This window comes from Alexandromys fortis, unplaced genomic scaffold (genome assembly GCF_014885135.2).
Source record: "Alexandromys fortis isolate MF-2015 unplaced genomic scaffold, M_Fortis_MF-2015_v1.1 scaffold_4, whole genome shotgun sequence".
NCBI lineage: Eukaryota > Metazoa > Chordata > Mammalia > Rodentia > Cricetidae > Alexandromys > Alexandromys fortis.
In genome coordinates, this window is record NW_026067944.1 from 1,466,179 (window position 1) to 1,537,393 (window position 71,215).

Genomic DNA, 71,215 nt, shown 5'->3' on the forward strand with positions numbered 1-71,215 from the left:
TCATTATAATAGCCTCATTGGTGCATTTGTCTCTGTTGAGGGTTTCATCCTTAAGGTATATTTTTGAGTCAACAGTTTAGAGATTTGATCATTTCTCTGTTCTTAGTTGACAGTTATTGTTTGTCTTAGAGGACACAGTTGAGTATAATAGGTTTTTTTGTTTTTGTTTTTTGGTTTTTCGAGACAGGGTTTCTCTGTAGCTTTGGAGCCTGTCTGGGAGCTAGCTCTGTAGACCAGGCTGGCCTTGAACTCACAGAGGTCCCTCAGCCTCTGCTTCCCAAGTGCTGGGATTAAAGGCGTGTGCCACCATCGCCCGGAAGTTGGTTTTTTTTTTTTTTTTTTTTTTTTTTTTTGAGACGTGGTCTCCTTATGTTGCTCTGGCTAGCCTGGAATTCACTATATAGACCATACTCACAGAGCTGCCTGCTTCTACAATCGGAGTGCTGGGATTAAAGGTATGTGCCACCACGCTGGGTGCCACCACGCTGGGTAACATTTTTTTTTAATTTTGATTTTTTTTATTGATATTTATTGAGCTCTACATTTTTCTCTACTCCCTTCCCTGCCTTTCCCCTCCCAACCTCAACCCTCCCCAAAGGTCCTCATGCTCCCAATTTACTCAGGAGATCTTGTCTTTTTCTACTTTCTACTTCCCATGTAGATTTGATCTATGTAAGTCTCTCTTAGTGTCCTCATCATTGTCTAAGTTCTCTGAGATTGTGGTTTGTAGGCTGGCTTTCTTTGCTTTATGTTTAAAAAATACCTATGAGTGAGTACATGTGATAATTGTCTTTCTGGGTCTGGGTTACCTCACTCAAAATGATGTTTTCTAGCTCCATCCATTTTCCTGTAAAATTCAAGATGTCGTTATTTTTTTTTCTGCTGTGTAGTATTCTATTGTGTAAATGTACCACATTTTCCTTATCCATTCCTCGGTCAAAGGGGCATTTAGGTTGTTTCCAGGTTCTGGTTATGACAAACAATGCTGCTATGAACATAGTTGAGCAAATGTCCTTGTGGCACAATTGAGCATCCTTTGGATATATACCCAAAAGTGGTATTACTGGGTCTTGAGGAAGGTTGTTTCCTAATTTTCTGAGAAAAACATAATATATTTTATAGTGAAACAACTTGCTGATGCATCGCATCAAAGTCATGTAAGCTCACTTTTATTGATTGGTTGATTGATTAGCCTCATATAGATTAGGTAGGCCTCAGCACGTGACCAGGAATGCTCTTATACGATCCTCCTACCCCCGCCTCACAAATCCTACTAAGGTCTGCAATCACTTGGAGTGCACCACCACACCTGCTCAGAGTAGCTCTGGATCAAGGCTTTTAAAATTCTTTTAAACACATTTTCTTGTGTGTGTATGTGTGTACAAGCGTGCGAATTTACACTCAGATATGCACCATGATGTTCCTGTGGAGGTCAGAGGACAGCTTGTTGGAGTCTATTCTTCTGCTGTGATGGTCTCAGAGTAGAACTCAGGTCTTGTTTGTCAACTTGACTAGGTCTGGAATTTTCTAAAATGCAAGCTTCTGGGCACTCTTGGGCCAGGTGTGGTAGCACACACCTTTAATCCCAGCACTCACCAGACAGATCTCTGAGTTCAAGGCCAGCTTGGTGTAGGAGAGAGTCCCAGGACAGCCAGGGCTACACAGAGAAACCCTGTTCTGAAAGAAATAAAAACAAGTAGGCAGTCTCAGGCCTGATGGAAGAGAGTGAAGAAAAAGGCCCCACTCCGTTCCTGGCGGGTAATCTGTCTTCTGTTCCTCTTACAGTCTTGAGCTACCTTTTTTGGGTTTCTAATGTACACGTTGGACCAGCAGTTCTGCAGGAATCCTCCATGTCTGTGGTGCCAGGTTGGGACTATGGACAGCCAGCGTTGTGAACTATTACCAGGTCTCCACTGTTGGACTACCCAGCCATCTATGTAAGTCAATCATAAATACATCATATAATATAATATATATGTGTCTGCATATCTGCCTTTATTCTATTAGTTCTGTTTCTTTAGACAGCAGCAACTAATACATTCAACTCGATACACCCACCCTTACTCACTGAGCCTTCCCAATTGCCCATTGTGTGGGGATTTTTGGTTTTGTTTGTTATGTAGTTCAGGTTGACCTCAAACACTCCTCCTCCTCAGACTCCATCAACATACTCAGGTTCTTTATGGCCTTCCATGATCCCCAGTAGGTTAAATCTCATCTTCTCAAAGACCTTGTTTTAGGTCTTTTCTTTATGCCTTTGATCAACTTGCCTCTCTAAAGTCTCAGCCCTTGATATCTCCTTTTCCTCACTTCCATCCCTGATAAATACCCTAAAATAGAAGTTTCTCTTTTTTCTTGCCAAAACAATTCAAACAGCCTACCAGGTGGGTATGGAAAGCACTGCTCTGATTATCACTTTTGTACAGGTGAAGATGAGAAGCAGTGATAGGAAAGGATTTGCATCAGGACCACAGTGAGAGAAAGCAAACTGTGCCTCTGGGGTTTAAACTCAGGAGTGTAGGCAGTCAGCCTTCAAGTTGGTTGTTGTGTGCTTTATCACCTTCAGATGCTCTTTATAGGCTCCCTTCTAATCACCCAGCCATTTCTCTGTAGCTTTGGAGCCAGTCCTAGGGAACTGGCTCTTGTGGACCAGGCTGACCTTGAACTCACAGAGATCCCTGAGTGCTAGAATCAGAGGCACCACTGCCTGGCCACCAAACTCTTGACACAAAGATGCCTTTGAAGTTTGAAACCAGAGCCTGGTGGAGGTGACACACACTTTTAATCCCAGAGCCAGGTGGATCTTTGCATTTGAGGCCAATCTGGTTTATAGAGTGAGTTCAAGGACAGCCAGAGAAACCCTGTCTTGAGAGAGAGAGAGAGAGAGAGAGAGAGAGAGAGAGAGAGAGAGAGAGAGAGAGAGAGGCTGACTGCTTTATTTGTGGGTCTACATTGTGGTTTGGCTAGGTGTTACAATGGGGTAGTCTTCATAAATGATGTAACATTTATACTGTTTTTGTTGGATAATTACAAGCCTTTAATTTGTGGTACTGTAAATGGAGTAGCAATCTGACTTCTGCAGAGGCCAGCACTCTGGAATATACAAATGGCATCTTCTGACTAGAGAGGCAAAAAGTGACATCTGGGTTTGCTTTGATTCTCTTTAACTTTTGGAGATTTGTTTAATCTTAGTGCTATATGTCTGTGCACTGCTAACACATGCATAAGGGGCCCACAGAGACCAGGATAGGGCATCAGCTTGTTGGTACTGAAGTTACAGATGGTTGTGAGCCATCATGGGTGCTGGGAACCAAAACCGGGTCCTCTCTGCAAAAGCAGTCTGTACTCTTAACCACTAGCCATCTCTTCAGCCCAGTTTTCTATCTTAAGACAGGGTCTCACATGTATGATGACCTGCCTCCGCCTCATAAGTGCTGGGCTTCATCACTCCCAGACACTCTGTTTACTCAATAGGGTTAGTAGTTGTCTCTTAGACACTGCTTACCTCTTTTGGACGAAAGAGTTAGAGAGGTAAATTATATCTTTCAAAGTTCATAGTCTTGGAATAGCAGCTCCTCTATTATTCTCAAAGGGTCTTTTTGTAGACCAAGCTGACCTCAAACTCAGAGATCTGCCTACCTCTGTCTCCAGAGTGCTGGGATTAAAGGCGTGCACTACCACCTCCTGGCTTGACATCATTTTCTTTAGAAAGACTGAAAAAATTTCAGATGTGAGCTCTTTTGGGCTAGAGCCACCAAGCCACAGCGCTGTGTCAGCCTTCACTCTGATCCCCAAGGTGAGCGAGCACACTCAGACTGGCAGCTGCTCACTTGACTTGAGCCACCACTTTCCCTCGGTTAGATGTATTTATTTGTTTGGTTGTTGGTTAGTGCTAGGTATCAAACCCAGGGCCTTGAGCATGCTAGAGGTATACTCTGCCACTGGGCTACTCCCCCGCCCCAGAAAACTCTGCTAATTTAAGATAAATAAAAGCGTTAATTTGGGCAATAAATAAGTGCTTGGTAACTGCACCAGCACCACGGTGTTCTCTCCAAGAGTGACGTCTCCATCCTCAGGGTCACACTCACTAAGAGTGAAGGAAGACTCCATCCTCAGGGTCACACTCACTAAGAGTGAAGGAAGGCTCCATCCTCAGGGTCACACTCACTAAGAGTGAAGGAAGGCTCCATCCTCAGGGTCACACTCACTAAGTGTGAAGGAAGGCTCCATCCTCAGGGTCACACTCACTAAGAGTGAAGGAAGGCTCCATCCTCAGGGTCACACTCACTAAGAGTGAAGGAAGGCTCCATCCTCAGGGTCACACTCACTAAGAGTGAAGGAAGGCTCCATCCTCAGGGTCACACTCACTAAGAGTGAAGGAAGGCTCCATCCTTGGGGTCACACTCACTAAGAGTGAAGGAAGGCTCCATCCTCAGGGTCACATTTAGTGTCTTCTTTGGTTTTGCTTACTTACATTTAAAGGAAGAAAATAAAGTATTTAGAAAGTATCTTTTGGGTGATGGTGGCGCATGCCTTTAGAGGCAGAGGCAATCAGATCTCCGTGAGTTCAAGGCCAGCCTGTTCTCTATACAAAGTGAGTTCCAGGACAGGCTCCAAAGCTACAGAGAAACCCTGTCTTGAAAAAAAAAAAAAGTATCTTCCTTCAGAAGACATTTCTGTGATCTAGAAACTCAAGTCTAAGTTAACTGTGAAGCCTTTGGAAATGAATCATTCCTTTTGTTTAGCCTACTAGTGTAGTATTTAGATTAACGTCTAAATTTGTATTGAACCTGACAAGAACCAAAGAGCCAGGCCAGATATGCATGCCATCTCCACGGAGCTTCAAAGAAAGCCTGTGGCAAGGAGGACCTTGGTTATTAGTCTGTGATGGATGTTGGTGCAAAGCAATATTTTTACCATTTTATGGATGGAGCAACTGAGGCACTTTGAGGTTAAGTGTCTTGACCTTGATTCCATTGCTGTTTAGTACATTTAAGAAATCCAGCGCTGCCTCCAGCTGCCTAGGATTCTGCCTCTCATCTGAGCCCATTCTGCACGCAGCAAGCTCAGGTCTTTCACTCCTTCAACAATCTGTCTCATGGACAGAAGGGACTGAGGTTTGCTGGGATAGCGGAGGTGGCAGGGGAACACTAGCATGCTCTTCTGATCCCTGGAGGTTTCTGCCCATGAGGATTCAATCAGCCTCGGCTGACGGACTGGGGTGGAGGCAGGAGGACTGTCAATCTTGGGAAGCTGCAAGCACTCAGGGTCTTGAACTTTATCAGGTTTGAATGTGTGATTGTGAAAGTAAAGAGCGGAGAAATGACAGCACCCAGTAAATCAAATGGAGATCAGGGCTGTGGAGGACCAGAGGAAGACAAGCAGTCTCTGGGTCAAAATGGGACCAAGAGCTGGTAGAGAGGAGAGAAAGGCTCTCACACCCACCCTGGCTCTGCTTTGTGGAGGAGGCTTCTCTTCCACTGTCTTAGCTACAGAACAGTATGCTCTGTTGAGGGCTGGAGCTTGCTTTAGAGCACACAATGGAAGGAGGAAGAAGAGAAGGAGTAGAAAGCATACAAGGTTGAAGATGTCTAGAGTGCCCTGTGATGGCAATGTGCTCCCATGACTGGCATAGCTCGTGCTTGGTTTGGCAGTCATAAGGCCCTGGGTTCCATCTCCAGCACTAAATAAAGAAAAGAAAGGGGAAGAAACCCACAAAACAACGAAAAATTAAAGTGGGTTAAATTTCTTACAATACTAAATTGAAATATATAAAACTTGAGAGTTACTCTGGCCCCCAATATCTCCACCAATCTCCTCTGCCTTTCTTAATGGCTGGGACTAATTCCCTTCTATCTATCTGTCTCCTGAGAGGAGCTGGCAGGGAGGCTGCTGTGGAGGGCTGGGATTCTTTTTTGAGAAGCCTCAAGATTGCTATCTTGGTCCTGCAGGAGATGTTGGAGTCTGCTCCTGGCTTTTGCAAGGGGGGGAAGAACGAGGAATGTCTCCTTCAAAGGCCCCAAAGCCAGCAAAGGCCCCATGTTTGTCTCACCCCTCGCCCTCTTCCTACCATAATGCAATAAATGAAAGCCCTGGTGCTGGGATACAGAGCTCCCGAAGTCAAGCAGGAGTGCTTTCTTGGGAGTTCATTTAGTCCAGGGGCAGTTAGGTCACATATGAAGCTGAAATTTGGCGCCGTATATGAGGGTGTTTGTAAGAATTTGTAAGAATTCGTAGAACTCACCAGGGACCAGCATTACTGCTAAAGCTTTTAGTCTCCAATGACTTCAAAAGGAGGGAGTTCCTCCCTCTGCCTCTTCCTCTTTTTCTTTCCTTCTTCCTTCTATCCTTTCCTTAATTTTTAAAAATCACATTTGTGTGTGTGTGTGCCCACATAAGTGGAGGTCGGGGGGGGAAAAGTTGTGGAGTTGAGTGTCTTTCCAATGAAACTCGGGTCATATGGGCAGCAAGCGCCTTTGCCATTTGAGTCCTCAGCGCCCCCCCCCAATGTTTTTTGTTTGTTTGTTTGTTATTTGAGGCAGGGTCTTATTGTGCAGCCTTAGCTGGTCTCAGCCTCTGAGCATGGTGTGCAGGGCAGCACACCCTGCTGGTTTTCTAAGCTTTATTTAACAGATGAGGGAGCTGGAATGGAGAAGTTGGGTTGTTTGCCCTCATCACACAGAAAACAGATGGTGGCAAGTGTTAGGATCTGGCATGGTAGCCCCAAGTCCTGGGCTGGCCCAGGGGAGCTCTTCGGAATTCCCTAAGTGTATGGGCTAGAGGACCTTTGCTGTCTGGAGGATGTCTGCAAGCCCCTGAGTGTGCCCTTTCAGAGAAAGACCTGAGCTGCTTGTGGGACTTTGCCTAACCCGCTCTTTAGAGATAGAGGTGCCAACCTGCTGGAGTGTAAACACTTGCGGGCTCCGAGCTGTCTCTTCTGTTTCTTCTCTCTGTCATACATACTCCGGACGTGTTGTTCTGTTGGCAAGAAGCTGGAGGGCTGTGGTGGTCAAACCCTTTGGTCCTAATTCTCTGCATATTTGCAACATAACTGAATGGAGAGGTCATATTTCTGAGTAGTAACTTTTCTTGGTCACTCCCCTCTCACTGACTCAAGGATGGCATTTATAATTTAGCAAATCTCTCAAAAACTCATTTTTTTCCCTACTTCTCTTTCTCAATCTCTTCCTGGCCTTAGGAAAAAAAAAATAAAAGGGTACACGCCGCTCAACAGGGAGGAGGGACCCAAAGCAGTGGAATCTAGATCCCAGAGTTCATCGGGCCTACATGCTCAGGATGTCAGTCACAGCCAAGGAGACCTCAGGTCTAGCTCATCCCATGAGGCTGGAAATTTATGTCTCTTGGAAGTGGAACTTCTCTTTTCTTTCCAAGTCTTCCTTGTCTCTCTTTCCAGAGGCTGGGTTTGGGAAGGAAAAGAGGAAAGAGGAAAAGGGGTGCCTGTAAGTTCACACCCCAGCATAAGGTGATCAGAAAATGAATGAGTCCAATATCTGCCAGAGAGAAGACTGGGGAGCAGACAAGATCTGTTCATGCCCACTGGGACCCCAAAGGACCTCAGTTGTGCCTCGTCCCCACCCTCAACCTCTCAGACCTTCCTATTTCAAAGAACCAGAAAACATGGAAACATTGTCTACCATCCCAGCTATGCGCTCCCAGTGCTTTCCGGAGCCCTGCTGGCTCCATCCTCAGAGAGGGAAGTGGTGGCTTTGGCTAGCACATAGCCTTAGGCTTCAACCAACCTCGGAAAGTCTACACCCTTCCTGGGTTGTTCCAGGGTGCAGATCTACCACCAGTTCTACCAGGGGATCAGCTCTGCTCAGGACCCCAAGACAGGAGGGTTGCTTCTCTGCTCCTAAAGTCAATCACGGGGAAGGTAGACCGGTATGATTGGGTATTGTCTTTATTACTCAGTATTAGCAAACAATAAAAACGGCAGGACAAGGCTACATTTGAATCCCAATACTGCACAGACCTGAGACTCGAGGATCATGAGTTTGAGGCCAGCCTGCCATGCTTATTGAGAGACTTTGTCTCAAAGGAAAAGGGGGAAAAAAGCAAACTTAAATGCTTATGTTGGGTTTCCTTGGTCTTCGTTCTTCTGCAAGCTTGGCAGGAAATGTTTTAAGTATCACTGCTCTAGGGACCTCAGTGCCCTGCTCCCAAAGTCTAACAGCCCCAGGCTCAGGACCTGAGACACTGCCACAGCTGTAGCCACAAGTCCCAGTGGACCTCTGAGGTCCTGATCTCAGGGTGTTGGGTGCAAGCAGGCTGGGGAGGGAGGTCGGCGCCGGCGTGGAATTTCTTTATCGGGATTCGAGAGTCGCCAGCTTCTTGGCTTCTTTAAGCGATCCCAGAGAGACACCTTTCGATCTTTTGTCAGACGTCTCGGCCCTTAATAGCTAAATTTATTTGGTTTAAAACGGCGATGGGAGACGTGGGGAGGGAAGATCTTTCGTCGATCATTGGGTGGCCCAGATAACAAGCTTTAAGAGAGAGGGAAGAAGAAAGTAAAAAGGTTAATGGCTGAGGGTGGGCCGCAGGAGCCCAGCGTGGGGCTTTTACGGCGACGCTCCTTGGCTCCCCCCTTATCGCCACCGCGCCCAACTGCCGCGTAAGAAGTACATTAAGTCACGTAAACAGCGCACGGAAAGGGGTGCCACCGCGATGACCTTTTGGGCAGCTGCGAGCCCACCTCGGCGTTGAGTCAGTGGCCGCTGGCCGGGGTCAACCCGGACTGGGCGCGCACCGGGCGGGGTCCCTTGCGTGGTTTGATTCCCCAGGCCAAGTGGGAGGGGGACCCACACCAGAAATTGGGGAGACCTTCGCTCTTCCACCGCCACCTGATCATGTCTGGAGCGGTTTTGTTTGTTTATGGGAAATTAAGAATAAAGGGGCGGAAGGAAAGGGGAGAAGCGGGATTGAAAGAAAGGAAAAAGAAGGAAGCATCGGAAGGGAGAGAGGGAGGGAAGGAAAGGCAAGCTTAAGAGTATTCTGGTGTTCCATGTGGGGACACAGTCCACCCTTTTACTGGACTGGGACACTGGGGAGAATGGGGGAGAGCCAAGGTGACCTGTATCGTTGGGTGGAAGAATCCCCAGGACAGTAAGAAATGTGGTATAATCGACAAGGCTCTTTTAATACACGTGTATATCCTCATTTTGGAGTGCGTGGGAATCGAACTTGCATCCTTGCACAATAAGTAACTTTCCAGTGAATTATAGCCTCAGCCTAATATTTTTATATCTAAAATCCAAACCTTGTTTAAGACAGAAATTGCGTGCATATTTTCTCTCCTTTCTGAATCGACGTTGAAACAGAGAGAAGCTTCGTAAAATGACAAGCTTGAGTTTGCAGGCCAAAGGTGTATGGCGACACGCGTCCAGGCCCAGGTCTGTGGTGCCCCCGGAAGCCAAGCGCCACCAAGTCCCCAAACACCCCTTCCGTTTCAGCTACAGAGCCCCCGCCCCCTGCCCAATTGGCTGCTGCGTTCCCGCTAGATTTGAAAGGCGACTGGTGGGGTGGCCCGGCCCAAATAAATGAGCGCGGCGGCGGCGGGGGGGGGGGGGTAATGCCCCAGAGCCTGCTCTCTTTCGGAGGTTGGAATAAGGTTCGCTTGGAGGGCTTGCTCTTCAGGGCGAAATAGTTCTGTGCGAAAAGGTTTCGTTGAAGATTAGCAAAACTGGGAAGGGAAGACAGGAGAGGCAAAAGAAAATGGAAAAGAAAGAGAAACAAAACATAACAAAGCAAAAAAACATAGACACTTAAACTTTTAGGAGTTATTTGGGACATGATGGGGACCATCTCCAGACCTTGGGATTCCCGCTAGTTTGGGGTGCTTTCTGTTCCCTCAGCACCCTGGATCCTGTTGGCCTTCCATTCCCCAGGAGCGGCTAGCCTGAGGCGGGGGGGGGGGGGGGGGGGGGGGGGGGGGGGGGGGGGGGGGGGGGACGGTTTTGAAACTTCCCTTTGCCGCAAGGGTGTCGTTGCCAGAGTCCGTGAGTCCGAAAGTAGCAAACTGGAGTGAGTTTCCAGGCAGCTCAGGTCTTGTTTTAGTCAGCCGATCGGGTTAAACAGTTTGATTTTTACATTAGCTGACATGAGAAATTATTTCTCTAACCTATTTCTCTTTCGGAAAGCCAGTTTTTCTTTTTCTGTGTTTCTTTCTCTTTTCTTTTTCTTTCTTTCTTTCTTTCTCTCTTTCTTTCTTTTTTTTCTTTTTTTTTTAAAGTGAATTTTGTGGCCATGAGAGGAAAAACAATGATCTATCTTCCTCCTTTGTTTGGGGACACTACTAAAATGTTTGGAAATGTGAAGGATAGAATTGAGGGCCTGTACCCGAGCCCCTAGAACCCGAACGTTGTCGAATCTGTCAATATGGTTCGGGCCCTTCACCTCTGTCCCAGAGGCGCCAGGGGCAGTGTGCTCCCTAGGCTCAGCTGCCTAGCGGCTTTCCGGAAAGCAAATCTCTGTGTGTGTGTGTGTGTGTGTGTGTGTGTGTGTGTGTGTGTGTTACATTGTACTAGAAAATTTACGCAGGGCAACCCCGAACTTTCAAATAAAAATATAAAATAAAATAAAATAAAACCCGGGACAAGAATCAAGCTTGCGCCCACTCTAAGTGACTCGGTCTCACTTAGCCCTGAAGGCCGTTCACAGCAACGACGCCAAATTTACTTAGATAAATCATTATTTTTAGTAAAAATGAATTGTAAAAATTGCTTGGAAGAGCAAACTTGAGACGTTATTTCTGAACAGCTGAACTCAAAGGAAAAAGGCTGTCCAGAGTTAATGAATAGCGTACAAATGAGCTTCGTAGAACCCAGTCCGCTTTAAAATTTGCTCAGAACTTACCCAACAACCCAAAGCAAGCCTCTGGAACCTGTGGTGGGATTTGGGCCATGCCTTGCCAGTCTCTTGTGGTAGTACCTTTCGACCCCGTGCGGGTTAACATTCAAAACCTCCGAGTCCTAGTCCAGCCGCTAGCGTCTCCATTCCAGAGTTTTCTATCTCTCAGTCTTTTAGTTCCAGTGACGGGGAGTGGGGAGGGGGGCAAAAAGTGACGCAGTTAGAACGGTTGCTAGCAGATTTAAAATTCGGAAGTGTTTGGCCGGAATTTTCAGTAAGAAATGAAAACGCAAAATTCTCATTAACTTCCTGAATTAGGAGTTCTCCTCCCCCTCCCCAGCAAGTTCTGACCCTGACCCTTCTCTGCCAGCTTACAGGTACAGTTCAAGGAAAGAACCCCTTCCCAACGAGGTCTTACACCCTCTCGAAATCGTATTTCACAGCGCACCCGTGACTCGATGTTCAGCTTTGCTTGGACTCCTCTCCTTTCTCTAATCGGAAAAATAACGAAAATAAATATCAAACGAAACTAAAACGACAGAAACAAAACAGTTCAAACGCTTTCAGAGAGATCTATAGAAAGCGTTTACTTTGATTTACCTGGCGTGTGTGTGTAAAAATCCATTTCTATAAGGGAGCTCCTCCTGTTCAATTCTCTTTCCACAATCTTCCGGTGTCCAGCTTGTCGGAAGAAATCCTTTTTGTGAGCCCGAAGGAACAAGACGTTTATCACGGCTGCTGCCTGGGGACGAACAGTGCGTGACTCGCTGCTGACAGATCCACACTGATAACCCCGCCAGTGTTCGTTTCCAGTCCTTGGCCAGCTAAGGGCCGTACCAGTTTTACACAGTTGTGATAACCGTTTGGAGGTAGCTACTAAGGGGTGTGTGTGAGAGAGACTTGGGGGTGGAGAAACGGTGTTTCTCTCTGGGTCCCAGAAAGGTACCCTGCTCCTTCCCAACGTGTTGTCTTTGAGTAACCTCAAGTCCAGGGAAAACTCAGAGTGAGCGCGACAACCACTCTGGTGTCCCTGGATACGACAGTGTTTCATGGCGGTCCCCACATCTCATAGATTTAACCTTTCGGTGCACCACGACCCAAAGGCTAGCTGGAGAAGGTCGTCCTGAACTCTGCGAAACCTCCCAGGAATTTAGTGTGTGTTTTAAGATCAGGGGCGAGGTAGGAGTGTGCACAAGGTCACATTTCCCAGATGACACCCTGGATCCCAAACGGTCCCCCACTACATGAGCATCCCGAAATAGGGTCGGGAAAGTTTAAGGTTAGTCACTAGCAACTACGCGCGGGGAGGAGGGGTTTAATTTGGAAGGGGGGGGGGAGATAGGAAGGCCAGTTGGGCATTTTCCCCACTGACTTTAGGGGCGCGCTGACCTAGGAGGTGGCGCGCTTGTCAGCAGCGGCGGTCGGTGAGGGGCTACAAAGACTCAGCACCTCCCATGCCTAGTTTTCCTCCCCCTTCTGCCCCGGGTGTGACGTGTGTGTGTGTGTGTGTGTGTGTGTGTGTGTGTGTAAAACTGGGGACCCGAGGATGTGTTCCACCGCTGAAAGACTATGGGTCGCCGGTCAAGTTGGGCGTGCAGTTGCCTCCACCACCCTCTGGTGTCCCCGAGCTGGGCGCCCCCTTGGTGGACTTGCCTCGCTCTGGGGACAGGGCTAGTTGCTCAGCCCGCGCCCGCAGGCTGCCTAGCAGTTATTGTCTGCTAGGGCAGCGCACTCCCCTCCTCCTCCCCGTCCCCTCCCCACCCTCTTTTTTCTCCTCCCCCCCCCCCATCCCTCCTCCCTCTCTTCACCTCCACACCCAGCCGCTCGTAGAGAGCAGGTCCGACCCACACACAGCCTGGCACCCTTCGGCGAGCGCTGTTTGTTTAGAGCTCGGTGAGTCCAATCAGGAACGCAGGCTGCAGTTTTCCGGCAGAGCAGTAAGAGGCGCCTCCTCTCTCCTTTTTATTCGCCAGCAACCACTTGCAGACCCCGGACTCGCGTTCTCCCGCCGGCGCCCTCAGCCTCTTTCCGCGCTCGGGAGCACTCTCCGCCGCTGCCGTTCTTCACGCACGTCGCTCGCCCGAGGTTCGGCTGCTTCCTCTTTTGTTTACCCCCTCTTCCTTCCAACCCTACCAGTCGCAGGCCCTAGGGCCTCCAGCACTCCCGGCCTTTCTCTGGCCGTGATCGCCTCCTTGACTCCCGGAGGATGGCCGGGACTCCCAGGTTCCCGGGACACCGCGGACCAGGCACCCCCCCCCCCCCCCCCCCCCCCCCCCCCCCCCCCCCCCCCAGTGCTTATCTGCCCACAGCCTTATCTCCCGAGTTATCTCAGCGTCAAGGGGCGGGAGCCCGTAGTCCAGTGGGCAGAGAAACTTCTTTCTTGCTATCTTGCCCGAGTCTGTGCGTGGGCATTAATTTTAGTGTGGTTATCTCCGATGAGCCGAAGTGATTTGGAAAAGCAGCCGGGTAGAGGCCGGCCTGGCTTCCCACCCCCTTCAAGTCTCCTGTCATTCTCCCTGCTCTCCCCTTAGGGGTGGCCACGGCTTTGGGGCGGTCTCACCCCCTCCCCTCCTCTGTTTCCCCCTCCTTTTCTCTGCGCTCTGCTCCACCCTGCTATGTCCAATTCCGGAACGGGTTGGCTTTTCCCCTCTGGTTGACCACGGGATGGGCCGGGGGTGGCCTGCCCGGCGTGAGTGCTCGGGCTGGTGGTAGTGACACGATCCGCGTCTAAGGTGTGCGGTCGGTCGGCCTGGACGCGGTTAGGTGTGAGGCTTTGTCGGGTGGGTTTCCCACACTACTTTCTGGGCTCCTGCGTCTGCCTTGGCGTCCCACGTTCTCTGGACTGGTGGCTTTTTTCTAGAGCTCGCGTTGGATTTGGTCAGCGAGGTCCGGGAAGCTCTGAGAAAAAGCGGCGGTTTCGTTTTCGGGGACAGGTTGCCTTTGCTAGCTATTTTCACTCGCGGAACTCTTTCACAGGCGTCCTAGGAGAGGGACACCTACCAGAAGGCAGGGTGAGATAGCATTGACACACATGAAATTTTTCGTGTCATTGATCAAGAGTTAGCCAAGCTGGGGTAGAAGGAAAACCTCAGTCAGCTTCGTGGTTACTCCCGGGATGTGGCGCGCCTTACAGAGGAAGGATGCTATCGAGTGGTGGGCTGGGAGGGCTCGGGGACACGCGTCCTGGGTGACGGAGGAGGGCACATTGGTAGTCGAGAACCCTGTGGCTGCTACAGATTTTGTTTCCCGTTTTCTAACCCCCTCAAACACGGGGCAGATGCAGAATCATTAAGGGATGCCCTAAGCTGGGAGAGGGAGTGGAGCGTGTTGGTAGACCGTCCACGCTTTTGGTAAACCCACTTTATCTATAGTCTCCCTGTCTTGTTCCTCAATTCCACCTCAGGAACCAAAAGTCAGATTGGAGCAGCGCCTGACAGTGGATGGCCTTGACTGACGGCGTCTGGTGCCTGCCAAAGCGTTTCGGGGCCGCTGCAGCGGACGCCGGCGACTCTGGGGCCTTTCCAGCGCGGGAGCCCTCCTCCCCGCCATCCCCGATCTCTTCCTCGTCCTCCTCCTGCTCCCGGGGCGGGAATCGTGGTCCCTGCGGCGCCAGCAACTGCAGGACGCCTCAGCTCGACACCGAGGCGGTGGCGGGACCTCCGGGCCGCTCGCTGTTGCTCAGCCCCTACGCCTCGCACCCCTTCGCGGCTGCCCACGGACCTTCGGCGCCCGGGGTCCCTGGCCCCGGGAACGCCCTGTCGAGTTGGGAGGACTTGTTGCTCTTCACTGACCTCGACCAGGCCGCTACCGCCAGCAAGCTGTTGTGGTCCAGTCGGGGCGCCAAGCTGAGCCCCTTCGCGACCGAGCAACCCGAGGAAATGTACCAGACCCTCGCCGCCCTGTCCAGCCAGGGGCCGGCCGCTTACGACGGCGCGCCCGGCGGATTCGTGCATTCTGCGGCTGCCGCGGCGGCGGCGGCGGCTGCGGCCAGCTCTCCGGTCTACGTCCCCACCACGCGAGTGGGTTCCATGCTGCCCGGCCTGCCATACCTGCAGGGAGCGGGAAGTGGGCCCAGCAACCACGCCGGCGGTGCGGGAGCTCATCCGGGCTGGCCCCAGGCCTCCGCCGACAGTCCCCCGTATGGCGGGGGCGGCACAGCCGGCGGCGGGACAGCGGGGCCAGGAGGTGCGAGCTCGGCCAGCGCGCACGCCTCGGCGCGCTTCCCCTACTCGCCCAGCCCGCCCATAGCCAACGGCGCCGCGCGGGACCCAGGGGGCTACGTGGCTGCGGGCAGCGCGGGCACGGGCAGCGTGAGTGGTGGCAGCAGCAGCCTGGCGGCCATGGGCGGCCGGGAGCACCAGTACAGCTCGCTGTCCGCGGCGCGGCCGCTGAACGGGACGTACCATCACCACCATCACCACCACCCGACTTACTCGCCCTACATGGGTGCACCGCTGACGCCCGCCTGGCCAGCTGGACCCTTCGAAACTCCGGTGCTGCACAGCTTACAGAGCCGCGCAGGAGCCCCGCTTCCGGTACCTCGAGGCCCCAGCGCAGGTAAAAATCGCGCCGAGGTGTGGGAGAGCGGGCCAGGGACGTGGGGCGCAGGAGCGTCTGAAACAGCTGTTTACCAGAGGTGGCAGCATACTCGGGCTAGCAGTTGACGGTGTGGGGATACTTTTGTTCAGGAAAGAGTGAAAGCGCATCTTTTTTCTCAGGCCTTGGGGGTGGGATGGGGTGCACGGGGCGGGGGAAGCTTCTTGAGTAAAGACCGGACAATTGAGAAAACATGCCCTTTAGTTTGAGAGATCTGTGGGGTCAGAGCTCCACATATATCCTGTCTGGTTTGGGTGAGTGAGATTCCAGGGGTAGCGTTTGGAATATTGGGTTCTTGATTAGGTAGTCTATTCATTATTCAGTGCCTGCTGAGGAGCTTCTTTGGACGAGAGTATTTAAATAGGACACCCAAAGCCCCAAGATCTAGGCCTCGGTTCCCTCAAGCAACGGGGGGAGGGGAGGGGGAGATGAGAAGAGACCTAGGTCAGCCAGCCTTGATATTATTCCTAAGGATAGCTGGTGCAGGCTTGGCATCTGCTGGGTGGGACTGGGCATGCAGCTCCCTTTGGCCAGATGGGCCGAGTTACACCACCCTCTTCAGTGCCAGGGACTATCGTCAACTACCTTAGAGAGACCTTATTTTGAAAATGGTCCCGCTGTTAGCAAGGGCAGGTACGAGGCAGGCTTGTTTTCTTCCTTGGCCACCTTTTTTAAAGCCCCGAGTTCACCCATAAATCCTCCTCCCGGGCTTTCACTTCACTTAACTACTTTTTCTGTCAGAAAAAAATGCAATGTTTTTGAGGGCAGATAGTTGGTCTTAGGAGGAACGGAGGATACTGGTCCAAAGAAGCTTTGCATTCTGGGAGTCCCTCTCCACTTTGGTTTAGGGACAGTCCTTTCAGGGCACCTCATGTGTTAGACTGAATGAGGGTTTCTCAGCTTGTGCTCAGGAAGTCTAGCGGCTCCCAAACGAGAACCTCATCTGAACGGGGCCTCGGGGCCTCGGGGCCTCGATGGTCACATTGGGAAAGGCCAGGAGATGGGGTATTTCAGCCCCCCACCCCCTTACTCCCGGGCCTTTCCTGCCTGGCTAGAAAAGAGCCTTAGGAAGGATCCTGATTCTGTGCCCTTGTGGCTTGGGGTGTTTAGCTCCCGAGGGTAGAAACTGGGAAACTAAAATTTTTCAAAGAATGAGTAGGGAGTTGTGACTTGGGTGTGGCGCTTTTGTCAGGGGTGAGTTTGTGGGGACCGGGTGCCTTCTGTTTGAGGCCACCCCTCTGCCCTGCCTGTTGTTTGAACACACCTTAACATTCTCTATAAATTCCTTTTCTCTAGGCCTGCGCCACCTCACTTGACTGAGATAGCTTGCGCAGAGATCAGAGATAGAATCCTATCTCTAGATGCTGAGAGCAGTGAACCCCTTTGAGAAATGCAGACACAGGCACCATAGAAGTGTCTTGGCTTTGAAATTAGACTATATTTTCCTAGATTACTCCCTCACCCTTCTCTGAGCATTGCAGAGTAGGGAAAAATCTGTAGACTTAAGCAGTTCTTAAAAAGGGTTGGAGTGAAGGCCGACATACAGGTTTTGCAGTCTGCTAAGAAAAGAAGCAGCAACCAAGGCAGAGCTGGATAGAAGGGTGGCCTCAAGTTTATGACACAGGCATTGCTGTGTCTTCACCTTGATCCCCTCTGCCAGGATCTCCCTGTGTAGCTCTTGACTGGCTGGCCTTGAATTTGCTGCCATCTTCCTGTCTCCCCATTAATAATAATAATAATAATAATAATAATAATAATAATAATAATAATAATAATAATATCATCATCATCCACATTTGGAGGTAGACTCTTGTCAGTCTCACAGTTGAGTTTTCTTGCATGCCTGCTTTGTACCCTTTGCCTGGTGGCTAGATCTGAAGTAGTTCACACTGAGATGAGCGTAGGTCCTCATAGCCCCATCCCTGGACTTCTTTAAGCTCCTACTGAGCGCCATTCCTTGGTGAGTCCAAGTCACCACACCTGATTAGAGTCTGTCACTTCCCAGGAGCTCCCCAAGGGACCACTTAGGATAGAGGTGCCAACCTCCAGTGAAATCAGGTTTTATGGTTACAGTGTATTTTCTTTCGTCATTTTAGAATTATTGCTGTCTGGGCCTTGCTAAGAGGCAGAAAGGGAACTAGAATTTTTTTTTTTATTATTTAGTTAAATTCCTAGAACTTGAAATTTTATCTCTGGGTCTCCAGAGGACTATGTTCTACCTAGGGCATCCACACAGTCTCTAGGGAGCCTTTTTATTGTTCCTAGCCCAGTGAATGAGGCCAGACCTAGGGCCGGGTTTTTCCAGGGAATGCCCCACTCTAGAAGAGGGGCTGGCTCTCTTATAGGTAACATTTTAAAGTCAACAGCAAAGACAAATGCCTTGTTTAACTTCAGTGTCCTTGAAGTCCTGAGTATTTTACTGATTACCGTGGTCAATAGTGGCTTTTAGGGCAGAGAAGAATAAATCTTTGTGATGTGTTTTAAGTTCCAGTGTCCCCAGGAAAACTTTGAACTCACTTGTGTGGGATGTTAGTTTCCTTTACATCTAAGATATAACTCTAGAAATGAAGGACACTCTTTTGGTAAGGTCGAAATTAATGGTAAAAGCATTTTAATGCTAAAACCATATTTAGATATCCCTACCACCTTACTGACTGTAGACAAACTATGAACATCAGGGGAGTGGGGGACATAGCGCTATGCTGGCAGGATACTCTTCAAATAAAAGGCCAAAGCACAGTGTTCATTCACCTTTATAAGTGACTCAACTGCTCGGAAAATGTCCAAGCCCTGTAGCAGAAAGGGCTCCACATAGCCATATCCGTTCTTACACAGTCTACGTGTGATAGCGTTCAGCTTTAGAGAACTGAAGTTCTTTCACGCTTTACCCCCTTGAGGAGAATAGCAGATGCAATCATTTCTGTTAATTAAGATTATTTCAATTTGTTTTTAATTAGCCTTAGCTTAATTTCAAATTCCAAAAACTAACCACATGATCTGAAAAGATGGAAACCTATATTTAAAATACATGTTTAAAATATGCAGTCTGCTAAGAAGAACCATAGAACCATATTTAAAATAGATTTTAGATAGAAATCAGAATATTTCAGTGTTAGATCCTCGTGACATGAAAAGAAAATGTATTCTCCGTGCTTAATAATCTGCCTTTCCTCTCCACAAGAAAAGCCTTTATTTTCTTATTTATAATTATAATTAATCAATATAAGCGCTAATAACAGTATTTTAAATGCGTTTTTTAATGGAAGAAAAGACATGTAAGACGAAGTGTGATGGGCACAAAAATACTTTAAAATTGCTTGATAACAATTAACGGGCAGTGAGTCCTGGGGAGGTCAGCAATCAGTGATTGTTGCGAAGCTCGCTTGGGTTTGATAAGTTGCATTTTATAATTAGGACGACCTCAGTTTTACCTTAGACAGCCCGGGAAGAGCAGTAAGGCGACCCAAGTGATCTTCTCCCGGTCACCTCATTCTCAGGGCCTCTGACTTCGCTGGGGTTTCTACTGGCCCCACCGTGTGTGGGGGTGGGGACGGACCCTGGAGTGTGGGACAGTGGTCAGCTGATCCTAGGCGACCAAGGCCAGAACTTGGTGCCTTGGGGAGCCAGGGGTACGCCTCAAACTTCTGATCACCAATCTGGGGCGGGCGACCTCACTGGTTTCTGGTTCTCGATCTCCCCACAGATCTGCTGGAGGATCTGTCCGAAAGTCGCGAGTGCGTGAACTGCGGCTCCATCCAGACGCCGCTGTGGCGACGAGATGGTACAGGCCACTACCTGTGCAATGCGTGCGGCCTTTACAGCAAGATGAACGGCCTCAGTCGGCCCCTCATCAAGCCGCAGAAGCGCGTGGTGAGTGTCACCGCAGGGTACATACCTGCTACACCTCCACTTTCCCCTCTCCGCACCCCTCCCCAAGCCCTCTCGCCAGAACCCCTTAGCGTTCTTTCTAAGGAGGGGGGAAAAAAAAGAAAAGAAAAGAAAGAAAAGTGAGGCTGGTAGCAGTCTCCCTTCCGCTCCCTCCCTGTACCAGGTATTGAATGAAAAACACAAGGCAAACTAGTGTCTACTGCTGAATCGCATCTTCAGCTGCTGTGCTGCCGCTTTTTGTTTTATAATTTTTAAAAAGTACAGATACATATTTACCTTGAGATACTCTTAGCCAGTGTACATAATGGATACTCAAACTGTGGCTGCAGGTAACGTCCTCAGCAAACGTAGGCAAGGGATGATCGACTTTGTGTCCTCAGGGCTGATTTCAGTGCCTAAATGGTCGGACAGAAGCCCCACTCTTCCGCGGTCAGCACAGCCTACCTCTCCGGGGCAGCTGCTTTTCCTTGGAGAGCCCTGTTGACTTTTAAATTGCCCTGAGTATGGCGAACACTAGTTATTTTGAAATCTGACTATTGCAGAGAACGGCACAGAACTTGAACGTCTCAAATTGTAAACGTTCACCAACTCAAACATTTACCATCTTTTAAAATAAGTATGGGGAATTCTCAATTTTTCTGCGATTAAGCTTGTGTAGTAGTCATTTGTTAGGACATTTAAAGCTGAAATGAAAAAGAAAACTTTCTTGAGCTGCACCTTAATACTAACCTTTTCTAGTCCCAACTGACGGTGTTCTAAATGCCATTTAAAGTAGATGCTTTGCAATTAGATGCCAGACATCTTAAGGACCCAGGTAATTTATTTAATTGTTATACTCTAATTAGCAGAACAAATGCTATACATGTTGTTTGTGTTAACTAGATTAGAGCAAAATTGCGTCACAACCTAAGTCTGACACCTTAAGAAGAGGCAATTAGTTTTATGATTGTTTTGTTTTTAATGCATTTAAAATAAAGTAGCTAAGGTTAATTTAAGTGGAATGTGCTTTACGTGGTACAATTTCTCCAGTTTAGGGTTTCTTTAAAGGGTATCCTTAAATTCAGAGTGTGACCAACTCACCAGCTTTTGTAATCCTTATGTATTTTTTCTAAAAAGAAAGTAGCCAGAAACTATTCCCTGGAAGCTCCTGCTTTCATTTAAAGCGTGGACAATGAACCATTACTTTCTGGAGGGAAATCTTTATTCTTGTGGAGCTCTAGCTGAGCTCTGAAAGGTAACATTGTTTTTCAAAACTAGGCAAAAACTTGGTGGACGAGTAGTAAGTAGCTTTTTAGGTTCTTGTTGAATTACAAATTTGATCAACTAGGCACTGTATTTCGATAGCGCCATTTATTTCATGCACTTACCAGTAAAACTTGTTATCCACAAGAAAAACAATTTAAATGTCTGTGAATCAATTAGTTTTCTTTCTGTGGCAGGTGTCTTGGCAGTAACCAAGGTCAGTCAATAGGCTTTGGGAATGAGTTATAAATGATACCAATTGTAGGGCGTGTCACTATCAATTAGTTCTCCTTGTGGGCTTATATAGCTTTGGTAGCTCTGGCTTGGTTCTCAGAACAAAGTATCGAACTCCAGTTTGTTAAACCAGCAGGACAGAGCCAGTCACCCAATCACCGTGAATTTGAACTTGTAATAAGAGGTTTATGGTGTAGCCTGAATTCCTTGTCAGTGAAGAACAGAACCGAGGTTGCTGTTAGCAGGCGGTTTATAGCTCACCCACCTTCATTTCACATCTTTATGGAGACTGCCTTCACTTGTGATCTGCAGTTGACGATCATAAAGCTCTTTGTTGGAATGGCAAATTCTGATAACAATTTGCTCCATGCTGGCTCTAAATTCCACTGGAAACTGTCATAAATGACCTGTTCATGAGCAGTCATCCTGCCCCCTTCACTAATTTCATGTTTATGTAGAGAAACCCCAAAGAAGGGGGAGAGAAAATTCTCTGCTGGAGTGTAAGGTTTTGCTAATATTTTTGTTGTTTTAGCAAAGCTCTTTGTCAAGTAGTTTTATCAGCCAAGCACTCTGAATTCTGAGAATTAGTAGCTCCGAGTTCTTAGGAATGTTGTAGGGTTCATGAAAGTGCCTCTGATTTTATAGAGTAGGTGTGAGCTATAGATCCAAAACCCTGTTTTATCAATTTTATTTATCTTAAAAAAACTTGGAATCCCGATTCTCTGACCCATGAATATCCAGTGCATACCCAACATCTTTATTCTTTATAAAATGGATTGTTATTTTTCTAAAATGAACCGAACCTGGGAACTTTTGGAGTTCTATCACCTAAAATTTGCTTTGATTCCCACATTTTTGCTTAATATAGATAAGCATATATATACTAACATATATTAATTATGTATAAGATGTGGTATTGGTACAGCCTGTTTTTAATAATTTTAAACAATTTATACTGGGTAATCTAAAAAATCATATTTTGTCTTTCTGAGAGAGGGTTCCATTGTTTTCATCCCTTGCACAAGCTTATGTAAGGAATGGAGGAAATATATTTCTTCAAGAATGTTAGGGCTATAAAGGGTAGCATTAGCCAGGGCCCCCCTGGCGATACCAGTTAACTATTTATATGAAAAATCGCCGTATACAAAAGAGCGTTTAATATTAAAAGAATGTGTCAAATGTGTTTGACTCTTGTGAAACAGACACAATTCAGGCACCAGAACGACAGTTACAGGTAAAGATCTTCAGCTTTTCTTTCTCGCTCTTCTTTTTTTCTATTCCTATTTTTTCTTTCTTTCTATTTTTTTTTTTTTTTTTTTTTTTTTTAGACAGGGTTTCTCTGTGTAGCCAAGGCTGGCCTAGAACTCAGACTGTCTGCCTCTGCTTCCCTGGTGCTGGGATTAAAGCTGTGCTCTGCCACCGGCCTGGTTCTCACTCATCTTTTTATGGTTTCTGGTTGATTTTTCTCTACATGTGCCTGGAAAATAGATGTAGCTATTACCAGTTCTTAGACGGCCAAAGCCATTGAGCACACTGGTGGCTCTGATTGTGTTTTGTGACTCACATCTCATATTTTGACAACCGAGCAGGCTGCAGGGGGTTGTATTTTTTGGTGTGTTCCAGAATTTAGCTCTGTTTGGGGCAATTTTCAGGAAATCTAATTTGTCAGCAATAGTAAGTGGAAACCTGAATTCTTGGAGGAGCAGCCACCATGGGAACATGCGTGATACTGGGATAACTTTGCATGGACAATGTCCGTTTGTCCAGTTGCTTCAAGGTTATCTGACAGCTCACTTGTGGGATCAAGCACACTATGCAGACCTCAAGATTTCTGGTCCAGCAATGTCTGCCTCATTACACTTCAGATTTTGTTCTGAAGGGACATTTCATGTATAACTAACTGGAAATATGATTTTTGTTTTTTATTTAAGATAGGAGCATTAAAATATGCAACATCGCATTTCTCTGCTTAGTGTCTTCCACACTGTTTTCCAGCCCTCATCGCGGCGGCTCGGACTGTCCTGTGCCAACTGTCACACCACAACGACCACCTTGTGGCGCAGAAACGCCGAAGGCGAACCCGTGTGCAATGCCTGCGGACTCTACATGAAGCTCCATGGGGTATGCCGTGTGCTCTGTTTATGAGCGCATACACTTAATACCTTAACAGGATATTTTCAATTATAAGGCAGATGAAAAAGCAAATTAAAAAAGGGTTAAAAAAGATCTGAAAGGGGGCTGGAGAGATGGTTAAGAGCATTGCCTGCTCTTCCAAAGGTTCTGAGTTCAATTCCCAGCAACCACATGGTGGCTCACAACCATCTGTAATGGTGTCTGGTGCCCTCTTCTGGCATGCAGGCATACACACAGACAGAATATTGTATACATAATAAATAAATAAATATTAAAAAAAAAGAAAGACCGATGTGCCCAAGGTCATTTAAAAAAAAAGATCTGAAAGTGAAAAACTGAGCGTATTGTGTGTACACCGCATTGAATCCACAACTGCCACGTGAGCTACTTATTTCAGCCAAGGGGCCACGAGATAACACAACCGACTAATCTGACACTGACAGTTTTGGTGAAAACATCCTGATTTTAGAAATGTCAGCATGAGCCAGGTGTGGTAATGCATGCCTTCAACCCAGATGGCCAGGGCTACACAGACAAGCCTCATATCCAGAAGAAAAAAAAGAAATGTAAAATTAACAACAAAATAATGATCACTGTAGACCTTCAGCTTTAAGACATTTGACAAAGATTTTTGTCTGAAGAAGTTATCTTTGATATCTTCAGTTAAAGTCTGTACTTCATTAAAGGACGATAGAGGTTTTTATAAACCTCAATTTTTGGCTTGTTTTTGAGACAAGGTCTCATTCTATAGCCTAGGCTAACCTCAAACTCAAAGCCCAGGGCACTGCATCCCCTGCCTTAGCCTTCTGATGCTGGTGTCCCCCACATCAGCCAGCAGTCTGGCTAATAATGGTTCAGTCTTACAAAGGCAATAACCTGTGTTTTAGGGAGAAGGTATTTGGTCTCTTTATTTAAAAGATATTAAAAGTAAATATTCATACAATAAATAATTGTCTCTAAAATTAAAATTTTTTTTCAGCTACTAACCGTAAGGTTGAAAAGATTAAATTGTCCATGGTAAACTACATTATTTTCCCCTGAAAGAATCTTTATTTTGGGGGAAAAGGGTAAATCTCTATGCATTTAGAATAGATATAATATTTATATGTATTAATAAATATCTACATATCTAGTCTTTAATTTGTTTAAAGCTGGATAACGTGGCTCCGTGTGCTTTCTTAGCACACCTGAGTCCGCAGTACTGAGAAATGGACGGCTCACGTCCGGCAGGACTGGAGATGGAACCCATTCTACCACTTTCGAGTAAAGGCTTTGAGTACCAAAATCATATCTTGTCTGTTTCCTTCAGTGTGATACTTAGGTATTTCTGTGGACATTTTTCAGGTGCCTCGACCACTTGCTATGAAAAAAGAAGGAATTCAAACCAGGAAACGAAAACCTAAAAACATAAATAAGTCCAAAGCTTGCTCCGGTGAGTGTAATAAAATTCCATTTTATCTGGAAAGTGTTTTCCAGCTTAGACAGCAGAGGTAGATGTACTCACAGCTCGTCTCTTGCAGGTAACAGCAGTAACTCTGTCCCTATGACTCCAACTTCTTCCTCTTCTAGTTCAGAGGGCTGCACCAAAACCACTTCTCCTTCAGCACAACCGACGGCCTCAGGGGTGAGTGTGAGGAGACTGCTCTGTCTCAAATTGTTTTAAATTTTATCTTATCAGCAGTATAATAATCCGAACCAACAGTTTAGTGAATTGCTACCTAAGAATAGTTTTTAGAGGAAATTATATTTGAATGTCAACAAAATGGAAAACTTTACAAAAGATTCAGATTGATTGTATTGACCTTCCCGCTCCCAGTTTTGTTTGAGACAGCCCCCCCCCCCCCATCCTGGAACTCTTTGTAAACCAGGTTGGCCTCGAACTCATAGGTCTACTTGCCTTTTTTACCTCATGAGTGCTGGGATTTAAGGTGTGTACCTCCACCGCCCAGCTATATTTTCTTTCTTCCTTCCTCCTTCTTTCCGTCCTCCCTCTTCCCCCCCCCCCCCCCCCCCCCCCCCCCCCCCAGCCAGAGTCGCTATGTATTCCGAAGGTAGAATTAGAAAAATCTACGGGGACGTCTGTCTAGCGGCTCCAGTTTTGCTTCCTCAGATCTGCACAAAGCAAAGGTCGCGGCTATTGTTCCCACTGTCCTTCCTGTGCCCTCTTCCTGGGAGTCCTTGCCACCTCCCAGTGGTCACTGATTCTGAAGGGTTATTTCAGCGCCATGACGTGATGCTTGCCGGGTTCTCTCACTGTGGTGAGAACTTGGTTTTACCTAGAGCATTTCCCCACTTTAATGTCTCTCTGGCCTCCCTCAGCCTGAGTTCCACCAAAGTTCTCCCCGCCCCCAGGCAAGATACACTAGGCGATTGCCATTGCCGTTGAGATACACCCCCAGCCCTAAGGCGGGACCCTAAAGTTGTGCACAGCCAAGATTCTTCCCTAGACTAGGCTAGGAGCTTGTTTAGCTAGTAACTATTGGCTATATTTAATTTGGCCCTGGGTTGTTTAGGGTACTTCAAAATACTACAGATTTCTAAGCCACACCCTGGAGTTTTTTTTTTTTTTTTGTCAAAATTTCTGGGTGTGGGGCCTAGGAATTTGTGTTTCCATACAATACCTGGAGGCCAAACCGAAAGTGCTGCCCTGGAGGGCTTAGGAACAGCAAACAGGCTTTCTGTCTCAAGCCCAAATTAACATATTTAAGACAGTACTCCACATCGTTTCTCTGGACCAAATTCCTTTAATGAAAACAGATTTAAATGACCATTTTTCTATGAGATTGTCAGAGATTAGGAAAGTTGTAACTGGCACGTGATGCATTCCTAGAAATGTCTGCTGAATGAACGCGGTGCTGACACTGAGACTAGGCAGCTTTTACATTGCTTTTATATTTGAGGTTGGGAACACAGGCAGGCACCAATGCTGCTCAGCCTTCTAGCAGGTTCTGTTTATTGCAAATGTTAGGTTAAAAACTATTTTGAACCCTTGTCAGTATGAACAGTAATGTGTGCACATGCCTGTGCGCGTGAATGCATGCCTTTGTGTGTGTCTCTAGTATTGCATGTATGCCTGATATATGTGTAGAATATTCTTGTGTCCAGATGTGTGCATGCCACCATACACAAGTGGAAATCAGAAGACAGTGGAGTCTGTTTGCTCTTTTTCATGTGGGTTAAAGGGTAGAATTCAGGTAGCCAGGCTCTCAGCAGGCACCTTTTTCTGCGGAACCATCTCTGGCTCCTGTATAAATTAAATTGGAGTGTTGTATGCAACTCCAAACATCTGAAGTGGTAATTAGATTTTGTTATTTGTTGGGAAATGACAGGTTAAGATTATTTCCGTTCCTCTTACTACCCCAGTCCTACTATGTAGCTAAATGAGGCAAAATGATTTTTTTTTCTTTTTTCTGGGGCATAAAGGAGCAGCCAGGTTTGGGGCCACTGTCTATGTCTTGTCTCCGTCAACTACAGGCTACTGTGAAGACAGTGTCCAGTCTCAGTGTTAATGTGGAGGCTTCTGCGTTTGCCTGGGGAATGGTGCTATTGTAAGTGGAGTCAGGTTTGTTCTTGTGCTTCTGTAATGTAAAAATTCTAAATTGCTCTTAATAAATCCAATCTGTTGGAAAGAACAAGAAGCTGGAAAAGGAGCCTAATGTGTCTGGGTGAGGATCCCAGGAACTGTGGGCTGTTCTAGGCTTGCTGTTAGTGCCTTGGGCCCTTCAAGGAGGGATCAGCATCGGACTAGAGACCAGGAGGCTGAGTAGCAAGGGTTTGTAGTGGGGGCTCCGGAGAGGCCTTTTACAAGGCTGTAGACTCTCAAGCTTTGAGTCCCGAAACCTCCATGTCGGGGAGCTGCTTGGTGCCACTTACCATCTGCCCCTGGTGGCCTTGCTTCCTCACTCGAATCCTGGCCAGCCTCCTTCGGAGAGTACCAAGCTGCCGTCGGATGAGCAGGCTTTTTTTGCGTGGCAACCCCACCATAGCTGTCCCCATAAGTTGCTCCTGACTTGACTGTGAGGAGGGCTCTTTCTGGCCTCTTGGTTCCTCAGCACTTTACAGTGCCTTCTCTGGCTGCACTGAACCTCTGGGCAGAGTGAGTGGTCAGTGTGACAGCTGTGTAGAGGATACTGGGAGTCAGGTGTGAGCAACTGTCAGGGAGCTGTGCTGACAGAAATGTGTCTTCCCCTTCTGGGCCACAGTGTCTGCTGGTGGGCGGTTACCTCCAGTCTATGAAATACTTTAGTTGAAGAAAACGTGAGATTCCTGTATAAGGTTGTTTGGCGTTACATGTGATGTCTTCATTGGCTTAGGGTCCAAATCTCCAAAGAGTGGGTGACCCCCATTGATTTTCCATTGCTGCCTGTGGTCATTTGAGTAGTAAGATTCGCTGTGTGCTGGCAGTAGGGGTGATGAAACAGCTGGACTGAGATGGGGGGCCTGGAGCCACAGTCGCTCTGCTGAGAGGTGGAAAGGGACGCATCTGCCTTTCTTTAGTGCCTATGAGCCACCAGGAAGTCACACACTGCCCCGGGCTGCAGCACCTCCACCCACCCCATCTTCTCCTCCAGCTCCCTTTAGGAAACCAGTGGTGGCAGAACTGGTGGCATTTCTAGCTGACTTCTTGCCTGTGGACCATTTACACGAGCACCAGCTTCCTGGGTTCTCTTGGCCAAAGAATCCTGGGACCAAGGGACTCAAGGGACAATGAGACCGTCTTGTCTACTGCTGTAAGCATGAGCCAGATCCCAGATCCTTTCCCAGTGGCACTGGGTGTGGGAAGGAGTCCTCTCAGTCTTTCTGTGCTATTTAATTTAATTTATTGTTAGTGTATTTCTGTTGTGTGTGTGTAGGCCACCGTGAGCAGAGCACAACTTTGGGAAGTCAGTTCTCTCCACTGTGAATTCTCAAGATCACACTAGGTGGTTTTCCAGCTGGCCATCTTACTGCTCATCCTTTACATGCTTTATTATTTTCTGGTACCCTTGTGGATGCTAGGGAATGTCCCAACTCTTTTAAAATGTAGTTAGTTAGTTTTTACAAATTTTTATTTTTTACTGAGGCAGGGCCTCATTGTGTAGCCCTGGCTGTCCTGGAACTCCTTCTGTAGACTGGGATGGCCTTACACTAGCCGAGATCCACCTGCCTCTACTTTCCAAGTGCTGGGATTAAAGGTGTGGATCACCATGTCTGGCCTTTAAAAATGTGTTTAAATTTTGGAATCTTACTAAGAGCCCTTTGTCTGGGAGAATAAGAGACTTTTGGTGAGTCATTCAGTCATAACCTGGTCACTTCATGACTCAGTTTCTCCTTGTGGGAAGCTGTATGCTGTACTGGTGCAGGGTGCATGTTGGTCACTCCATGACTCAGTTTCTCCTGTGGGAAGCTGTCTGCTGTACCGGTGCGCAGTGCCTGGTCTGCAGGAAGAAGGGAGGCAGTGTTTTCCTACTGGCATTGGAGACTCCCTGGCTTGCAGCCTGGCGTTGATAAAGGAGCACAGTTTCTTCCTTGCATTTGCTACCAAATATACTATGATTAATTTTCATGACAACAGTCTGTCTTACTATGGCTACATTTTTTTATTTGTAGGCTATTGAAAAACATTTTTTTTTTGTTTTTGTTTTTCAAGACGGTTTCTTTGTATAACTTTGGGGCCTGTCCTGGAACTAGCCCTTGTAGACTAGGCTGGCTTCGAAATCATAGAAATCCACCTGCCTCTGCCTCACAAGATTATAAAGGCATGCACCACTACCGCCTGGAAAAAAACATTTAATTGACCCAAATTGACAACAGAATTTGGCATTTATTTCCATGGAATACTAAAATACTAAAATTTGCTGGACATGGTGGTACTTGACTTTAATCTCAGCATTGATGCTGGCCTCTGAGTTCAAGGCAGCTCTAATCTACACAGAGTTCCAGGTCTGCTGGGGGTACACAGCAAGGAAGTATCTTAACAATTTGTTGTGGCTGGGTGTAGGAGTGCACACCTTGCATCTTGTGTATCTCTTGAGTTCGAGGCCAGCCTCATCTACAGATGTCATCCTGGACATCTAGAACTACACAGAGAAATCTTGCTTTTAAAAACCCAAACAACAACAACAACAACCCCCAAACAAAACAAAAAAACAAAATTCCAGCTGTTGACTGAGTTGTGTAGATTCTCTCTCTCTCTCTCTCTCTCTCTCTCTCTCTCTCTCTCTCTCTCTCGTTTTTCGAGACGAGGGTTTCTCTGTAGCCTGCCTCTGCATCCTGAGTGCTGGGATTAAAGGTGTGTGCCACCACTGCTCGGCTGGGGTAAAATGTTAATATGTTCAGTTTCAGTGTAGTCTTTTCTCCCTCTGACTTAAAATGCTAACGCTGGAAAATACCGTGTGTGTGTGTGTGTGTGTGTGTGTGTGTGTGTGCGCTTATGACACTCATCTGCCTAGAGTGAGTGACCCATATTTGAAATCACAAAACTTCAGAAGTTGAGGCAGAGTAATATCCAGGTTAAGGCCTGCTTGGGTTATGGAGAGAGTTAATGTATCAGCAATGAATGTATTTTGTGTGTCTAAAAATAGTATCAGTAATTGCTTAAAGACTTGAGTATATTGAAACTATAATATTACAGGCATCATTAAACCTGTAACGCTGCACTCTGTCATTGGCAAGTTTCTGGTTGCCTTCTGCTTTGCTGGATGTTGTTGGGAAGTATTGCTGTATGGGAGGTACAGGAGAGGAAAAGGTCCCACACCTGGGATTGTATGTTAATGTGGAGATGGTGGTGCGTGGCAGGTATTCACATACATGGTCTTCTCTGTGGTCAGATTTGAAAGTGCCATGACAAGCAAAGTAGTAGAGGGGCCAATGGAGGGAGCAGTCAGCTCTGCTTGCAGAGCTGGAAAGGCTTTATGGATTGGGTAGATTTTATTTTGCATATGGCTGTGTGTTTGACTTGTATGTGTGTGCTTGCTGTGCATGTGTATGCCTGGTGCCCAAGGAGTCCTGAGGAGGCAGAAGAGGGTGGGACCTCCTAGAAGTGGAGTTGTAGTCTGTTGTGTTCCACCATGAGGGTGTTGGTAATCCTGGGTCCTCCAGAACAGCAGTCAGTGCCCTTGGGTGCTGAGCCATCTTTCACGTAGGTCACCCTCTGTAGGCAGTGATGATCTGAACTCCTGCTGATGTCTACTTGTACCTTCCCAGTGCTGGGATTATAGCTACCATGCCTCACTAGTTGGCTAGGATTGTTTTTCTTATTAAAAAAATTAGTTCTTTGAGAGTTTTGTTCATGTAGCCCCTACCCTAGTTGGGTACGGTATTCGCAAGAATGGAAAGCTGGTGAGACTGGCTATTCGGTAAAGGTGCTTGTAGTCTAGGCTGAATTTGAATTCAGTCCCAGGGATGCAGGTGGTGATGGGAAGATGGAACCTCCAACAGTTGTCCTGATATCCACACGAATGAAATGGCATTCACGTGCAAGAATTAAAAAAGCAATCATGGCACCAAAGGTCGATTGTTTGGATTTGGCATGACTAGAATACAGGAGCTGTTTAGACGTCAGGAGTACGAATCAGGTTTTTTGAAGCGGGAAAAAAGCTCAAAGTAGGTTTTTAAAAATATTTCAGATCCCCCTCAAATGAACAGTAAGAAGGGCTCAAATAATGCTCACTTGTGAGTTATGAACTTTTGCTAACCCTGGCTCCTGTGTCTATACATTAGACTCCTGTATTCGGTTGGAGTATCTGGTAACTGAAGTAAACAACGCCAGCAGGCACGCTTGCCTGCTGAGCTGCTTGTTCTTCTCCCCCAGAACCAACACCTTACCTTGTAATTTCTAAACCTCAGGCTTGACCGGGAGGACTGGCATTTGGGTGTGTTGGGGGACAGGTTTCCTCGTTTGTGCTTCTTGTTGGTGACACACACACAAAGAGGCGGAAGAGCCTGAATCTCATTCAGCACTGTTTGAGTCATGGTGGTCTCCCCTCTTGGATCAGTTCCGGGATATTCATAGGTGTCCAAGCTGCTCTCTCTCTGGTACTCCTGGGCTGCTCTGTGCCTCACTGCCCCCCCCTCCCTGCTGTAGACACCCCTGAGCTGTGTACATGTTTAGGGACACAGGCACCTTTTAAGATGGACCAGAATAAGCTTTAAAGCCTTCAGAAGAGAGCGTATGTTACTCTACTTGAGGTTCTTTCCATAGACATTTGAGAAAAGATTTATTTTATGTGTCTGAATATTTTGCCTGAGTGTGTGTGTGTGTGTGTGTGTGTGTGTGCATGTGCGTGCTTGGTGCCTTAAAAAGTTGAAGAGGGTTTTGAATCCCCTTCAATTGGAGTTATGGATGGCTCTGAGTCACCATGTGGGTTCTGGGAATTGAACCCCAGGTCCCCTGGAAGAGCAACAAGTGCTCTTAACTGCTAAACCATCTCTGTAGCCCCTGACTGTTCTTGTGACGTGGCCTCATGTAGTCCAGGCTGACCTGAAACTCTTCTATCTGACACTGGTCTTGAACCCCTCCTCCTGTCAGGTACAAAAGTTCTGTCGTGAAATCAGGAAACACATCCCTGAGTTAATGATTCACTTCTTAGCTGAGAAGTGTTTTTCTTTTCTTTTGTTTTTCAAGACGGGGTTTCTCCATATAGCACTGGCCATTCTGGAACTCACTCTATAAACCAGGCTGTCCTTGAACTCACAGACCTGAGTGCTGGGATTACCATGTGAAGTTTTATATTTTCATTAGAAGATTTTTCTCTGCTGTGTTCGAATTATTTCGGTTTACAAAGATGTTATTGTAGGGCACAAACTAACAGTCCAAAAGGCCTTAGCCTGTACAAACAGTGTGACTTATTTTTTGCTGGCCCTGGGCCAGAAAGGTATCATTTTTCCCACTTTTCCCATCCTCTCATCCCCCTTGGTGTTGGGGACCAGACTCGGCTTAGAGGATGCCCGGCAAGTACTTACATTATAACCTGGACTACAATGCTAGGCCTGCTATACATGTGTTTTTAATTGTTGTGTCTTTGTGTGTGTGTGTTGTTGTTAAGTGTACCACACATGTAATGCTGATGGAGACCAGAAGAGGGCGTCATCCTCTGGAGCTGCAGGTGCTGCTCAGCCAACTGATGTGGGTGCTGGGAGCTGGGAACTGAACTAGACAGTGGAAAAGTCACATGACTCCTATCCATCCAGAGTGCTCTTGCCTGCCTGCCTGCCTGTCTGCCTGCCTGCCTGTATGTATGTATGTATGTATGTATGTGCTGGTCTGAAAGTCACAGGAATTCTACCTCAGCCCCCCTGGTGTGGATTACAGACGTGAGCCACCTTTCCCAGCTTGGATCTCTGCTGCTTCATTGGGAAGTAAAGCTGTTTATTATTATTCTTTATTTTGCATGTGGGTGGTTTGCCTGCATGTACGTCTGTTTACCACTCGTGTGCCCGGTACCCAGGAGCTCCCCTGGAAATGGAGTTGTGGGTGTTTGTGCACTACCATCTGTGTGTTGAATAAAACCTGCGTCCTCCGCAAAAGCAGCCGTTTCTCCAGCCTTATAGTTTATCAGCTGTTTTCTCAGTTACAAGTTGGCGGATATAAGGGGAAGAGTTTAGTTTCCCTCTGAGTGGGGCACAAAGGCAAGGAAGAGGTCCAAGACAATGTGGCAAGTGTAATGGTCATGAATTTGATTTGGGACCAGGTCTGGCCTGGACCATAATACAACACTGATTTCTTCAAAATCTTCAGACCAAGGAAATAATGTTCTCTTACATTTGACTGGTCTTAATGAGTAATTTAAGAATCAAATATCTTTCCATTAAAATATATAGGGGAAATAGTGACCATGTGTGTGCCTGTGTACAGCTAAGTCCAGCTTAGGTGACCCTGGATGACTGGAAACTTGCTTTGGAGACTAATATGATCCTAAACTCACAGAGCTCCATCTTCCTCTGCCTCCCCTGGAATTGGGAGTATGTGTTTGGTCTTCGCTGGGTGTATGTGTGAGCACGCATGTGACTGCAAGTATCCATGGAAGCCAGAAGAAAGCATCAAACATTTGTGAGCAGCACAATTTAGGTCCTGGGAACCAAACTCAGCTCTTCTGCAAGAGCAGTCAGTATGTGCTTTTAGTCAACGAGCCATTTCTCTAGAATGTTATTACATGTACAGATGTGCCTGCTTGTGTGGACATATAGGTGTACACGTGCCATCTTAAAAGGTTATTAATGTGAAGACATGTCTGCTTGTGTATGCATAGGTGTGCATGTGTGGTCTACGATGTTATAACATGTCAGATGTCTGCTTGTGTGTGGATACATAGGTGTGCATGTGCAACCTCTAGAGGCTCTGGGCCTGGAGTTACAGGTGTTAGGTTCTAATGTGGTTCTGGGATTATAACTCTGGTTCTCATGACATAGCAGCAAGCGCTCTAGTTTGAGTCGTCTCTCCCTCCCAGTGCTACGACTGCACGCACGCATCCAGAACCTCTGTTGCTGCTTTTGTTCTGTACTCGGGATTGAGCCCAAGACTGTGTGAATGTTAAGCAAGGACTTTACCAATGAACACATCCTCTTAATCTAAATTTAATCCAACACTATACAGAGACAATAAAAATTTATAGTAGAATATAACAGGAAGCTATAAGGTAGAAATTATTTTATTTGTAAAAGTAAAATTAATGTTATCAAACAGCAGATTGCCCTTAATAATAATGATTATTGTTTCGGATTCTTATGGCAATGTGCATGAGCATGTGCACGTGACCACGACTTGTATGTATATGGGGGTCAAGGACAATTTGTGAGAGCCCTTGCACCTGCCGTGCAGAAGCCATAGATTGAAGTCAGCTCCTCAGGGTTGGTAACAAGTGTCTTTTCCCACTGAGCCCTGAGCCAGACCTCCTCAGTTTTATGAAATCATTAATCAGACGTTTTCCAGTAGGTAAGTGCCCATTTTTAGTTTCAGCGTTTATACTCCCAAACACTCTTGTGTAAAGAATGAAAAAAGAGTCAAAAAATTGTTAACCTCTCATAGGTCATGAGCCCTGGGCTTGGGCACTGCCGTGGCCTCATTTATAAAGCGGGATGCTGACTGCATGAGGTCACAGACCAAGCTGGTGCTGAGGCGGGGACTGGAACCAACGTCTCCCGTCTCCTGAGTCAGGCCCTTTCCTCTCCCAGGGAGTTGGCCAATCAACTCAGTTATTAATATCTCACTTGCCACACGCTACAAACCATGAGCATAAATATTTTGTTAGCATTTTATCTTCACATTCCCTAAGTACCAGGCACCCCCCCCTCTGCCCTAAACCTTTCTAGTAACGTATAATCCTATCCAAACACACAGGCCTTTACAGAAAGTCACCCTAGCAGAGAATGTTCAATAATCAGACTTTCATTTTCTAAACTTAGTGCACATGTGTATGTGTGTGTGCGTGCGCTACACACACACACACACACACACACACACACACACACACACAAGCACGCAGCAATAAGAACATCCACTGTGTCCTTATCCATGGCCTTGAATGTACATTAGAAAACAGGTCTAAAGCTAGCATTTACAGAGCCTGTTGTGAGTGTACCCACCCAAGTTACCACCAACTGAGGTCACTTAATAACTGACCCTTGCTACTCAGCTCTAAACCAGACTTAGGTAGAGCACAAGTACAGGCAGTTGTGATTTGACTTTTCAAATTAAAGACTCTTTAATCTTTAATTTGATAATTTAATCTTTAATTTGATGATTGATGATTAAAATGAAAGATTTTAATCCAAATTAAAGATTCTTTACCTGTTTTTTTTAAATCCCTGCCTCTATAAAAATAAACAAAATTGGCAGAAAACATGAACTAATGTTACGGGAAAACAAGGCTAAACACAAGAAATCTGACTTAGGGTGGTCTGAGATGTTATTGCTAAATTAATCTTTGAAGAAAATGAATTCCTTTACTGGAATTGAAGTAATTTATTATGTATTTCATGGGTGTCTGCCAAAAGTGTTACCAGCAAAATGAAGACTTAATGGATTTAAATTAGATACAGTCTAGTGGCCCTGCTTGGGTTTAGGGTTACCTGCAGTGGGGCTGGATTAGATGCAGTCTGGTGGCCCCGCTGGTGCGCGGGGTTCCTGTTTTCTCTGAAATACCAACACTTTCCAGGCACCTTACAGATAGGCGCTGTCAGGCTTAGAGACTTGGAATTCAGCCACCGTCATATCTGACTTTAGGATTGCCCAGCACTCAGTTTGTGAGTCTGTTTGTAACAGAATCTTATATAGCCCAGGCTGGCCTCAGACTTGTTGTGTAGCTGAGGATGGCCAGGAACTCCACCTCTTAAGAGCCATGACAAGAATCTGCCACCACAGGCACGTCATGTGATAAACAGAATTCCAAGACAGTATCTGGTGTTTCTGGGGGATCAACTCCGTGGCCTGCTGCCCATCTGATATATCAGCATGGCCAGCTTTCTCCATAGTTACGGGAGTTTTCACCAGTGTTACAAGCTGTATTTTATTATATCAAGCACCAATGCTGTAATTAAATTTAGTGCTTGATTTATAGTGAAGCCTGAATATGATCTGATTTATTTTGGGGTTCATGAGTTAGCTGCTGGGAGGAAGCAGGTTCAGGTAGCCAAGAGATAGCTGCAGATCGCCGAGACCATAGTCGTGTCCTCCTACAAGGCAAGAGCATTTCCTCCCATCTGGTCCAGGGAGCACTGTGTCGCATAAGTGCCACAGATTGCTTTGAAGCCCACGAAGAATAGAAACATTTAATAGACGCTTGAATGTTAATAGTAGAGCGTTTTCATGGGGCCCACCCCCAAGACACTGGAACTAAATCTTTACTTTCTAGAAGGGAAGTGTAAAAATGGAGGGTTCCTGCATTATATGAAGTAGCCGTATTTTCAAGATTTTTATTTCTTTGACAGTGTTTTTTTTACAGTGCGTGTTTCCTTAGTTCCTGGCACAGTGGCCATATGTCTGGTCTTCTGATCTCGCTTTGGTTTTCTCACTGAAGCCCAGAGTTTAGGATCCTCACCCAGATCCTGAAAAGCCCATGATGATGACTCACAGGGTTTAAAATGTTTGCCTCAGGGTCCTGGACAGCTTCATTTGATGACTGAAATAGAATGACCCTTTCTGATTTCACAAGAATGTTTCCAGACTGATTTCAAGTGAAGGGACGGACCGAGGCAGCGTCCACTTGCCTATCAACACAGTCCCACACGGCTCCCTGCCCACTTCGTGACTTGTTTAGAGTAGGAACTCAGGCACACAAGAACGTGCTCCTTTGCCCTGGATGGATTGTGGCTACAGAACTGTTTCCTCTCTAGAAAAGGGTCGTGGGCCACAGCAAGGATGATACAACCTGGACCCCAGGGCAAGCAGTGAAATTCCAGGATGGAATTTGCAGCCCTGAGTCAGGGCAGCAGGGAAGGTGACTAGCTGCTTGGGAGGGGAGAATTCGAGAACTATCTTGGGAGGGGCAGTTCTCAGATTTCCTCATGGGGTATGTGTTCCTGTACCTTTCACAGGGCACCTTGAAAACTTATTGACTTCTGAGTTTTGTCCCGTTTTCCCTCCATCTGAAACAAAATCATCTTTGCTTTCAAGTGGAGGCGAAAGTTTCCAAGCAAGGATTTCCCTTCCCTGGGATGCACACGTTAGTTTTTGGGTTTTTGATTTGCAGAAGGGAGTTGGAGTCCACAGCTTTGTGAGGGGTGGGGAGAGACTGGATTCCCCTCACGGGGGGGGGGGGCACTCACTCAGCTGCACAGGGAGGCAGATCAGGGTCTTGAAGTTAGAGTGATCCCCATCAGAGATTCATTCCGAGCATGCCCACATGCCCTACAACTTGCCTAGGCACAGCAGAGAGTGGTGGCCCTCCAGCTGAGCCCTCTGTGCTGCTGGTCTGACACGGGGACCTTGTGGTCCACTGGTGCTGGCTGCTTGGGATGCAGCTGAGATGCCGTTGAACTCCTCATCCCTCTGACCTTTACTATTCCCGGTCTAGCACCACCATGCCCAGCTAGGTTATGCAGTAGAGTTTCTTGCCTGCTTGGGAAGCTCTCCCAACCTCTCCTCCTCCACCCCTGGAGCGGACAGCTTTCAGCTTTTTTTCTTCTTTCCCATGAGTTTATAACATGAGTGTAGGTCATCGGGCTTGCTCGGCAGTCTCTTTTCTCTGGTGTGTTCCCATGGAGGCTCTCCCTAGTTCTCTGTCAGTGGAAGGGGCAAGGCAGGGGCAGGAGGGACGAGGGTTAGTGCCTGAGTGCGTCCCATGTGAAGTCTTTACTAACATTTCCAGTGGTGTCCAGAGACAGAGTTCATTTTCAAAGGAAGCAACCGGGCGAGGTGAACTGCGTCTGTCTCTCAGCAAATGGACATTTCCACACTCCCTTATCCCTGGAAGCACTTCTTTCCAGGGGCATTTTCCGGCCTGGCGGAGCTGCTGTCTCCCACCTACCCTGGCCTGCATGCTGTGCTAAGCCAGGCTGAGTCTGGCGCTGATAACACGGTCTTTCAGCAGGAAGTGCCTCCATTTTCAGTTGTCTGTGGGAGGGTGGAGGGCAGATAAGCTGTGAATGGAAACACAGAACAGATTTCTACCCCACCCTCATTGCACTTTGATCTGGGAGAGACGTGGGGGGGGGGGCACGGACACATGACTTCTGCCTGGTTTGAGCTGCTGTCTGCTGCGGAAGGGAGAAAGGATGGTTAGGCTCTGGGTATCCCTAAGCGCTCTTCTCGGCTTCCCCTCAGGAACGTTTGTTTTGGGTCCAGAAAGAGCCTTCTGCTATAGGGAGAGACCCACCATTGATAAAGTCCTTCAAAGGGCTTAATTAGGTATGGGAAAATGTTAACTCATGGAAATTCTTTGATTCGTTTGTTATGATGTTGGGTCTCAATGGCCTGTAACAATGGACCTAACCAGGCTGGCCTCTCGGGCTGGGACTAAAGGCATATGTCACCACTAAATTTCTTACCAGATAATTGTTGTTGTTACTTTTTGTTTTTGTTCTGATTTTTTTTTTTTTTTTGTGAGACAGTGTCTCATAACCCAGATTAGCCCCCAATCCAGTATGTAGTTCAGAAGGATGGCCTCGAGCCCCTGTCCTCTGTCCACCTCTGGAGTGCTGGGATTGCAGAGGTTCACCACTGTGCCCAGCACTCATTTTCCTCATTTCTTGAGACCCAGGCTGATCTTTGCCTCAGCTTCTTGAGTACAGCAATTACAGGTGTAGGATACCATGCCTATGACACAGAGAGAGGCTGGGTCTTACTATACAGCCCATGCTGGCCTCACAGTCTATCCTTTGCCTCCATTTCCAGAATGTGGCGATCCCTGGCATGTCACATACCTGGTCACTATGTGCACACACTGGTTCCAAAGTTATCGTTAATGCTTTCTGATCTTTTTCTCCTCAGACGGTCCATGAATAAGACTTGTGAGGGGAAAGGATTTAAGATGAAGAACTGTGAAGAACTAGGTTTCTGCAGGAGAGTTAGTGACTCTTTCTGCAATTAAATGGCAGCTGTGGGAATATTCTAACCAGCGCGCAGGTGCTCCAGGACTGGAGTCGAGCGATGCGTTTCTCCCAGGCATGGAGATGGTTTTGGGGATGCCCTGGACCCCTTTGGCCCCTCCCGCGTTGGTGTCCTCACTCTCATTCACTCATTTATTTAGTGCTCTTGTTCTACTACCTGGGCCTTTAACTTCTGCTTTCTGAAGCCGGTAGCTTTTGTTCTCTTTCGCTCCAGTACAGCAGTGAAAGGAACATACTCGGAGAGAGGAGCAGCTGGCCAGTCCACTCAGCTGTGCCCTGCTCCTTCCAGATTTCCTTGTCACACTCGGGCTTAGTATGCCCAGGGGGACATAGAAGCCATGTCCTGCTGTTTCTGACTCACCATTGCGGCGGGATTTTTTCCAGCTTGCTACATGATCTTATTATTTTTAATAATTGCATAATAGTTCATGGAGCAGATGACCCAGCTTTTCCAGACAATTCCATATTAGACTATTCCCAGGACTGCATCTATTTTGAGTACCCCAGTAATGAAAGCCTTCCTTTATAACACCTTTGCTTTCTTTTGAATTATTTCCTTGTAATACACGTTCGGAAGTGAAATTTCTGAGTTCATCAGGGCATAAACTTCTCAGTGGCCTTGGACACCAATGTTAATTGCCTTTTGTCGAAACCAAAATGTAGCATCGTGGGCCACAGACGGGACAGGCATGTTTACTCACCTTTCGTAATGCCATAAAGATGTCATTGCCCACTGACAGAGGAAGTCCAGGCTGCCAGCATCACCCAAGAATATAGCACTGGAGCACGCCTAGACTTCTTGTGTTGTGTTTCATGTTTAAATATAATTTCTTAGGGCTGGCACGATGGCTTAGAGGCTACAGATACTTGTAGTATAAGCCTGGTGTCCTGAGTTCTATTCCTAGAAAGCACATAAAGTTGGAAGGAGAAAAAAACAAATGATTCCATGAAATTATCTGCACACATACATGGAGCGGTACATGTGCACCCTAATCTCTCCTTGTCTACCTCTCTTTCTCTCACATACATACACTCACACTTATGCACTCATATCAAAAAGTTATGAAGAATTGGGCACAAAGTTCTCTTGTGTTTTCCAAGAGACCCAGCTGTTGCTTTTGGTTCCCACAGGGCTGATGTTCCTCAGGTGCATACATTCTGCATTTGGGGGTTCGGTCCTTTCTAGCACTGTGGTCTTGTCTCTATACCTAATATCCATATAGAAGATAGTTACTACTCAGAAACTTCGAATCATTGTTCAGATGTGAGAACAACACTAAAGGCCATTTTTTTTTGGAGCTGGGGATGCATTAAGTGTGTGGTGTGTGTGCATGTGCGTTTGCATGTTGCATGTGTGGATTTTAGTGCATGGGAGAGCCTGAGCCTTCCTCTGCTGGGCTTAGAGGCAACACACTTGACTCTCTCTCTTCCCCCTCCCTCCCTCCTCCTCTGAGAAAGGATCTCATCTGTCACTCAGGCTGTCTGGACTCCACTAGGCAACCTTAACTGGTCTCCACCCCACAGTACCCTTCAGCCTCAGCCTCCTAAGAGCTGTGCCCAGCTCAAAAGAGTTTCTTTAAAAACATGACTTATTTTCAAAAATGCCAGGAGCAAAGGGTCCTTTTAAGTGGCTATTGAGTGTCTTGTATTTCTCTTTGTGAAGAGCTGTCACTAAAATCAAAATGCATAGCATTTGAGAGGCAGATACAGGGGCAGATGGAGCTCTGTAAATCTGAGATCAGCCTGATCCGAACAGTGAATTACAGGTCAGCCACGACTGAGGAGTAAGACCTTTCTCAGACAGACAGGCAGGCAGGCAGGCAGGCAGGCAGGCAGGCAGAAAATTGCATAGCCTGACCCTTAGCTTTTACTCCCACTCTTTTTGTCGAGGCCAGCCTTGTCTACAATGTGAGTTCCATGACAGTCAGTGCTACACAGAGAAACCCTATCTGGAAAAACCAAAATGACATAAAATAAAATGAATATCTAAATGCACCTGTTACTGTTGTTATTGGTTTACACAACTGTATATAATGTCTCTATAGTAGGTACCCAACCAGAGTAAAGGCTACACACACAGAAAGTTCTGTTATTAAGCTATTGTTACAATGCTCTCCCCCGTTTATTGTCTCTTCAGTTCTATCCCTGACTGGGAACAAAAGCAATGTTCTGGCTGGCTTGACACTCACTCCGTAGACCAGGCTGGCCTCGAACTCTAAGATGGGCCTGCACTAACTGCTCTGTCCATCTGTCTGTCTGTCTGTCTATCTATCTATCTATCTATCTATCTATCTATCTATCTATCTATCTATCTATCCTGTCTTTTATGTGTGTTGGTGTTTTGCTCGTGTGTTCTGTGTGAGAGTGTTGAATCCCTTGGAACTGGAGTTACAGATAGTTGTGATCTGCCATGCAGGTGCTGGGACTTGAACCCTGGGTCCTCTGGAAGGGCAGCTGGTGTTCTCAACCACTGAGCCATCTCTCTAACCCCAAATATCTATTTTATAGATGGAAACAGGCACAGGGCATTTGATATCAGCCTTCTTGTTTGCCCTCCAGCCACATCTCCTATTTCAGCAGGCTTCTGATCTGGTGCAGAACCCGTTCTTTGGAAGATCCTTGTCTCACTCCTAACAGCGGTGGGTGGGCGATATGGCTGAGCGAGGAGAAGAAGCCCAGGGTGGTGGAGGAGACTGACTCGTGTAAACTGCTCTCTGACCTCTATACAGATACTGTGGTGAGCATGTGCATTTGCATACATGTGCACATACACACATCAATAAATGAATACTGCATATAAAGAGCACAGCTTGCCCTGTGGAATGCTCACATAATAAGGCACCTTGCGATTACAGACATGACCTATTGAGCCATGTCTGAGCCAGGGAACAGTATACGAAGGAGATGGCAGGAGGTGACTGACTGCAGGAGGAGCTGTCCCACCCAGAACTTTGACCAGGCAGGATAACATAGGTCCTAACCTAGCAGCCTTTGACTCTCATCCTACCACGTGTTTTAAGCTGTCAACTCGGGCAGGCGGGTGAGCTGCTTGCTGGCTTGTCTGACATCCTGACTCCTGGATGCTCCTAGCCCCAGCCCCAACAGGAGCCTTGCTAATGATGCTCTTTGTGGAGTGCCATGATGCACTGAGCTCTGTCCCAGCAATTCATGCACGCTATGTACTTCTCAGAAATAACACTTGCTGCACAAGTCCCAAACACGGTCAGAAATCTGCAGATTTGCTGCTTTTGGAATAAGTAGACTGGTGCAAAGCTGGGTGTGACAGAAATCTCTCTCTGTCATCTACCATCGTGGAGCCTTTCTGACACAATAGATTCTTTTATTGGGTCTCAGTTTTGTATCATTCAGGAACTTAAATGTGGATTTGCTTGTAACGTTTTTGGAGTTTCTGGAATTAAGGTCTGAAGTTACTTCCCAGCCTGACAAGTGTTATGCTCTCTGCAACATCCAGTTGTTGACAGCATTATTGCAGTTTTTTCAACAATTTCACAAGAATCTGTATTCTGGGTGTTTCAAGCTGAGCATGGTGGCATATGCCTTTAATCCCAATACTTGGGAGGCAGAGGCAGAGGCAGACAGATCTCTGTGAGTTGGAGGTCAGCCTGGTCTACAAAGACAGCCAGGGCTACACAGCCGACAACAACAAAACAAACAGCACAAAATAAAAATAAATCAACAGCTTTGAAGTTTGCTTCTCACCCCCCCATCTTCTTGATGCATGTGTATCTATGTTAAAGGCTTCCAGAGCATCTATGTACACATTGCAAAATATCTTTTCCCTCCCTCCCTCCCTCCCTCCCTCCCTCCCTCCCTCCCTCCCTCCCTCCCTCTTTTTCATCCTTTTCTTGTTCACATTTACATTTCATTTTGGATATTGCTAAGTTGTCAAGATTAGCCTTGAAGTAACTGCATCTTTGTGTCTCCCCCCTCCTCCCCTTTCTCTGGGTAGGACATGCTACCCTGGCTTGCCTCAGACTCACAGTAATCTCCCTTCTTCTGTCTCACGGGTGCTGGGGGTTACAGACATCCACTACCATGCCTGGCTCCAGGACTTGAGCTCTTGGTCCTCCTGCCTCAGTTTCCAGACCAACTTCTCGCTGCATATTTATTTGTCCACCTGGAGTTTTGCTGGGAAAGAGAAAGATGGAGATGTGGACAGTTGTGTTTGGTCTGTCCTGTTGGAAAGTTAGGTGTGGAGGGGCAGGTCACATGACTGGACTAGCTCCAGACTGGTATATGTGGGCTGGAGAACAATGTGGATCCTGCTGTGGAAAGGATTTCTCTGGACCGTGCTGTGTCCGGGCCTCACAGCTCTGCACATGCCCATCCAACACAGCTGCACCTGTCACAGGTCGCCAAGAAATGGTCAGAACGTGAGTGTGGCTGCTTGAGGAATTTAAGGCGTGGCATTTCAAAAAATATTTGAAAACTTTTAAGGAATCATGTGTTTCAAACAGGGATAGATAGAGCCCTGAGCTTGGAAGACCTTAGGGTGCCTGAGATTTGGGGAGAGAAAAGGTGTGTCTAGAGAGTTCATGGTGTGGCTGGAGTTTTGAGAAACTCTGTCGAAGGTGACTGGTCCCTCAAGATGTATCTGGGTTTGACACCACAGCATTTTGTGGTGCAAATGTTGATGCCCTGGCGGCATCTGACCTACATCCACAAGGTGGCTTAGCTCTCCAGTGTGGCTTGCTTTCATCGGTGGCTTTGACAAATTGGAGTCCGTCAGGCTCCCTTCCCCTGTCACCTGCATCTTGCCAGGTGGTCACTGTAGGTAACAGCATAGATCATGTTGTCAGATCAGGTCACTGGCTCTCGCTGGCAGTGCTCAGCGCAGTGGATACCCTTGCTTTGGACAAGGAAGAGCAAACCTGTCTTTATTCCTCCTGAGTTGGTCTCCGGGGCAACTCTGGCCTTAGTTGTGCCAACCATGCCATTTGTTTCCAGATGCTGAGGCAGGAGGATTGGGCCAGCTAACGAGCAATGCTTTACTAACTGCCTCTCCTCCCTGTTCTTGTCTTCCATCAGGCAGGTGCCCAGGTGATGTCTGCAGTGGGAGAAGGCACCAGCTCTGAGAACAGTGACCTCAAGTACGCAGGTCAAGACGGTCTCTACATAGGCGTCAGCCTGTCCTCTCCCGCTGAAGTCACATCCTCCGTACGGCAGGATTCTTGGTGTGCTCTGGCTCTGGCCTGAGCTGGAGCTGACAAGAGGCGAGGGGGCTCTGAGAACCTCACGCCACTTGTCTGAATTTGTGCGGCAGTCCAGAGGCAGCAAAAATGCAGACATTAACATTCCTTCGATGCATGATTTCTGTGCCTTTGTTTTGAAAGAGATATATTTCCCAAAGAAGCTTGCTGAAGTCAGAAGAGATGGCTCCTGCAAGAGGGGCCAGCACAGCAGGCAAGTGGCCTGTTCCCATCAGCCCGGGCTCCCATCAGCCCGGGGCCACCTCCAGCCAGCCCGCCTCTGGGTCTGCCCCACGCCTGTGGCAGAAACTGCAACGACTGGGGGGCTTTGCGTGCTAAGAAAGATTGAGAGATTAAAAAAGTTATATGCGTATAGCCCCAAATCACATGCTTCTTGTGATCAACCTTGGTTATCCCAGAATTTCTTCATAGCTCATGGGCATGCACGTTTCACAAGCATTCGTGGAGAGGAGCATTGAAGCCATTTGGTACATCCCGGAGACGGAGTGTGGTCCTGGGACCGCGACGAGACCGAATCATAATGGACAGATGCTGACTGACGTTTCTCAGCGTTCATTGTCACGTGGCTGATCTGAGGTCACTTGGAATTTGTAAACAGGGTAGCAAACAAGATATTTTTCTTCCATGTACACAATAATTTTTAAGTGCAATTTGCGTTGCAGCAATCAGTGTTAAATCATTTGCTTAAGATTTAACAGCATTTTTATAATGAATGTAAACATTTTAACTTAATGGTACTTAAAATAATTTAAAAAAAAGTTAACTTAGACATGCTTCTTACACCAACAGCCCATTTCTGTATTCCCAATTGTTTTTAAAAATACCAACCAAAAAAAGGTTTCAAGAACAAATCTTCTCTCAGGAAAATTGCCTTTTCTCCATTTATGGATTTTTATACAACACCAACACAACCCCCTTTCTTTTACTGAGGAAAAAGTGCTGGAGATTGCAACAAACCTTTACTACCTAAAGAATAGCATTTGTAAATATTCTACGCATCTATAAGCACTCTTGAAGTCTGTACCGTGTGACTAGCCCACAGGTTGGTTTACATTATTGTTTTTTTTTTTTAATGGGATGTCATATGGAAACCTATTTCACCAGAGTTTTAAAGAAATAAAAAGGGTATTGTTTTGCGTTCTTCACAGCGAGTTTCTTCCTTTCCTTAGTTTTGCTGCTGTGTGTCTGTGACTTGTCACATAAAATGAAGAGCATGTGCTGTTTGTGACCTGCCGTAAGGCCTTTATTTCAAAGAATTGTCCTATGGGAGCTGTCGTGCACCTTGGCCCACAATAGTGAGTTAGCACTTTTATTTAGGTCGGCAGATGGCCTTGCCTGAGATTGTGAGCCTCCTGCTTAGAACCACTGCTTAAAAACTGGGTCCTTAGGACAGACTCATAGCCAGCCCTGGAGTTCCTTGAGAATGAACGCACTCTGGGGCTCCAGGTCAGGACACTTCTTACCTCACTTCTGCAAAGTGCCTCATAATCTCAAAGCACGTCACTAAGTTGCCCCAGAAGCGGTGTGTGTGGGGGTGTTGTTGAACTTGCAATCCTCCTGCCACCAAGAGGCTGAGGTTACAGGCCTGTAACACCAGACCCAACTCAAATCTCTCAAACAGTTTGGCAGTCAAAGTTTGGCACCTACAACTCTTATCTGTTTGAGGCTTCTGGATGGATTGTGCAGGGGTGTGTTCAGCAGCTGACCCCTGTGTGGTTATAATCAGGTATGAGAAGGCACTAGACACCGTGGGCCACACAACAGGATGTGATGTTCTGGTTGGTCCAGCAGCACAAGTTCACAGGGACTCAGAATAAATGGATCTTGGTTGATGACCCCTAGAGCACAGTGTCATAGTGAGCTGAATCTTCTCAGTGGTCGCAGGGCTGATGTCTTTAATTTGTAAGAGATTTTTAATTGGTTTGGCTTTTATTTTCTTAAAGTAATATTGCAAAAATGGCTAAACTATAGCAATTAAAGAAACTGTTAGCTTAACAGAAATCCTTCCATTTCTGTTACTAATGGCCATCTCTCTTAAGATCTGGGCATCTTCACAGCTTTAGAATGAGCTGTTTCCATCTGCATTTGTGTCCCACCGTCCTACTGCTAGAATAGGTGAGGCAGTAGTGGGCCTGTAGCCCTGTCTGTGGTTCCTCCAAACAGGGAAGCTGCTGCAACTGGACCATTGTTAGACTGTCCTTCCTTCCCTACCCAGGGCTTCGGTCTTTGACGTCCTGGAAGAATGGATCTTATGGGTTGGTAGACTGGCCACTGGTACTTACCCTTCACAGAAAATTCACACATCCATATGGACCCAGACCGGAAAATGGAAAAGTCTGGCAGCCGCTGGGTCTGCAGAGTAGGAAAAAACAGCTTTGCTTGGCTTGGCTCATCTCTTTAGTGTCTTAGTGAGTTTTTCATTTCTTAGAAACAATTAATTCTTCATTGTTTCCCTTTGGTGCCTCCTTAGCTATTACAGAATTTCCTCTGTCTCCCCACCTCTGACTACAAGCTTGGTCCATATTTTTGTGACTGCTGTTCCTTTATTAGACTGACAAAACAATTCTGCTCAGATAATGCTTGCTGGATCCCATTTTCTACACAGAGTACTACACTTTATGCACTTTATGTATAGCTCTAGAAATAGAATTATTTTTCACACATTCTCATTGCTGGAAGTTGCCTACGTAGCAGAGTCTGGCCTTGAGCGGATGCTTCTGCCTCTGTCTCCTGAATGCTGGGATTAGCAGGTTTGCGCCACCAAATCCAGCTTGCTGCTTTGGCTCAAACACAGGAGCTGTGCACTTTGCTTGCTGACATGCATCCCCAGCATATTTAGCTATATTTTTGTGAATTCTTTTTAACATTCTAAGACCAGCCTGAGGAAATAATAAATTTACGTGGCACTTTTGAAGTGAGGATTACTTTTTGTGTGTGTGTGGCAGGGGGAGCACACGCCTGTGCAAGGGCACAGTGGCTGCTGTGCACACGTGTGGAGTCCGCAGAGCAACTTTAGACAATTTCTTTTATTGTTAGGGGATGTCTTTATAAAACCACCTAATTTAGAGGCAGAGCCTCTCATGGAACCTGAAATTTACCAGCCAGCAAGCCTCTGGGATCTTCCTGCCTCTGCCTCATACATGCTGGGTTCAAACACAAACACCTGAGCTTTTATGGGACCTGAACTCAGATTCTCTTGCTTGCATAACCAGCATCTTTTTGTGTTTTTTTTTTTTTTTTTTTTTTTTTTTTACTTTTCTATGCATCTTTTTGTGTTTTTTGAGACAGGATTTCTCTGTAGCTTTGGAAGCTATCCTGGAACTAGCTCTTGAAGACAAGGCTGGCTTCTAAATCACAGAAATCCACCTGCCTCTGCCTCCTGAGTGCTGGGATTCAAGGTGTTCACCACCACTGCCCAGCTATAGCTAGCATCTTACCAAGTGAACTGACTCTGCAACTTATGTGCTGATTCCTGTACCAAGTGCTGCCCAGAAACCAGTTTGTCTCAGACTAAATAAACTAGGCTACGATCCCCTGTTTACAAATGAGCCTGCTGAGGAACAGGCAAGGGGGGTGACTCACAAAGTCTACAGGCTGGCTCCATGTCCCTCCTTTTAATTTGAAGCATTTATCTTTCCATCTCCACTTAAAGGCACCATGCTGGCTATGCTGGGGCAGGCTTGGCTTGTAATCCAGGCATTTGGGAGGTTGAGACAGGAGGATCAAGAATTCAAGGTCAACCTTCTTAAGTTAGAAGCTAATGTGATCTATATGAGATTCTACTTCAAAAAAAAAAACCCAAACTATACTAAATGAAAACAAATCCCCAGACCCCAAACAGTCAACCCTAAAAACAAATCCCCAGACCTAAAACAATCAACCCCAAAACCTAAACACCAGAGAGCATAAAGAATACCCCACTGGTTCAGGGTCTCTGAGCTTTGTTGTGTTATTTTTCCCCTGGAACAGTCTGCAAGATCTTGGCAATGGTGTTTTGGGCTCTAATTTCTTGGTGAGTGACTGTTGCAGTTTACATCACTGTAGCCATTATCACTTCAATAACTGCATTGCCAGCGATGCTGCATGCATGAGCATTATACTTGTAAGAATTGCACTGACCCTTGTGTCCGGCTCACTCCCCAGTGTTTGGACACACAGGTTGTGTGTAAGGCTAAGGAAGCGACATGTTTTGGCCTTCGTGTTCATTAGCTTTTTGTTTTTTTCTTGGTGTAGGAGGTCTTTCTGTCTGTGTTGCTTTCATTGGTCCTGTTGATAGGGCAGAACTTAGGTAGGTGGGGAAAACTAAACGGCATGCTGGGAGAAAGGAGGCAGAGTCAGGGAGAGACGCCATGGATCTGCCAGAGACAGACGTTGGGAATTTTACCTGGTAAACCACTGCCATGTGGCGATACATAGATTAATAGAAGTGGGCTAAATTAAGATGTAAGAATTAGCCAGTAAGAAACTAGAACTAATGGGACAGGCAGTGTTTAATATAGTTTCTGTGTGGTTATTTCGGGGCCAAGCTAGCTGGGCAGCTGGGATGAACAAGCAGGCCCTCCTTCTACTCCTTCCTTCCTTCCTTCCTTCCTTCCTTCCTTCCTTCCTTCCTTCCTTCCTTCCTTCCTCCTCCTCCTCCTCCTCCTCCTCCTCCTCCTTCCTTCCTTCCTTCCTTCCTTCCTTCCTTCCTTCCTTCTTTTCTTCCTTCCTTCCAGATGGGGTCTTTCTATTTAGTCCTGGCTGTCCTGGAACTTGTTCTGTAGATCCGGCAGTCCTTGAACTCACAGAGATCTGCCTGTCTCTGTCAGGTGTGTATGGTTGTACCCTGTTAACGCACTGCTGGGGATGGCACTGTGCCAACTGAGCCACACCCCAGTCAGACTTTTCCGTTCCTGGCTCTGCCAAGTCGCTCGTCCAGAGGCCATCCCAGTTCAGACTCCCAGGGCAGTGTGTGCTAATGTCAGTCTTCTCGTCCAATGAGCCTGCTATCAAACATTCTCATCTAGTCTCTAGGGTCTTTGAGCTTTGTTTTGCTTTTGTCTTGTGATTAAGAGTGATTAAGGAGCCTTTCATGGCACTGTTATTGTTACAGTGACCCCATTTGTGCTGTCTGGCCTGGAACTTGAACTTCCTATGCAGACCAGATGGGCCTCAAATGTATAGTGATCTTTTTGCTCCTACCTCCTGAATGTAGCAGGGATTACAGATGTGAGCACACATATCCAGATAATCTTTCCTTTCTCTTTCTACAGTGCTGGGGATAAAATCGATAGCAGGTGTCTTATTATGAAATCACACCCAGAGCCTGGACCTTCCCTCTTTCCCCCCATGCCTTCCCCTCTGCTTTTCCACTACTCCTTTCTCTTCCTCTCTCCCTTCCTTCCTTCCTTCCTTCCTTCCTTCCTTCCTTCCTTCCTTCCTTCCTTCCTTCCTTCCTTCCTTCCTTCCTTCTTTCTTTCTTTCTTTCATTCTTTTTCTACTTCCCATGTAGATTAGATACTTCCCATAGATTAGGTCTATGTATGTCTCTCTTAGGGTCCTCATTGCTTTCTAGGTTCTGTTGGATTGTGATTTATGGGCTGGTTTTCTTTGCTTTATGTTTAAAACCCACCTGTGAGTGAGTACATGTGATTTCTGCGTCTGGGTTACCTCACTCAAAATAATGTTTTCTGGCTCCATCCATTTGCCTGCAAAATTCAAGATGTCGTTATTTTTTTTTCTGCTGTGTAGTACTCTGTTGTGTAATGTACCACATTTTCCTTATCTATTTTTCAGTTGAGGGGCATTTAGGTTGTTTCCAGGTTCTGGCTATGACAAACAATGCTGCTATGAACATAGTTGAACACATGTCCTTGTGGTATGATTGAGCATCCTTTGGATATATACCAAAAGTGGTATTGCTAGGTCTTGAGGAAGGTTGTTTCCTAATTTTTTGAGAAATCGCCACACTGACATTGGCTGTACCAGCTTGCATTCCCACCAGCAATGCAGAAGTGTTCCCTTTATCCCACAACCTCTCCAGCATAAATTGTTGTCAGCGTTTTTGATCTTGGCCATTCTTACAAGTATAAGATGGAATCTCAGAGTAGTTTTGATTTGCATTTCTCTGATAACTAAGGATGTTGAACATTTCCTTAAGTGTCTTTCAGCCATTTTAGATGTCTCTGTTGTTCTTTGTATATTTTGGAGATCAGACCTCTGTCTGATGTGGGGTTAGTGAAGATCTTTTCCCATTCTGTAGGCTGTCATTTTATCTTGTTGACCATGTCCTTTGCTTTACAGAAGCTTTTTCAGTTTCAGGAGGTCCCATTTATTAAGTTTCTGTCAGTGTCTTTGATACTGGGGTTCTATTTAGGAAGTGGTCTCCTGTGCCAATGCAATCAAGTGTACTTATATTGAGGTCTTTGATCCATTTGGACTTGAGTTTTGTGCGTGGTGATAGATATGGATCCAATTTTCATTCTTTTACATGTTGATATCCAGTTATGCCAGCATCATTTGTTAAATATGCTTTCTTTGTTCCATTTGATATTTTTTGCTTTTTTGTTAAAAATCGGGTGTTCAAAGGTGTGTGGATTAATATCCGGGTCTTCTATTCTGTTCCATTGGTCCTTCTGTCTGTTCTTATGCCAATACCAGGCTGTTTTCAGTACTGTAGCTCTGTAACAGAGTTTGAAGTCAGGGATTGTGATGCCTCCAGAAGTTCTTTTATTGTACAGGATTGTTTTGGCTATCCTGGGTTTTTTGCTTTTCCATATGAAGTTGAGTACTGTTCTTTCTAGGTCTGTGAAGAATTTTGCTGGGATTTTGATAGGCATTGCATTGAATCTGTATATTGTTTTTGCTAAGATTGCCATTTTAAAAATAGAAACAAAGAAACAATATAAAAAAAATCAATGAGACAAAGAATTGTTTCTTCAATAAAATCAACAAAATAGACAAACCTTTATCCAAACTAACCAAAAAGCAGACAGAGAATATCCAAATTAACAAAATCAGAATTGAAAAGGGGGACATAACAACAGAAATGGAGGAAATACATGGAATCATCAGGTCATATTTCGAAAACCTCTACTCCACAAAATTGGAAAACTCAAAGGAAATGGAGAACTTTCTGGATAAATAATACCTAAAAATTTAAACCAAGACCAGATAAACAAATTAAACAGATCTATAGCTGCTAAAGAAATAGAAACAGTCATCAAAAGTCTTCCAACCAAAAGAAGCCCAGGACCAGATGGTTTCAGCTCAAAATTCTATAAGATTTTCAAAGAAGAACTAATACTAATATATTCCTCAAATTGTTCCACACAGTAGATTTTTTTTTAAATATTTATTTATTTATTATGTATACAATATTCTGTCTGTGTGTATGACTGCAGGCCAGAAGAGGGCACCAGACCTCATTACAGATGGTTGTGAGCCACCATGTGGTTGCTGGGAATTGAACTCAGGACCTTTGGAAGAGCAGGCAATGCTCTTAACCTCTGAGCCATCTCTCCAGCTCCCACAGTAGATTTTTTATTTTTATAAAAGTTCAATTCATTGGTGCTTAAGACTTTAGAGCGGTAGGTTCTCAACCTGTGGCTTTTGCACCCCTTGGAGGTTGAGCAGATTGTCAAGACCACAAAAGCACAGATATTTACAACTCCTAACAGTAGCAAAATTACAGTCATGAAGTAGCAATGAAAATGTTATGGTTGGGGGGTCACCACAGCATGAGGAACTGTATTAAAGGGTCGATAGAAGCTTAGGAAGGTTGAGAACCGCTGTGATAGAGTTTTGTACAGCAGTTATAAAGAGCTTCCTTACTACTAAGATTCTTCCTAAGGGCTGTGAGGTAGCCCATTGGGTAAAGGTACCTGTTGCCAAGTTAAGAACCTGAATTGTCCATACATTCACCCCATGCTACACGCAAAAAATAAGTAAATGTAATAAAGATTTTTAAAGACTGGTTTAAAAACATGCTTTTTTGTATTTTTCTCCTTACTTTACTTATTTTTAATAATTAATTGTGTGTGTGTGTGTGTGTGTGTGTGTGTATGAGAGCGAGAGAGAGAGAGAGAGAGAGAGAGGGAGAGGGAGAGAACAAACGTGCACATGCAGACAAGGACACTCTTTGGCTGTTGCTGTCCTGCCTTGTTCTGAGGACTTTCTTCTGCTGCTGCTGTGTTTTGTGCTCCAGGCTAGCTGGCCAGAGGGCTTCCAGGCAGCTCTCCTGTCTCCACTCTCGTTTCGTAGGAAGAGTGCTGGGATTACAGATGCACACCACCGGTTTGGTGTGTTGACATGGGTTGAGTGACAAGCCTCTGGCGCAAAAGCTCCTACCAGCGAACCCATCTCCTAGGCTCCTGAGGATTTTAGTTTCTGATTTGTATTTTTTCCTATGTGATTTTTGCTATACCATGTAGAAGATGTATTAATTCAACCACATGTTTTCCCAAAAGGCAACCTCATGGCCCCAGAATTATCTCCTTCCTGCTAATACTGAAATTAAGGGTACGCATCATTTTTTCCAATACAAATCTTATGTGTGATTTTGGTTAAGTTTCTTTCTGATTGTATAATACTTCTCAATTTCATACTGATTTCTTCCTTGTCATTTTCTTTTTAAAAAAAGTATTTATTTTATGTGTATGCATGTTTTGTCTGCATGTCTGTGCACCATATATGCCTGCAGAGGCCAGAAGAGGGTGTTAGGTCCTCTGAACTGGAGTTAGAGTTGGTTGTGAGCCACCTTTTGGGTGCTGGGGATTGAACTTTGGTCTGGTGGAAAAGCAGCCAGTGCTCTTAACTACTGAGCCGTCTGTCCAACCCCCTCTTTCCCTTTTTGTTTTTGTTTTGTTTGTTTGTTTGTTTTATATTTTTTTAGTTGTTGCAAAAAAAATTTCCCATTTCCCTCCCCCTCCTCACACACATTGCACCTCCCCCCACTCCCCTCTTCCTCTCCCCCACTCCATTCCCTGCCCTGCAGGAAGTCCAAGGTCCTCCCACTTCTATCCAGGACCAGGAAGGTGAGCATCCAAACAGGCTAGGCTCCCACAAAGCCAGTTCATGTATTAGGATGGAAACCTAGTGCCATTGTCCTTGGCTTCTCATCAGCCTTCATTGTCCACCATGTTCAGAAAATCCGGTTTCATCCCATGCTTATTCTGTCCCAGTCCCTCTGGCCTTGGTGAGCTCCCAATAGATCAGTTCCACTGTCACAGTGGGTGGGTGCATCCCTCGTGGTCCTGACTTCCTTGCTCATGTTCTCCCTCCTTCTGCTCCTCATTTGGATCTTAAGAGCTCAGTCCGGTGCTCCAATTTGGCTCTCTGTCTCTATATCCATCCATCGCCAGATGAAGGTTCTAAGGTGATATGCAAGATAGTCATCAGTATGGCTATAGGATAGGGTCATTTCAGGTTCCCTCTCCTCAGTTGCTCAAGGTACTAGCTGGGGACATTTCCCTGGACACCTGCGAGCCCCTCTAGAGTCCAGTCTCTTGCCAACCCTAAGATGGCTCCCTTAATTAGGATATATATTTCTCTGCTCCCCTGTCCACCCTTCCTTTATCCCAACCATCCCATTCCCCTAAGCTCCCCCCATTCTCCCCTTCTCACGTTTCTCACCCCATTTCCCCTTAGCCCCATGCCACCTCATCCCCAAGATCCCAGTTTTGTCCTGTAATCTTGTCTACTTCCCATATCCAGGCAGATGACTATATGTTTTTCTTTGGGTTCACCTTCTTATTTAGCTTCTCTAGGATCACAAATTATAGGCTCAATGTCCTTTATTTATGGCTAGAAACCAATTATGAGTGAGTACATCCCATGTTCATCTTTTTGGGACTGGGATACCTCACTCAGGATAGTGTTTTCTATTTCCATCCATTTACATGCAAAATTCGCGAAGTCATTGTTTTTTTACCGCTGAGTAGAAACTAGACTTTAAAATGCTAATTAACCCAATTAAAAAATGGGACACTGAACTGAACAGAGAATTCTCAACAGAAGAAATTCAAATGGCCAAAAGACACTTAAGGTCATGCTCATCCTCCTTGGTGATCATGGAAATGCAAATTAAAACAACTTTGAGATACCATCTTACACCTGTCAGAATGGCTAAAATCAAAAACACCAATGATAGCCTTTGCTGGAGAGGTTGTGGAGTAAGGGGCACACTCATCCACTGCTGGTGGGAATGCAAATTTGTGCAACCACTTTGGAAATCAGTGTGGCAATTTCTCGGGAAATTTGGGATCAACCTACCCCAAGATCCAGTAATACCACTCTTGGGAATATACTCAAGAGATGCCCTATCATATGACAAAAGCATTTGTTCAACTATGTTCATAGCAGCATTATTGTAATAGCCAGAATCTGGAAACAACCTAGATGCCCTTCAATGGAAGAATGGATGAAAAAAGCATGGAATATATACATATTAGAGTACCTCTTTCCCTTTTTGAAGCAGAGTTGTGCTATGTAGCCTAGCCCTTGAACTCACAGCACTTCTGGTTCAGCCTAGGATTACAGGTGCTATCCGTGTTCCCAACTACCCTTTTAATTATTGATATACTAGATTATATTATAGAAACATTCTGAATTCTTGTGTCCTTTTCCCCAGTCTGTTCTTTTTGTCTTTTCTTTCCTTCTTTCCTTCTTTCCTTCTTTCCTTCTTTCCTTCCTTCTTTCATTCCTTCCTTCATTCCTTCCTTCCTTCCTTCCTTCCTTCCTTCCTTCCTTCCTTCCTTCCTTCCTTCCTTCCTTCCTTCCTTCATTCCTTTTTTTCTTTTTTGAGACAGGGTTTCTCTGTAGCTTTGGCACCTGTCCTGGAACTAGCTCTTGTAGACCAGACTGGCCTTGAACTCACAGAGATCTGCCTGCCTCTGCCTCCTTAGTGCTGGAATTAAAGGCGTGCACTACCACTGCTTGGCTTTCTTTTCTTTTTAAAAATGTATTCTCTGACACAATACATCCCTACTACAGCCTCCTCATCTTCCACATCTCCCAGCATGTCACCTCTCCAGAGTCTTTTCAAGATGCACTGCCTCTCTTTTTCCCTTCAGGATAGAGCAGACCTCCCAGGGATATCAACCAAAAAGACATAACAAATTACAACAAGACTAGGCACAAACCCTCATATCAAGGCTGGAGACAAGGCAACCCAGAAGGAGGAAAAGAGCCCTAAGAGCAGCTCAAAGAGTCAAAGACAGCCCCTCTCCTACTGTTAGGAGCCCTACGAAAACACTAAGCTAAGCAACTGCAGCATGTATGCAGAGAACCTGCAGTAGACCCACGTAGGCTGTGTGTGCCACTTCAGTCTCTGTGACCTGTTAGCTCTGCCTAGTGGTGTCCTTGACCCCTCTGGCTTTTACAGTTCTTCCTCCCACCTCTTGTTTGTTCCCAGAGCTCCACCTAATGTGTGTGGGTCTCTGCATCTGCTCCCATCACTTTCTGAAAAGAGCCCCTCTGATGTCTATAAGCTCAGTACAGATCTATGAGTATAGCAGAATATCATTAGAAATCATTTTACTGATTTTTTAATTTTTTGGTCAGTCATATTTGGCTCTAACCTAGGTCTCTGAACTATCCAACTTCTGGTTTCTGGCTATTCAGGCAGTGTTGAACATGGCCTTCCTCTTGTGGTTTGGGTTTCAGGTTAGGCCAGCCCTCAGTTGGCCACTCTTACATGCTCTGTGTCACCATTGCCCCAGCATATCTTATGGTCAGGACAGGTGTAGATTGAAGGTTTTGTGGGTGGGTTGGTGTCCCAGTTCTACCACTGAGAACCAAGTAACTGAAGATAGCTGGTTCAGGCTCCATATCCTCTATTACTAGGAGTCTTCACTAGGGTCAGCTTCATGGTTTCTGGGAAGTTCCCACTGAAGTAGGTTTCCACATTACCCCCTAAATGACCCCTCTTCCAGCTGTTCCCCCTTTACTCTCCCTCTGTACCTCCCTCCACCACCCGATCCTCCTCTTTCTATCCTTACCTGAAAGATCTAGTCTGTTTCTCCTTCCAGGGAGATCCCTAGAGCACCCCTTATGACTTAACCTTTGGGGTCTGAGGATTATAGTGTGATTATCCTTAACAGGTAATATTCACTTGTGAGTGAGTACATGTCACGTTTATCTTGCTGGGCTCGGGTTCCCTCACTCAGCATGATGTTTTTCCTAGTTCCACCCATTTGCCTGTAAATGTCATGTTGTCATTTTTTTCTAACAACTCCACTGTTGCAAGGAGAGAGGGCCCGCTTGTTTTTCCTGGCCGCCTGACTAGCTTACACACAAAATAACCACACAGAAATTGTATTAATTAAAATACTGCTTGGCCATTAGCTCTAACTTCTTATTGGTTAACTCTTACATCTTAATTTAACCCATTTTTATTAATCCGTGTATTGCCATGTGCCAGTGGCTTACCGGCAAGATTCTAACTGACCTTCATCTCAGAAAGGAGGATCCATGGCTTCCCCGACTCTGCCCTTCTTCCCAGCATTCAGTTCTGTCTTCTCTGCCTACCTAAGTTCTGCCCTATCTGGTCCAAAGCACTTTCTTTATTCATTAACCAATGAAAGCAACACATGAACAGAAGGACCTCCTACACCACTCCACTGTGTAAATATATCACATTTATTTTTTATCCATTTTCAGTTGAGGGGCATCTAGGTTATTTCCAGGTTCTGTCTATTATGAATAAAGCCACTGTGATCATAGTTGAGCAAGTGTCCTTGTGGTAGAATAAAGCATCTTTTATACACCCAAGAGTGGTAGTGTAAACGGAGACCGAGTTTTCATTTCATGGCTGCCCAGGTCTTACAATGTTGTTTGGCCAACATTCCTAGCTCTTACATCTTAAATGAACCCATCCCTATTAATCTATGTATGGCCACGAGGCTGTGACTTACCAGTAATGTTCTAGCATCTTCCTCCTTTGGTGGTTACATGGTGTCTCTTTGATTCTGCCTACTCTCTTATTCTATCTCTGTTCGGATTTCCTGTCTGACTTTACTCTGATAAGCTATTGGCTAAAATAGCTTTATTCATCAACTACTAAAAAGCAACACATATAAAAGGACACATTCCACATCATGGTAGAACTGAGTCTTGAGGTAGATTGAATGCCAGTTTTCTGAGGAACCACCACATTGATTTCCAAAGTGACTTCCAAGTTTGCACTCCCACCAGCAATGAAAAAGTGTTCCACATCCTTGCCAGCATGAACTGTCACTTCTATTATGAGTCTTGGCCTTTCTGACAGATCCAAGATGGAATCTCAAAGTTGTTTTGATTTGCATTTACCTGATGACTAAGGATGTTGAGCATGTCTTTAAGTGTTTCTCAGCTATTTAAGATTCCTCAACTGAAAATTCTCTGTTTATATTTGTACCCCTTTTTTAACCGTTTTGTTTGTTTTTTTTTTTTTTTTTTTTATTCCTAGTTTCTTGAGTTTTTTGGCTTTTTGTTTTTGGATATTAGCCTTCTATTGGATGTGAATTTGGTGAAAATATTTTCCATTCTGTAGGCTTCTATTTTGTACTATTGACAGTATCCTTTGCCTTACAGAAGCTTTACAGTTTCATGAGGTCCCGTTTATTAGTTGCCAGCTGTGCTGTCCATGTTCTGTGTAGATCATTGTCTCCTGTGCCAGTGCATTCAAGGCGACTCTCTGCTTTCTTCTCTGTCAGGTTTAGCATGTCTGGTTTAATGCTGAGGTATTTGATCCACTTGGACTTGAGTTTTATGAGTGATAAATATGAGTCTAGTTGCATTCTTCTACATGAAGACATCCAGTTAGACCCGCACCATTTGTTGAAGATCTTTTCTTTTTCTCACTGTATATTTCTTGTTTCTTTAATTTTTTTTTTCAAATCAGATGTAGGTATGTGGGTTTGTGTCTGGGTCTTCAATTAGATTCTGTCAATCTACATGTCTGTTTTTTTATGCCAATACCATGCAGTTTTTAATACTATAGCTCTGTAGTACAGCTTGAAGTCAGGGATGGTGATACTTCTGAAAGTTGTTATATTGTTCAAGATGTTTTTTTAGCTACCCTGCTTTTTTTTCCATATGAAATTGAGTATTGTCCTTTCAGGGTCTGTAAAGAATCATGTGGGAATTTTAATGGGGATTGCATTGAATCTATAGACTGCTTTTGTTAGGATTGCCATTTTTACTATGTTAATTCTACTGATGGATGAGCATGTGAGATCTTTCCATCTTCTGATATGGTCTTCAATTTCTTTCTTCAAAGACTTGAAGTTCTAGTTATACAGGTCTTTCATTTAATTGGCTAGGGTTTCCCAAGATATTTTATACTATATGTGACTATTGTGAAGGGTTTCTTTCTCAGTATGTCATTTGTATGTAAGGGTTACTGCTTTTTTTTTTGAGTTATTCTTGTATCCAGCCATATCACTGAAGGTGTTTATTAGCTGTAGGAGTTTTCCGGTAGATTTTGGGGGTCACTTATGCATACTATCATATCATCTGCAAATAATAGATACTTTGAAATATTCTTTTCCAGTTTGTATCCCCTTGAATATCTTTCAGTTGTCTTATTGCTCTAGCTAAAGCTTCAAGTACTATATTGAAGAGTGAACAACCTTGTCTTGCTCCTGATTTTAGTGGAATGGTTTTGAGTTTCTCTTCATTTAATTGGATGTTGGTTATTTGCTTGCTGTAAATTACCTTTATTATGCTTAGTTATGCCACTTGCAACTCTAATCTCAGTAAGACCTTTATCATGAAGGGTACTGGATTTTGTCAAAGGCTTTTCTAGCATCCAGTAAGATGATCATATGAGTTTCTTTCTTTCAGTTTGTTTATATGGTGAATCACATTGACTGATTTTCTGTGTTGAATCATTCCTGCACCTCTGAGATGAAGCTCACTTGATCATGGTGGATGATCTTTTTGTCATGTTCTTGGATTTGGTTTTCAAGTGTTTTGTTGGATATTTCTACATCTGTATTCATAAGGGAAATTGGTCTGTAATTCTCTTTCTTTGTTGAATCTGTATGTGGTTTGAGTGTCAGGGTGACGGTGGCATCATAAAATGAGTTGTCAATGTTCCATTTCGATTTTGTGGAATAATTTGAGGAGTATTGGCATTAACTCTTCTTGTAAAATATGGTAGAATTCTGTGCTAAAACTGCTGGCCATAGGCTTTTTTCTCTTTCTTTTTTTTTGGGGGGGGGGAGACTTTAAATGATTGTTTCTATTTTTATAGGGGTTATAGATCTATTTATGTTTTTTTTTTGGTTTTTGTTTTTCTTGACAAGGTTTCTCTGTGTATCCCTGACTTCCCTGGAACTCACTCTATAGACCAGACTGGTCTAGAACTCAGAGATTAACCTATTTCTGCTCTTAGAATTAAAGGTGTGCACCACCACTGCATGGCTTCATTTAAGTTTTTTTAATCTGATCTTTAACTTTGGTAAGTGGTATATATAGAGACAATTATCCATTTCCTTTAGATTTTTTCCAGTTTTGTGGAGCTTTTAATGTATGACCTGGTAATTCTCTGAATTTCCTCAATGTCTGTTGTTATGCCTCCCTTTTTGTTTCTGATTTTGTTAATTTGGATAGTCTCTCTTTATCTTTTAGTTAAGGATAAAGGTTCATCTATCTTGTTAATTTTCTCAAAGAACCAACTCTTTGTTCCATTGATTCTTTTATTCCTTTTGCTTCTATCTTATTGATTTCAGCCCTCAGCTTGATTATTTCCTGTTTTCTACCCCTCTTGGATGTGCTTGCATCTTTTTGTTCTAGAACTTTCAGGTGTGCTGGTAACTTGTTAGTATGAGATCTCTCCATTTTTTATTTTTTAAAAGAATTATTTACTTATGCTATGTTTATGAGTGTTCTCTTTGCATGTACACCTTTATGCCAGAAGAGGGCATCAGATCCCATCATAGATGGTTGTGAGCCACCATGTGGTTGCTGGGGACCTCTGGAAGAGAGTCAGTGCTCTTAACCACTGAGCCATCTTTCCACAAATAAATCTTTGATGCTATTTTGTGTTTGGTGTTTTGAGACAAGGTTTCTCTATGTAACAGCCCTGATTATCCTGGAACTCATTTTGTAAACCAGACTGTCCTCAAACTTAGAGAGAACTCAGGACCTCTGGAAGAGCAGATGGTGCTCTTAACCACTGAGTCATTGCTCCAGCACCCAGTTGTTGTTGTTGTTGTTGTTGTTTTAAATATAGACACTTGGTACTGTGAACTTTCCTCCTGTTTCCACTGTCATTGTGTCCCGTAAGCTAGGGTGTACTCTAACTTCACTTCACTGAGTTCTAGGAAGTCTTTGGTTTTTTCATTTATTTCTGTCTTGGCCCAGTAGTTATTTAGTACAGAGTTGTTTAACTTCCATGACTCAGTAGGCTTTCTGTTCCTGTTGTTGTTGAAATCCATCTTTAATCCATAGTGCTTTGATAGAATGCAGGGGGTTATTTCGTTTTCTTTTTTGTATCTTTTGAGACTTGCTTTGTTGGCTGAGTATATGGTCACTGTTGGAGAAGATGCCGAGAAGGAAGCATTTTTTTTTGTTTGGATGAAATGTTTTGCAAATATCTCTTAGGTCCTTTTTATTTATAACATCTGTTAGCTCCAGTATTTCTCTGTTTAGCTTTGGTCTAGCTCACCTCTTTGTTAGTGAGAGTGGCTTACTGATGTTTTGAACTATCCATACATAGTGTTTGATATGTGATTTAAGCTTTAGTTTTGTTTCTTTTACAAATGTGGATGCCCTTTGTATTTGGGTCATAGGTGTTAAGAATTAAAACATTGCCTGGTGGTGGCACACACCTTTAATTCTAGCACCTAGGAGGCAGGAGTAATAGGAGCTCTGTGAGTTTGAGACATCCTGGTCTACAGAGCCCAGGACAGCCAGGGGTACACAGAGAAACACTGTCTCAGGGGAGAAAATGAATTGAAACATTATCTTGGTAGATTTTTCTTTTGATGAATACGAAATGTCCTTTTGAATAATTTTGGTTTGAAGTCTCAAACGACTAACAAAAGTTAGATATTAAAATGGCTACACCAGCTTGTTTCGTAGGTCCGTTTGCTTGAAATTGTTTTTCATCCCTTTACTCTGAAATAATACTATCTTTGATGCTGAGGTGTGTTTCTTATATGCAGCAGAATGTTGGATCCTGTTTCGGAATTTATTCTGCTTGCTACTCTGCATCTTTTTATTGGGGCATTGAGTCCATTGATATCAAGAAACACCAATGATCAATAATTATTAATTTCTATTATTTTGATTTTGTTGTTGTTGTTGATATTGGTGTCTGTGTCTGTGTGCATGTGTATATATGTGTGTGTGTTTGTGTTTTCTTTCTTTCTTTTGGTTTTACTGGTGTGAGATTGTTTTCTGTGGGCTTTTTTTCCCCCTCCTTGGCTATCTTCTGTAGGGTTGGAATTGTGAATAGATGTTCTTTAAGTTTGACTTTACAATGAAATATCTTGTTTCCTCCATTTCTGGTGATGGAACATTTTGCTGGGTATAGTAGTTTGGGTTGGCATCCATGGTTTCTTAGAGATTGAAGCACAACTTTCCAGGCCCTTCTGGCTTTTAGAGCCTCCATTGACAAATCAGGTATAATTTTAATAGGTGTACTGTTATGTTACTTGGCCTTTTCCCCTTAAAACTTGAGTATTCTTTCTTTGCACTGTATGTTTAGTATTATGATGTGCCGAGGGAATTTTCTTTTCTGGTCTAATTTATTTTGTATTCTGTAAATTTCTTGTACCTTTTTAGGCATCTTTAGGTTAGAAAAATTTTCTTCTGTGAATTTGTTGATAATAGTTTCTAAATCTTGAGTTGGGATTCTGTTCCTTCTTCTCTTCCTATTTTTCTTAGGTTTGGTCTTTTTGTTGTGTTCCAGATTTCCAGGATGTTTTGTATCAAGAAGTTTTTAAATTTAACATTTTCTTTGACTGAAAATTCTATTATACCTTCATCCCTGAGAATCTGCCTTTCAACTCTTGTATTCTGCTGTTGTTAGTGATGTTTGTATCTGGAGATCCTGTTTGCTTACCTAGATTTTTTTTCTTTTTCTTTTTGGTGTTTTGAGACAGTTTTTCTGTATAGTCCTGGGTGTCCTGGAGCTCACTTTGTGTAGATCAGGCTGGCCTCAAATTCAGAGATCTGCCTACCTCTGCCTCCTGAATCCTGGGATTAAAGGTGTGTGCCACCACTGCCTGGCTTTCTGTAGGTTTTTTTCTTTTCCAGAATTCCCCCAGCTTGTGTTTTCTTTATTGTCTCTATTTCCATTTTCAGGTCCTGAATAGTTTTATTCATTTCCTTCCACTGTTTTTTTTTCTTTTCTTTTTTTTTTTTTTAATATTCTTGGTTGTCTTTGAGTGATTTACCCATTTTTTCTAAGTTTTTGTTTATCTTTTCCTTGATTTCTTTAAGGAATTTATTAATTTCTTCTTTAAGGTCCTCTGTCATCTTCAAAAAATTGGTTTTTAAGGTCTTTTTTTTTGTGTGTGTTTCAGCTGTGTAGGTTAACTGTACTCTGGTGGTGCCATATTGCCCTGGTTGTTCTTATGCTGGCCACTAGGCACCTGAATTTTTGGTGACTATTAGTCTAGGTGCCAATTTCTGAATTTGCCTTTGTTGGATTAGTGTTTTGTCCCTTGGTTTCTGTTTTCTCTTTGGTCTTCAGCTGACTGGTCTGGGGTTGAGCAGACCTGACTCAGGGGCTGAACTTCTGATGGCTGGGGTGACATCTGGTCAAGCAAGGAATCTTTTCAAGAATTGAGGTTAGGACATGGTGATGAGGAGGTGTAGGGGATTGGGGATAAGCCTGAGGAGGAGGCTGAGAGAGTAAGTGAGGCCTAGGGCACCCTGCTGCCTAGCTGGAGTTCTGGTGGTTGGCCAGACCTGTCGTCAAGCAGGGGCTCAGGGGTTTTCCACCTGAGTTGGGGGCTGGGAGGATGGGAAGAACTGTTGGGGGTATGTGGGTGGGGTGGTCCATGGGCCAGTGGCTTACACAAGTGGCCTGCCTCTCTCTCTCTCTCTCTCTCTCTCTCTCTCTCTCTCTCTCTCTCTCTCTCTCTCTCTTTCTCTCTCTCTCTCTCTCTCTCTCTCATTTATTTCAAGACAGGGGTTTTTGCATTTTCTAAGGAATATGCAGTAGGGCTGCCTGCTTTTGTCTATAGAGATGGTGATTAGTGTTAGCCTGTAGAGGCTAACACTGTAAGGGGCGGGGGCTTCTGAGGTGCAGCTCAGAAACCACATCTCAGAGATGGTAGCACTGGCTTGTCCAAATAGAACCTGGGTTTCTAGACTCAACGCCCAGTGACTTTGGCTCTGGGCTGTGCTGAAAGGCTGTGAGCAAAAGCTTGGATTTTGGCAGATGCTGATGGCATCTCACTGTGTTAGCACCATTTTGTTAAGCACTGTAGGAGTTAACATGGCACAAAGATTCGTGCAAATATGGGTTGTTTTTGTTTTAATCTTCATGTGTGTGTGTGGGGGGTTGTCGGTCAGAGAATAACTTTCTGGAGGTGGCTGCCTCTTCTACCTTGTGGTTCTGGGGATTAAAATCAGTCAGGCTTGTTAGCAAGTACCCGCACGGGCTAAGCCATCCCTCTGCCTCCCCCTTCCTCTTGGAAACAGGGTGGGGATGTCTGTGTAGCCCAGGCTGATCTGCAGTTTCCCACATAGCCACAGGTGATCTTGAAAGCCTGGTGTTTCTCTCTCTAGGGGCATGTGCCCCTGTGCGTGCAGTACCCAGGTTTGAACCTAGGGTTGTGCTGAGCACTCTACTAAGGACACCACATTTCCAGTCGGGTTTCCAGGATTGTGTACGTCTCCCAGTGCTTTCTGAGTTATCTCCAGAGGGCAGCACGAATGCTCGCTGCTCTCCTGTGGCCCCACAGAAGCAGGAAATCAGGACACATAAACTACACTTGCTGAATTAACAGCTTCCCACAGAGATCCTGAGATCAGTGCTTACCACATGGACAGACACATTGGGCAAAGTGGTTTTTCTTTCTTCCTTTTGTTTTTTCCAGGCTTCAAAGCTTGTAAATAAAGCCTTTGCTCTTCCTGTGCTCCTTTCCTTAGACGCAGCAGAGGGAAGGTCTCTGCTTCGGTCACCTGGGTGAGGACCCCAGTCCTCAGTGAGGATACCGTTTGAATCAACTTTGTAAACCAATCATCCTCCACTCAGGGCACCCTGCATATCAGAACATTCCTGGAAATAAAGCCGGAGACTTCTGCATGCTCTTGCTGTTCATAAAGCTGTGTGGAATATAAGCTGTAGCACACACTGACGTAAATTGTGCAGTCTTTGAAAGCTCCGTTTTCTTATTATTCTATTAATTCTCTCTTGTATGTCTCTTTTCTCTTTCTTCTAGTAGTACTGAAGATTGAACCCAGGGCCTCATGCTTGCTAGGCAGGGACTCTACCACTGAACTATACTCTCAACCCTTTCTGTGATCCCTTTATCATTTTTTTCTTTTCAGAGGTAGGGTTTCCTGCTCCCCTGGCCTTTCATGACATTACAGATAGTTCAGGGGTGCAGTGAGGTGAATTTCCAGAGACGTTGGAGCCATGCATGAAAATATGAATTTGTAGCTTGGCTCCACACTCCAGCTCTGAGACTCAAAAAGTATTTCACTCCCACCTCCACCTGACTACAGTGTTGGTGAAGGGCGGTGCTTTTATCCCAGTTTTTGACCCAGAGGCTCTATACAATCTCAGCTTGGTGAGTTAGAACAATGTTTGAAATTCTGGGCATGATGCATGACTTGTCTTCCATGTAAGCAAATGCTCACTAATCTGACTGTTTTCTGCTTGTCAAGTGTAACCTGTAATGGCATCATTTTTTTCATGTTCTGAGTATTAGGACTCTTTAGAAAATTAGTATATCTATGTATATATCTGTGCATACGTACACATGAATAGAACTATTGAGGGAATTGACTCATGAGGTTGTAGGAATTGCATGTCTGAAGTCCATAGGGCAGGCTAGCACGCTGGTGACAGAGGTGACAGTCAGTTCTGCAGGGTAGCAGTGTGATGGCTCAGGATGATTTCTCTTGCAGCCTGAGGAAAACCCTGGGAAGCTCCAGTTTTGCTCTTAGGCCCTTCTGATTTGATGAGGCCCTTCCCATGTGATGAACAGCCATCATCAAAGTCACTGATTTGACCTTCACATACACATCTCTGATTTCAGCACTGGGGCGGTTGAGGCAGGAGGATCATAAGTTCCAAGTCTGCTTGGGATACATAGAGATTTTGAGGCCAGCCTGGGCTGCAAACTGTTTTGAAACTCTGTTTCAAAACCAAAACAAATAAACAAGAGAAGACAAGACAAGACATCCAGGCATGGTGGTACATTCCTACAATCCGAGCACTTGGAAGGCAGAAGATCAATAACCCAAAGTCGTCCTCAGCTATATTGTAAGTTTGAGGCCAACCTGTGCTACATGAGATCCTGTCTCAAAATATGAAAACTAAATAAAAATAAATCAAAGCAAGCAAGAAAACAAACAGAAAAGGGACTGGGAAGATGGCTCAGTGGCTAAGGGTGCTTGCTGTGCAAGCATTAACGATCTGAGTTCAATTCCCTAGAATCCACAATCAGGCCACACAGACACTGGTAACCCCTGCACTGCGAGTTAAAGACAGGAGGACCCCTGGAGATTGCTGGTTACCCGTTTAGGTCCACATTCGGTGAGAGACCTTGTCACAAACATACAGAGCGGCACATCTGACTTCTTCCTTATAACCCAAATGAGTATACATTGCACTCACACATGCACACTTGCATGCTCACACACATACAAACTCTCACCTACATACCCACACACATACAGACTCTCACCTACATACCCACACACATACAGACTCTCACATACATACCCACACACATACAAATTCTCACCTACATACCCATACACATACAAATTCTCACCTACATACCCACACAATACAAACTCTCACCTACATACCCACACACATACAAACTCTCACATACATACCCACACACATACAGACTCTCACATACATACCCACCCACATACAAACTCTCACATACATAACCACAAACAAACACACACAAACTCATTAATATATATTCATATACATAGAAACTCTTTCTTTCTTAAATATACACATATGAACTCACACAGGCACAAATTCACATATACATACAAACTCACATACATACACACTCACACGTATATAAGAAAAACCCAGAAAGTCTGCAGATTTGAATATTAATACATTTGGAAAATAGCTTTACAGTGACATTTAGATAGGCCTTAGGCCAACCAACTGCACACTGACATAAAGTTAACTGCCACGTTCCACAAGCTGGGTGTGGCGCCCGGGTGTCAGGCCAAAGGAAATGACTTCACTGGAGAAGACATGGTGAAGGTAAACCCGCTCAGGGCTGGAGTGCTGTGTTATTTATTCTTGGAGTCTCACAGACTCTTTTGGGGGGAGAAGGAGTGAAGAGGGTGTTTCCTGAAGTCCGGCAGCCCCATTCCCACAGCTGAGGTCTGGGTTTGGTCCTGTTGCCTCTGTTGTGGAAGTCACAGCACTGCTGGGCCTCAGCAAATGCCTTGCACCAGGGCCTACACTTCCTGCATCCTCTGTCTGCTCCTGTTTCTAAGGCGCTCAGTGCTTCCTCAATAGTAGGTATGCAGAGGCTTCTTAGGAGTCAGAGCTCAGTGTCGCTTCACCTGTTGGGGGACCTCATGCTGTCAAACACTGTTGAAAATGAACACCTTATAATCTTCGTGATTCTATGATATCGTTCGTATTGTGGTTTGGGAACGCAAAGGTCCTGTAGAAAACTATGTGTCATCAGGGAGACACAAGCAGGAACTGGGCCAGAACTCTGGGCTCACCCACTATGCACTGGGGCAAATGCCCAGCTCCACAGAATCCAGCTGAGGTGGCACCTGCCTCTGACCTCAGCACTTGTGAGGTGAACCAGGAGGAACACAAGGCCATCCTTGGCTACATAGTGTGTTTAGGGGCAGCCTAGGCCACATGAGACCCTGTTGAGGAAGAGAGAAAGAGGGAGAAAGGTCAGAAAAAGGTAGAGAGATTGATTCCCAGGTGGAGGTGGGTAGATTTAGTCCCTGTATGAGGTGGCCTGCAGTTGTCAGCGCTGGGTCACTGTAGCAGAATATGTGACCAAGCAAGTTAATTTTGGATCATGTTTTGAGGGACTCCAGTCCATGTCACGTGACCTGGGTGGCACAGTCCATGATTAGGGGAACATGTGAAAACAAGGAGACAGAAGTTAGGGTCCCCCAGAGACCCTTCAAGGGCATACTTTCCACACTTTAATCTCACCAGAACGGAACCTAAAGGTTCTGTTGTCCCCCAACAGCGTGAAAAGCAGGGTTTGGTCCTTCAGCACCTGGGTTTGTTTAGGGGTAGTCAATGTTAAAACTGTAGCATTCAGAGAAAACCAAGTCCCACCACTCAGGAAAGAGAAGGAGGCACATCCCTGTAAGTTCGTGGCCAGTCTATTAATAGCTATTAATTACTGCTAACCAGCTTCCCCAGATGCTGTTAATGGCTCTTAACCCATTTCCTCCCATTATATTGCTCTTTCAAAAATAAAGGCTTGAACATTTTCTTTCCTTTAAACTAGATTTTTCTTTGTTAACTTGTGTGTACCACGCACATGAGTGTGGACGACAGAGCACAAGTCACGGGAGTCAGCTCTTCCTTAAGCTCAGGCCTGACTTGGTGGCCAGTACCTCCACCCACTGAGCCCCCCTGCCACTCCTTCCCAGTGTTTACAGTTCCCACCACCATGTATCTCATATAGGGTGAGCATAGCTGTTCCAAAGGAGTGGGTTTTACCCCTGGGAACGGGGTTGGGCTCCCTGATACTCTCTGGTTCTGGCAGGAAGCCAGCCCCTCTGGGCTTCTCTGCATTGAAAGGTTCCCTAACTCTGAATCCTAATTAACTCTTTTAGGACTGATGGTCATTTTTTATGGTGAAGAAAGGAGGGACAGACAGACTGAGGGATAGCTAGACCAGGGAGCAAACATAAAGGAGAACCTGACGGATCTCTTTCCGGAGACTCAGCTCCCTGAACACCCTTAGGAAGTGCTGGGGGTGGAAAGAGCTTGTGCTGGTCTGTTTGAAGCTTTCTTTTCTAAAAGGTCCCTGGCTGCGATAGCTCTATTTTGACCTTCAGGTCCAGACCTCCCTTGGGCAGTCCGGGGAGGAGGTCCCCTAACTGGTAAGTTTCCGAACACGCAGAGGTTGAGTGGTGGGACAAAGCTGGTTCACCACTACTGTTCTTGGAGGTTTAACAGTCACATTCCAACAGGGTCAGGAAACAGGAAACCAAACAAAGGAAAGGAAGGCAGGAGGAAGAGAAGAGCCAGGACAAGTTTTGCCAACCTCCCTCGGACCCAGCCTGCTGCTCTCTGGCTTTGACAGAGGAGGCCATGGAAAGCTAAGAGTTCTTATTTTTGTTTTTTTTTTTTTTAATTAAAACTTTATTATAAAGAACTTACAAATAAAATATAATTAATTTTATTACAAACAAAATGAGATAAATCTCTCCCATGTGTGCAGTTTAAAGACCAGTGGCAATGAGAACACAGCATAAACGACAGACTGACGCCCGTGTGAGGGTCTGAAGGCTTTAACCCACAGCCAAATGTCCCAGTTCACAGCGCATTTACATTTAGATCTGCCAGATTATCACCTTTGGTCTTCTCTAGATAAGAGCTGGTTTTCACTGAAAGGGTTCTCAGCTTCCCCAAGCCCTCTTCTAACCCAGCCACCCAAAAAGGCTTTCGCAAACTTTTGTCTGGGGGGGGGTATCTTGTCAGTTCCTGCAGGGAGGCCCTTCCTGTTGTTGAAGTCTGTTTAGCTGTCTCCTTCTTTTCTAAATTCCACCGATACTAGAGTCAGGAATCTTAGCAGGTTGAAGGGAAGAGCAGCACAGATTTTAAGGGGTGGCGTCCCTCCAGCACACAGGCATGGAAGCTGCAACAGTGAACTTTCTTCTTTCTTACCTGGCCTTTTCCAGAAGGATCTGTGCTGACCACCTAAGGTCAGCCTTGGGTGCCACAGGCTGGTGCAGGTAGAAGAGGGCCGGCTGTGGTAAGCTAGTTACATTACTGGGTCACCCTGCCTGCCTGCTGCTGGTGGCTGAAGGCACGGTGCTTCATCTGGCCCGTGAGTGCCTTCTGGAGGTGGGCTGGGCTGGTGTCACAGCCACTCTGCTGCTGTGACAGAATAAATACCCCTGCAGAAGAAAGGGAGATGAGCGAGGACGAATTGTGCCACTCTGCCATGGGAGAGACACACGGCAGAGGCAGGCAAGGCACGCAGCAGGAGGAGAGGCTAACGGATCACACGGCTTCTGTGCTCAGACAGCAGAGGAAGAACAGGAAGTATGCTGAGCTAGGACTACCCTAGTGACCTGTCCTCCAGCAAGCCTCCACCACCTTCAGCTGGAGATCAAGTGTTCAAACACAGGAGCCTATAAGGGACTTTCACATACAGACCACAGCTGTTGGTATCATGGGAGGTGGCTCTGCCAGCCCTCATTTCCGTGGGTTACCAGGCATCACTGTCGGGATCAGCAGGTACCTGCCACTCAAGTCTTAAGAGCTAGCTGCTCTGCCTTTGCCCCTTGCTCTAGTTTGCTTTTTGTTGCTGTGGGAAAGCCTTGACCAAATCCATCTTAGGGCAAGAAAGGGTTTATTTCAACTTTTACTTCTGGGTCATTGTTCATCCCTGAGGGAAGTCAGGGCAGGAATTCAAGGCAGAAACTGAAGCAAAACCTACAGAGGAACCCTGCTTACAGACGCACTTCCCCTGGCTTGCTCAGCCTACTTTCTTATACAATCCAGGACCACCTGTCCAGTGGACATCACTCACGGCAGGCAATTCCTCACAGACATGGCCACAGGTCAGCCATTCCCCAAATGAGACTCCCTCAAATGACCACGGACTGCCACTTGTTAACAGTCAAGGTTGTTGACTGACTAGAACACATCTTTAGCTGGGTCTGGAGTGGAGCCACGAGATCAAGAAGGACTTTCTTTCTCCATCTCTTCTCAGAGGATCTTACCTTCATCTTCATCTCACTATGCAGGATTCCCAAAAATCACACCACTGAGTTAATGTCTTCATCCTGCATTCAACTTGTGGCCCTGGGGTTCTTGGGTGAGAAAATCTTATGGAGATTGCCAACGGTATTGATGGTCAGGGTCTTGACAGAGTGACATCTCCCTATATCTCTTTGAGAGCACGCACACTTTGGAGAAGCTGGGCCTGAGAATCACAGGAGCTGAAAGAAGAGCCTGGCTCTGAGTCTCCTACAGCTGGCACGGTCTAGTAAGGCAGAGGTGAAGTTCCTGCTAAAGATAGGTGATTGACCTGAAGCCACTGGACTTACAGGTGAGACCTTCCATATAAACAGGGCTGTGCACTTTTTTGAGGGAAATCCATTGCTTTCATCACATCTGCCAAGGACCTCGTGTCCAAGACCTGCCGAGCATGCTGATGGCTACTTTGTACAGAAAAAAAAGTATGATTGAGTTGTTGTTTGTTTGTTTGTTTTGTTTTGTTTGTTTGTTTTTGAGAGGATTTTTCTGTGTAATAGCCCTCACTGTTCTGGAACTCACTTTGTAGACCAGGTTTGTCTCAGACTCAAGATCTGCCTGCCTCTGCCTCCGGAGTGCTGGGATTAAAGATGTGTGCCACCACCGCCCACCAGAGACTTTTGAAAAGCCCTAAAAGCCATAACAATGCTTTATTATGTACTTTCAATTTCTGGACATGAAAACAGCCTTTTCTTTAGGGCTGGTGATGTTAGTGGGTAGCAGTTAGAGCATTCCGACATGCCAGTAGTCGCTAACACTGCCACGTATAGTCCCGCCCCTGACTATGAAAGCCCAGACTCTGGCACACACACAGCAGGAAGGTTGTCTACACATCTCCACACCACATAGGAGCACCTTGTTGTCTTACTGCTTGCCCATTCCTATCTTCTCTTGCCCCTGAGTTTATTATGCACAAAATCCTTTCAAAGAAAGGACGGAGACTTAGTTTCTCCTGGCTCTAAGAAAACTGTAGCCGTTCCTATGAGCAAACAATCTAAACACACCAGGAATTAAGTTTCTTATTAAAATGAAGAGTGTGTGATGGGACCCGCCAAGGTTTTGCCCAAATCTAACGCTGTGTGCAACCACAGTGAACGCGGGTGGGGCTGGGACAGAGAAGCTGAAGCCCAGCACACATCAGGGCCTGAGGGAGAGAAAGAGTCCTGATCTCTCAGCTGTTTCCAAAGGCCAGAGTGGAAGAAAAATTTGGGTAATGTTCAAAACTCTGGGCTACGTGGTTCTGCTAACTCATATGCCAGCCTTCCTTTATGACATGTTCTTAGCAATAACAATGCAAATTTTCCCAAAATATGTGTCTTTTGTCTAAAAGTAGGTAATGTACTCTCTTCCCCCCACTTCCTTTTGAAACAGGATCCACCACATAGCC

At 45.5% G+C, this 71,215-nt stretch overlaps 1 protein-coding gene across 4 annotated transcripts; it reads left to right on the forward strand.

Moving 5' to 3' along the window:
- The first annotated feature begins 12,803 nt into the window (after positions 1-12,803).
- On the forward strand, positions 12,804-44,860 carry Gata6 (GATA binding protein 6). 4 transcript variants are annotated; one of them, XM_050148806.1, is made up of 7 exons: positions 12,804-12,951; positions 14,270-15,423; positions 19,166-19,332; positions 22,822-22,947; positions 24,304-24,391; positions 24,480-24,583; positions 43,534-44,860. In XM_050148806.1, the coding sequence occupies exons 2-7, from the start codon at positions 14,307-14,309 to the stop codon at positions 43,699-43,701; spliced, it is 1,770 nt and encodes a 589-aa protein (XP_050004763.1). In that variant the 5' UTR covers positions 12,804-12,951; positions 14,270-14,306; the 3' UTR covers positions 43,702-44,860. The 4 variants fall into 4 exon arrangements, with proteins under 4 accessions (XP_050004763.1, XP_050004766.1, XP_050004765.1 ...); XM_050148809.1 differs by lacking the exon at positions 12,804-12,951 and adding an exon at positions 13,168-13,646; XM_050148808.1 differs by lacking the exon at positions 12,804-12,951 and adding an exon at positions 13,168-13,598.
- The last annotated feature ends 26,355 nt before the right edge of the window (positions 44,861-71,215 follow it).

What these genes read in the sequence shown, in the direction of transcription:
- Gata6 (XM_050148806.1), top strand. Translation starts at nt 14,307, where the DNA reads ATGGCCTTGACTGACGGCGTCTGGTGCCTGCCAAAGCGTTTCGGGGCC. An exon ending in ACCTCGAGGCCCCAGCGCAG is followed by an intron (nt 15,424 to 19,165) that starts GTAAAAATCGCG and finishes ATCTCCCCACAG; the next exon opens with ATCTGCTGGAGGATCTGTCC. An exon ending in CACAACCGACGGCCTCAGGG is followed by an intron (nt 24,584 to 43,533) that starts GTGAGTGTGAGG and finishes GTCTTCCATCAG; the next exon opens with GCAGGTGCCCAGGTGATGTC.